At 39.2% G+C, this 72,089-nt stretch overlaps 1 pseudogene; it reads right to left on the bottom strand.

The window, feature by feature from the left end:
- Window positions 1-40,889: 40,889 nt before the first annotated feature.
- Window positions 40,890-58,273, bottom strand: LOC114391615 (annotated as a pseudogene).
- Between the last annotated feature and the right edge of the window lie 13,816 nt (window positions 58,274-72,089).

Raw genomic sequence — 72,089 nt, 5'->3', positions numbered from 1 at the left:
AACTTTTCAAATTAGTTTCATGTTTTAAGAAAACTATTTGAAATTTAGAAAAGGAAATTTTGAAATTGAAATTTGAAATTGAAAATTGAAATTTGAAATTGAAAATTGAAATTTGAAAAGTTAAATTTGAAAATTGAAAATTAAAATTTGAAATTTGAAATTAAAATTTGGAAGTTGGAAGTTGGAAGTAGTTATTGGAAGTTGAAAGTTAAAAATGGAAGTTGGAAGTTGGAAGTGGAAGTTACTGGAAGTTGGAAGTTGGAAATGAAAGTTATTGGAAGTTGAAAGTTGAAAATGAAGGTTGGAAGTTGGAAGGGGATGTTACTAAAAGTTGAAATTGGAAGTTGGAATTTAAAATTTAAAATTTAAATTTTAAAAAAAAATTTGAAATTTGAAATTTGAATTTTGAATTTTGATTTTTTTTAATAATAGAAATTATTGTGTATAGTTAGTTGATTGTTAATTTAATTAATTTGATTTGAAATATTTGATGATTGATTGTGTTTGATTGATGTGTTATTGTACTTGTTTTTGCTTGATTAATATTGAATGATTGTTTTAATGCCTTTTGGTATCACTTGATTCTCATACATTGCAACAAGTGGTAACATCTTTCTCCTTTCTATTCATGATTTGTTTTTGATGTTGACAAAGGGGGAGAGAAAGATAAAAGATAAAATAGTAAGAAAAATTATCTATTGTTTTATGAGACAACTTTTTATATATGAAAAATATGAAATCTTCAATTGTCTCATATAAGCAATCATTGTAAAACCAAGGGGGAGTAAACTATATGCAAATAGATATTTTCTTTGTTGTTGCTCCTAACCTACAGGTGGTTGTCATCATCAAAAAGGGGGAGAATGTAAATCATGAAGATTTTGATGATATCAAGAAGAATTTGCTTGAGAAAGAGGGAGATGTAAATCATGCAATCTTTGATGGTGTCGAGAAGAAATCATATGTTTGTCATCATCAAAAAGGGGGAGAATGTGAATGTATGTATACATGATTTTGATGATGTCAAAGAAGAATCAAACAAGGCTGCTTCAAATGATAAAGCATTTGCTTCAAGAATAATTCAAGAGTGCTTCAACAAGCAAAGCCATGTTTCAAGATTCATTAAAGACCAAGCCTTGCCTTAAAACAAAGTGTTTTCAAGACATTCAAGGCTCTAGTAATCGATTACCAGGAAGTGTAATCGATTACCAGAAGACAGGGTTGAGAAATAGCTGTTGAAAAATGTTTTGAATTTGAATTTTCAACATGTAATCGATTACCATATGTCTGTAATCGATTACCAGCAACGAAACTTTGGAAATTCAAATTCAAAAGTCATAACCCTTCAAATTATAACTGTGTAATCGATTACACAAACATTGTAATCGATTACCAGTGGAAAGTTTTCAGAAAATCTGCCAACAGTCACATCTTTTCATTAGATTTGTGAATGGCCATCAAAGGCCTATAAATAGGTGACTTGGGCACGAATTTTATGAGAGAGTTTTGCTGGTCCAAAATGTCTTATCCTCTCAAAAGAAAATAAGAGAGATTCCAAGAGAACTTCATTGTCAAATGCTCTCTCAAAGAACTCTTGGGCAAACACTTGCACATCCATTAAGAGTTCATCCATGGATCTTCATTGTAATATTATTCTCTTGAAGAGAGAATTCTTCTTCTATTCTTCTTATTCAATGAGATTGGTTAAGAGACTGTGAGTCTCTTGTTGTAAAGCATCTGAACACAAGGGATGGGTTGTCCCTGTGTGGTTCAGACTTTGTAAAGGATTTTACAAAGATAGTGGAAATCTCAAGTGGGTTGCTTGAGTACTGGACGTAGGCACGGGTTGTGGCCGAACCAGTATAAAACTGTGTTTGCATTCTCTCTTCCCTTATCTTATTTATTTTGTTGCAATCAATTGTGTCTTGCATGTTTAAAGAACATTGTTAAATTGATTGTTGTTGCTTCTTCTGTATTCTAAGCCTATCCCTCTTAAGATTATTGAGGCCACAAGGTCCAACACTAATCTGCCCCTAGGTTCGTTTGAGGTTTATGCATGGGGCCTTTCATTGCCCCAGTGTAGGGCTTAGAGGTACCAATTGTTGTCTTGTTTTCATAACCTCGTAGTGAGGAAGAATGAAAGACGCAATTGATTCTTGCAAAAAGAATTTTCCAAGGACGAGAAATAGTTGAAGGATTTTTCAGCTGATGGATTAAGTCAAATGACTCCTATGTAGAAGCAAGATGTTTTGATGTCTTGATGATGCTAAAGGATCAAGTGCTTCTAAGTTTTATTCAAGACAAGAATCCAAGAAAGTCAAGATATATGATCAAGTTGATTTCTAGAATCTTTTGGAAGAAGTTTCCAAATTGAAAAAACAAAAGGTTTGACCAAAGAATTCTATCATTTCAAATTGAGATTTGCTCTCTGGTAATCGATTACCAGCAGCTGAAAATGTTTATAACAGTCACTAGAAATTTGAACTCAAAATTTATAATGTGTAATCGATTACACATGGATGGTAATTGATTACCAACAGTTTTTTTTTTTGAAAATTTTAAAATTTGTAATCGTTTGCACAAGTCTTGTAATCGATTACCAGAGGGGATTTTCAGAAAATAATTTCCAAGGGTCACATCTATTCAAATTTTTTATGAATGGCCATTAAAAAGAGTTTTCATTGCCCAAAAGTTTTATCCTCTCAAAAGATTAAAAGAGTTTTTCTGAACTGAAATGTCTTATCCTCTCAAAAAGATTCTTTGGTCAACCACTTGCATATTCAATAAGGAATTTTGATTGATCTTCATTGTACAATCTATCTCTTTTAAGAGAGATTTCTTCTTCTTATTTCTGAAAAGGGATTAAGAGACTGAGAGTCTCTTGTTGTAGAGGATTCTTGAACACAAGGGAAGGGTTGTCCCTGTGTGGTTCAGACTTTGTAAAAGGAGTTTTACAAAGAGAGTGGAAAATCTCAAGTGGGTTGCTTGAGGACTGGACGTAGGCGCGGGAAGTGGCCGAACCAGTATAAATCAAGTTTGCATTCCTCTCTTCCTTTAAACTTCTTTTATTGCTATTTATCTTTTGCTTTAAAGAAGTTTATTTTGAATTGTCTTTTGAGTAATTCATGTTAAGGGTGCATTGTTAATCCAAAAAGAAAGAGTGATAGTTCAATTGGGGGAATAGTCTTTGCATCTTAATTCAACCCCCCTTTTTCTTAAGGTAACTGAGGCCATTTGTCCAACATCCTATTCTTGATAACTCACTTCTCTCTAAAAAGACAAAATGAGGTCACATGAACGTCTATATTTTTACTTGAAAACACAGTCAATCAAATGCCTTTTTATTTTTTATTTTGAAACTTATTTGTTTTGAACTTTGTCGTTGTTTTACGGCACCCCCACCAACGTGCAAGATGAGTAATCTCTGATTGAACGGTCTTGGAAGCCAACACTCAGGATCGCAGGTTGCTTGAGCAAACAGACCAATGGCTTACACTCACATTCCGGTGGAAGTTGAATAAGCAAAGATGTGTTCGTGAGAGGATGTCCATTTTATCCATATCATTTAACATTGTAACTGTGGTTTATGGCATAAACTTGAAAATCCTGATGAGTCATAACAACAGCTTCCAGAATTGCCCCATGTATGGTGTTGCTTGTCAATGTTAGGATTCAACAAGCGATTCTCCTCAAATTTCAGCCAGCCCGTATCAATTAGACCTTGCACCTTACGCTTCAGAGCCCTACAATGCTCAATGGAACGCCCCGGGGCTTCTCCGTGACAAGCACACGTTGCGTTCGAGTCGTATTCTCGGAGAAATGGAGGTTGATGAACCTTGGCTAGGGTTATGGCTACCATTTGAATTATCAAGTAGATATGGGATCAAGTTTAGCATATGACAACGGAATTTGGGGTGAACCCTACAGGCTTTTTGCTGCAAAATTCCTTTTTGTTGGTGTTTTTTTTTTGGTTTGTGCTAAAGGTGGTCTTCGTCATTGGAAGTGCGGTAGACAGACTTTGTGGTTGATTTAGGGATGGCCTTTGTGGATAACTGGGTGGTGGGTAAGGAGGAGGTTTGTTATTGGCTGAGTAATGACATTGTTGGGTTGGTGGGAAACTTGGCCGTATAGGAATGGCAGTCACAGCATGGGTTTCTCCCTCTTTCTCACCCTCTTCATTTGCCCCAGTTTTCTCAGTCGTCCTAGTAGGATGATCAAATTTGCCTCTTTTCGGATCCACTTCGATCTTTTTGCTAGTGAAGACCAAATCTGTAAAACTTGAAGGTGTGTAACCCACCATTTTTTTCATAGTAGAACACCGGTCACGTGTCTACTATCATTGTGATAATCTCTTTCTCTGTTTTTGGGGGTGCTACTTGAGTTGCCAAGTCTCTCCATCTTTGGGCGTATTCTTTGAAAGATTCGTGCCCCCTTTTTGCACACTTTTTGTAGTTGCATCCTATCCGGAGCCATATCAGAATTGTACTGACACTGCTTAATGAAGGCAACCATTAGGTCCTTCCAAGAATGGACTCAAGAAGGTTCCTAAGTTAGTATACCAGGCGACAGTTGTCCTAGTAAGACTTTCTCAGGAAAAATGTATCAGCAGTTTCTCATCTTTTGCGTATGCCCCCATCTTCCGACAGTACATCTTTAGATGGTTCTTGGAGCGAGTAGTCCCCTTGTACTTGCCAAAGTCCGGCACCTTGAACTTGGGAATGACCATGTTTGGGTATTAGGAACAACTCTTCTAGGTTAGCAAAGGCATAATCTTCACCTCCTTCAATGGCCCTGAGCCTTTCCTCTAGATGATCCAACTTTCCCATTCCTGCCATAGTCATGAGGGTTTTTAACCGCTGTGGAATGCAAGAGGTGCAGTTGTGGGTGATACTGAGGGCCCTCCAAAGGGTTTTGTAGGGGTATACCACCAACTGCTAGATTGTGATGGGGAATTTCATGGGTCTCTTCCACGGTTTAAGAGACATGTGCATGATCAGTTTGGGGTTGCTGGCTTTCAATGGGTATAGGAGTGGAGTTATTGACATTCTTATTGGGAGTGTACGCCACATTGGGTGGCGTATAGTTGAGAGGCAAGCCATATGACGGGAAGGCGTGCTCATTTTGAATTTGCACATCATGGGGGCCGCCCATACTTCCTAAATCTTTGCCTACCATATTTGAGGTTGGATGATTCATTTGCTTGAGGCCGGATGGGGACGTCGGGTTCACCTTAGCAACAACGCTGGTAGCGGCAATTGCAACCGCATTGGCTTCCATTATCTTCTTCACGCTCATCATGGCCTCCATCATTGTGGCCATTTTCTCTTTAATGGCCTCCATGTCGGCCTTCATCTTCTCTTGTATCTCCTCTACTTCACCCATTACTCTAGTCTCTAGCACGAGTTCGGTAAGGGCGTCGCAAAGCGTGTCCCTTTCTTTTTTATAACAATGATTAAGTTCATTTTATTTTATTTTTCAAGGAAAGAATGCAACGAGCAATGCAACCAATGAAAAGCATGGATGCATGCGAATGATGTACAGTTGAAGTATTGCGAATTTTTACGCAAGATATGGGGTTGAATCAATTTAGATTTTCAACATGGTCCATGACATCTTTGTCAAGGTGAAACTGGAAGTAACAAGGACATCAATAATCCTAAATATGTTTGGCAGTAGACGAAGCAGTGATGTGACTCGATTCATCTTTTGCCCCAATTTTGCAAGACGGTTACTTCCATATTTCAACTTGACTTGATGAACCTTTTTGTAAAAGCGTGAGCTTGGTTCAACCCTATAATCCAAGGAATGGCAATTCTGATCGCCAATACTTCAACAACATCTCATAGGGATGAATGACTCGGGCATACTTTAAGCTTATGCACGGAAAATGTAATTATGAAATTGAGATGCCCGAAGAAACACCATTTCCTAGTTAACCATGCATTAGGTACCATGTTCAATTATTTTGTTTTTTAAGTGAAACGGGTTTATGATCCCAACATGGTTGGCTCGTGGTGCCTAACACATGAAACTAAGAATGTAGTGTGAAGTTTCACGCTTCCCCCTTTTTTGTTTTTGTTTTGTAGAGGAAAACGCAAGGATGAGCAAACATGAAAACAAATGGTATGCAATTTTGCAGATCAAAAAGTTTGTTGAACGCATATGCATGATGATGCCATGACTCATGCAAAATGTGAGGCTGGAATATGATAACGGACAAATGCAGGATATGTCCATTATGATGTTATGAAGAGATGCTTATGCGATGCATGATATGAATGCATTTTACGGACACGAGAGCCCGGAAAATTATCTCTTCTTACTTGTGCATTTGGGGGCGCAGTGCCCCATGTGTACAATTAAGAAGGTGATATGGACCTTCCGGCTTCCCGTGACAAAGGACGAGACCAACATACGATGCATGCTAGAGATAAAATGCGGGAGTGACTTGATTCGCACTGATTTTTGGAGTAAAAACGTGGGATAAACTCATTTTATTCAAAAAGTTATAGCTAGTCAAGATCTGAGCGACAATACAAACTTCCTAGCGGTTTCTAATCATATGGTCCATTAAGTCTATCATATGTTGACAATAGCTGAGAAGTCCGTGGATCTTCTTGGGGGCGAAGTAGGTGTCCGCCATTGCTTTGGCCTTGGCTAGCAATCGGGGAAGTTCTTGACTCCTGTTCAAAGTAAGAGCAAATCGGTCCGTCCACATTGTTGCCTCTTGGTGCCATGAATCAATTACCCTCTCCCTTGCTTCGCTTTCTGCTGATATCTTGGCGTACTCATCCTCTAGCCTTTGCTCGTGAGTCGCCGCTAGATTTAGCTTCTCTTTGCACTCATCGATGACGGCCCACATATTCCCTTCAGTCTCGCTTAACTGTTGGGACAAATTTCTTTTCGACCTAAGGTAAGCCTTTAGCTCGTCCTTCAAGATCATGCCTTTGACCCTTGATGATTCCTTTCACCTCTTCGGAGCTTGAGCTTACTATTGCTGCCCTATAAAGCCCCTCAAAACTTTGCTGGCACGTGTTCTTCCTTTCGGGCCTTCTTGGTTTCTCGTTCCAAGGCTTCAGCGGTGGCCATATTGACGTCCCTTAGTTCATCATACTCTTTTCAGACTTTGATGGCTATGGACTTGAACTTCTCTTCGACTACTCGGGCTCTTTCAAGCTCTGCCTTTAGGGCTTGTACCTCATCACTTTCTTCCGAAGCTTTAACCTCATCGTCCCTCACAGTCTTTAGATTTGGGAGCCAATCCAATCCTTGTGTTCGGACTCTCAGCCACTTATGATAGCCGCCGATGATCCCATTACTGCTTCCCCTAAGCTCTCTGTCCTTTCTTCACGCCGCATCCCATGCCTTGCGAACTCCTTGGAGTACCCTCGCGTTGTGGTCACTAAAACCCCGTGCAATGAAAGGCGTGATGCTTTCGTCTAATGGCGCTCCTCTCATGGGGTAGCCAAGCTGTCTTATGGCGAGAACGGGATTATAATTAATACAACCCCTTGTTCCCCTCAAGGGAACATTTGGACATCCTTCGCATGAAGATAGAATCCTGATTCTTCCTTCCTTCTAGCGAGGGAACAAATTAACAGACGCCCCTCCATGCTAGCCAAGAGTTGGTCCCAATTCGCCTTTCCTTTTTCGATGCACGAGCGGTGACCTTGTAGCGGATAGACGGGCCTACCTTCTTGGAGAAAAAGGTGTGAAACTAACCACACATAGAGAGCCAGTGCACAACAAACAATTCTTGCGCTGCTCTTTTCACATCCCCGGTCGAACGTGTCATATAGGTCGGCTAGCATAGCGACAACCGGGCTTTCCTTGTGGTTATGATAGGCGAGAAAAGCGTCGATCGCTGCCAGGTCCACCAACCCATCCACATTCGAAAAGAGGACTCCCTTGAAAATCAACAGTGTGAGAATATCTATGAATGGGGTCCACTCGCCTTTATCTGCCAAGATTCTTGCTTTTACCTCCAAATATTTTCTCGGTATTCCGACCACCCCATTTTCGACTTGCCTTTGGCGGTCTAATTCCTGCGCCGAGATTTGGACTTTTTTAGAAATTCTGGCTAATGAGGGGTAGAACCCTGAGAAGAGGTATGGTTTCCTTCCCCCTAGAGGACATCCTAGGATCTCTTCAAATTCTTCCACCATTGGTGATAGCTGGAAGTCCCCAAAGATGAAGCACCTCAACGGCTGATCATAATACTGGGCGAGGGAGGCAATTGGTTCCATGGAGACTTCTACCCTAGCTAGGTCCCAAATGCTTACCATAGGCTTTGCGGAAGGCTTGCCGTTGAAGTTAACCCATTAATTGCCCCAACTTTCGTAAACTGGTGACCTCTAAGCTCTTGATTTTGACTTGATAGAACCTCTTTTTAAGCGAAGGCTTTTGACTTGATCCCATGTTTTACTAAAGTGAAATAAAATCTAGTGCGAAACAAAACTCCTACATCTATCATGGGTGGAATGGATGAATGCATGAAGGAATGCACATGACACGGATGCAATTTATGAATACGGGAGCTCGGGAAATTGTCTCCTTCTTAGATACAACGTCTTGGGGTAGCAAAGTGCCCAACATATGTATTTAAGAAGGTGACACGGACCCTCCGTTGGTTTGCCCAAGAGAGGGGATTAAGACGGAACCCACACATGATGCACATGCGAAAGGTACAATACGGGGATGTACATAGTATGATAATATTCACTGAACATAAGCAAACGGGTATATGATACTTATGCATGGCAGTGTGAAAAATGGCACGCAGCGTGTTTGCTCCGTGCCCCCTATTTAAGGGACCTATAAGGGAGAGAACTAACTAGGCTTTTAGCAATAATCCCCAAGGTAGTCATATCTCTCTTGATGGTTTCTAGAGGTATCATCCCCTTCGAAGAACATATTGCAGCAGTAGGGACTACTAGCAACAATAAGTTTTCAAAGAGAAAAGCTCTAGATGAGGGTTCACTGTAATCAAGCAAGTCGGAGACCTAGCATGATCACAGATTCACCTCCACTCCTTATGTTCCCACGAACCCGGGTATAGGGCCCTTTTTCACTCAGAGTGTGTGCAAATAGTGTTAGTGTTTGTGTGCATCAAATGAATAAATATTTTACCTCATGCATACATTCTAAAACACACTAAAAGCAACAAATAGTTTATATACACAAGAACATAAGACAAATAAAGGGAAACCAACAAAGGAGAAAGTCATGATAAAACATTGCACAAGATTAAATGGCCTAACTCTCTAAAAATAGTCCCCAGTGGAGTCGCCAACTGTCGCAACCTACCCTTCGGCGGGAGGGCGACGCGAGACTCGCGGGAAGCGTGTTCCACGAAAGGAATACGCGCGGAGTCGCCACCAACGTTTATTTGAGGAAAACGTCAGAAAAACCGGAAAAGACGCGATCTACGAACTTTTAAGTGAAAGGTTCGGGAGTTGTATTTACGCACGGGGAAGGTATTAGCACCCCACACGTCCGCCCCAAGGGACGGCAGCCTTTAATCGAATGTGCAAACATGACTTTGATTTTTATGTTCCCTTTTATGTTCTTATATCCTTTATACCCTTTATATTTTCTCTTTTTTGTGGTCGACAAGGGTGCTTCCCTTTGCTCCTACGTATTCCTCAATTTGTGATGAGGAAATCAGACCTACGTAGTTCTTTCGGAACAAAGTGTTTGGTTAAGTTGTTTTTGTCTTTTTTGTAAAATATGTTTTTATTGAACAAAAGGTCATTTAAGGTGTTGGACCATTAAACGGTCTTTTGATTTTGAAAGGAGAGAAACGTTAAGGCGTTGGACCATTAACGACCTCTTGTTTTTGAAAGGAGAGAAACGTTAAGGCATTGGACCATTAACGATCTCTTGGGGTGGTCGACAAAAGCGGGGCTTTTGCTCCTACGTATCCTCAATTGCGATGAGGAAATCAGACCTACGTAGTTCTTGCAAAAGCGGTAAAGTCACATGTTGATTTTATGCTTTTGAACGGTCCATGTTAACCGATAAAAGCAAAGAGGACCGTTTAAGGCGTTGGGCCTTAAAACGGTTTTTAGTGATTTTTCGGACAAAACTTGATTTGTGAGTTGATTTTAGTCTTAGTTTCACTTTGATTATTAATCAATTCATTCAAGGAAACTTCCAAAGAAAAACGTCCGATTGATTTTTTTTATTATCTTATTCAAAGATATTTTGATTATTTTATTATTATTTTTCAAGATATTTTGATTATTTTATTATTATTTTACTTTTTTTGGTTTAACCGAGGTTATAGCGTGAACGATCGGTTAGATTTCATTTTAAAAGTGATTAAATGAGATTACAACACAAATGATCGGTTGAAATTCATTTTATCATTATTTAGATGAGAAAACGGCTTAAATAAACGGTAAAAGCGCGTTAAAGACGGAAGAAAAGAAATCGAAAATAAAGATGAAAGCTTAAAATAAACAAGAAATGAATTGAAAGTCTCGGATTCGAAAACTTACCCGTTGAAGAACGAAGAACGGATGAAGAACGATGAAGAACGGACGAAAACCTTCACGGATTTGCTTACGGAAACATCTCGGAAGCGTTACGGAAGCACCTCGGCTTGGATTTTCTTCACGGAAACAATTTTTTTCACCCAAAACAGCTGAAATACATAGCCAGGGGGCTGAGGGATCCTTAGAACAACCTCCTTCAGCCTTTTTATAGGAAAAGGGGGATGAGGTTGCCGCCCAGCTCGCCCAGGGAAGCAACCCAGCTTCAAAAAACGTTCTGGAAGGCCCAATTCAAAATTTCGAAATTGCTATTTGCACCCCCCCCCCAATTTTGATAAGTTCACCCCCCTCTTTCGTAATTTACGGAAAAGTTACGGAAGCCTTACGGAAGCATATAGGACTTGATTTTCTTCTTTTTTTCTCTTCCGTCTCACCCGTATTAAGTTAATTATGCTTATTTAGAGTTATGGGAATTTTACGGAAGCATTACGGGTGTCCCGGAAGCCCCGGAATCCCATTTTTCAACAAAACGGGGGGTGTGGTGGCCATCTAGCTCGCCCAGGCGAGCTCAGCTCGCCCAGGCGAGCTAGGTTACTTCAATCTTAAGCAAGAAATTGCCCAGAAACCTCTAGAAGGGCCCAGATTCGAAAATTACTGTTTGCACCCCCCATTTTACTAAATACACCCCCCTTTGGCTTTTTTTGGTGATTCTTTTTTCGTAAAGTTACGGAAACTTACGAATTTCGTAACGATACTTGTTTTCTTTCCGTAATGTTACGGAACCTTGCGGATTACATAATCATCCCCTTTTTTACTTACGGAATGTTACGGAACCTCACTTAATTATGCAACGATGCTTCCATTTGATTTCCGGTGTGTCACGGAAACTTACGGATTGTGCATCAATATTTTTTTGGTTTTTCGGCATGTCCTGGAATTTCACAAATTGCCTAATGATGGATGCCAAGCACCTCACAAGGACCAAAGAAAGGTCGCATGTCATCAAGCAAAGGTCCCCGGACGAAATTAGGGTATGACACACGTCAAGCAAACAAAGGGAGAAAGTCCATGGTATTTGAACCCGAAGATTGGGTTTGGCTACATCTAAGGAAGGATAGGTTTCCTTCACAAAGGAAATCTAAACTCCAACCTAGGGGTGATGGACCTTTCAAGGTCCTTGAGAGGATTAATGACAATGCTTACAAGATTGACTTGCCAAGTGAGATGGGGTGAGTTCTACTTTCAATGTCATTGATTTTTCTTCTTATGATGTAGGTGTTTTGGATGCACATCCGAGGAAAAATTCTTTTCAAGAAGGAGGGGATGATAGAGGGTATCTAAAGAGCTTAAGGACCTGGAAACACTTCATGAGTTGAAGGGGCCAATGACAAGGTCTAAAGCCAAGATTCTATAAGAAGAGATGGCCAAGAGGATCAAGGATGGACTACTCATCAAAGGCAAGGAAGGAGAAAATCACAAGAAGCTGAATTGGAGCACGTTGGAGATTGCTGAACAACACGCTTGGGCTTAGCGCGAGCTGTCTGGCTTAGACCAATTCCAACCCGAGGAGAAATTGGGCTTAGCGTGAGTTGTGTGGCTTAACGCATACCTTAGCGTGAATTTATGAAAATTCCTTATTTTTATTTATTTGTGTAATGGGCTTGAGCTTGATGTGAATAAGCCTTATTAAAGGCTTAGTTATCTTCTTAAGCCTAGTTCAATAAATACTCAGAAACTCTTAATTGTAAAGACTTTTGACATAATTTAAATTATGCTTGTGCTTAGAGAGAGCTTAGCCTCTTCTTTGGTTTTTGACTGAAAACCAAATTTATTCTTATCAAGGAAGCTATTCCTTTGTGGAAAATCTTTCTTTGGCTTATCGATTCTCTATGGATCGTGGCATCATTTTGTTCATCTTCGTCATCTTATCCATATTTTATATTTTTCTGTTCTCGAGTTCTTGAAAGCTCATCAATGGTGATTCTTGAATTTGCATCTGGAATGATCCGAACTAAGCATCCAAGGCTTGGATTGCATCAGAAGATCAACAAAATATGGACTTTTAGTTGAAGCTTCAAAGATATAAAACAAATTAGTTGTAAATGAGTTTACAAGAAAAGGATTGGAGTAGATGGGAAGGTTGAGACCCACTAAGCTTTCCTTGTTGCCAAGGGATATCGTCAAAAGGAAGGTATAGATTATGACAAAACTTTTCTCCTGTGGCAATACTCAAATCAATTCAGATTCTTCTTACTATAGTAGCATACTAGGATCATGAAATATGGAAAATGGACATGAAAATGACTTTCCTTAATGGTGAGCTAAAATAGGATGTGTATATGACACAACTCGAGTAATTCACATCCTTGTCTGATCATAATAAAGTTTGCAAGTTGCAATGATTCATTTATGGATTGGAACAAGATTCCAGAAGTTGGAACATTCACTTTAACAAAACAATTGAAATTTTTTATTTTGTTAGATGTGAGGAAGAACCTTGTGTGTACAAAAAGTTTAGTGGGAGTGTAATCATTTTCTTAGTGTTATATGTGGATGACATATTACTCATTAGAAATGATATACCAACATTGCAAAGTAAAAAAAATTGGCTATCAAAATAGTTCTCCATGAAAGATTTAGGAGAGGCAACCTATATTCTAGGAATAAAGATCTATAGATAGACCTAAAAGGTTGCTTGGACTCTCCCAATCTAGGTACATTCATACCAGCCTAAAGAGGTATAACATGAAAACTCCAAAAGTGACTATTTGCCAATAGGAATTGAAGTTACTCTTAATAGGGAGGATTATCCTAAAATTCACGAAGAGAATACATAATTATAGCACCATATGCTAGAATAGTGAGAGCTATTGTATATGACATGATTTTTGCATGTTCTAATATCATTTATGCACTAGGTGTAACAAGTTGATATCAAGAAGGTCTTGGTGGGGAGCATTGAAAGTAGGTAAGACAATTCTTAAGTACTTAAGAACTAAAGATTGCGCCTCATTTATGGAGACTCAAAATTAAACACTAAAGTAGTTTGATGGGCATAAGTTGGAATTAGTAATGAAATACATGAGTGTCTGGCTCTAGAGCAAGTGGGAGATTGATGGGGATAAATGTGTACACCCAAGATCCCATCCATCAATTTATCAATTATAGTAAAGAATTGTTCTTTATTTTGTTATCATATTTATTATTTTATTAAATTGTTGATTTGAAAAGTCCTTGATTAAAATTAGAGACTTGTTATTATGATAAAGATCACGATAATGAGAAACAAGTTCTTTTTAATTTTAATCTAAATTGTTCTTGATCATAGGATTATTGTGAATATGATATCGATAATCTAGATAAATCAATAAATGTAATTGTCTTTATTGGATAAAGATTGTCAGACCCTAATTTTTGTTAGTCGGTGAAAATGACTAACTTTTGTGTATAAAACTTGTATAAATTGTATCAAACTCTCCCAATTTATGGTTATTTTGTAATGTTATAAGTATTTTCTATTAAGTATAGGTAATAAATACTTAGTATTTTCATTTTGTGTGTTTAATAATCATTTTCTCTCAATTTCAGGTTAATTAGGCAAGCTTTGGAAAGTGTTATTTTCACCTTCTCGCTAAGCCAATAGATTGGCTTACCGAGCGTCTACTAAGCGCAACACTCAAGGGCTAAGTGCGAGGAAGAATCCAGAAGAAGATGAGCTTTATAGGTTCACTAAGCGCACCACTTCATCTCACTAAGCGCACCGCTTCAGTTCATCCGCTAAGCGAGAAAGGCGTGCTAAGCCAAAAATCACTAACGTGCGCTAAGCGGTCCATAAGTGCGCTAAGCACACGAGCATGAACAAGGTCACCTATTTAAGCCTAAAATCAGATTTTGTGAAGGGAGTTTGGACTGGGATTCAGAGCTTTCCATGTCTAGGGTTTCTAGAGAGAGAAAGATCCAAGTTCTAGAGAGTTATGAGAGATTTTGCTGTGTGAAGATCTGCAGAGACCAGAGCTTGAAATAGGAGCTGGTTTGAGAGCTTGAGATGAGTTTGTGAGTGATTGTGAGATCCTAGAGGTGAAGGAGACATCCTCACCACTTGTATTTTTGCAATCTTTCATCTTGTTATTCTCTTTATTGTTAAGAAGGCTTCCTGGTATGGAAAGCTAAATCCTTTGTTGGATCTTCCCTGTAGGTACCTGATGTAAATATATTTCTATCTATTTAATGATGTTTTGTGTGTTCTCTGTGCTATCTGCTTGTCATTCCAGTATGACTTTACCTTGATCACGTAGATGCATGCTTTGTTAGGGTCATTCAACAGTGGAAACTGATCTAACTCTAAAGTCCTTGATAGTGCAGGGCTGAGTTGTTGTGCTTTCACGAGGAATCGGGGTGCGATAATTTAGTTGAGTATGTGTGTCTTAATGCGGTCCTGATTGAGTTTAGTCTTACAAGAGGAATCTATGGACGATGCTTGATCAGGATTAGACTAAACTATCATGAGGAATCGGGGTTTAGTATTTTAGGGGACACCATAAGAACACATGAGCATTGTTAGATAGAGAATATCTTTTTAGCATTAGGCACCTATTAGGAAGACCAACGTGTTCTCTACTTGTTTTTACACATCATTTCTCTCGCGCAATTTTCTTTCTTTTTGCACAAATAGTTTATACACCTGTTCATATTCACACTTACCTTTACAAACCAGACACCTATTTTCTAAAATAGTTTACCAAATAACACAAGTTTCACGAGTGTTCGATACTCGGTTCTTACCATTTTATACTACTTGTGCGATCCGGTGCACTTGCCGGAAGCCGAACAATTTCCTCCGGGTATGATGTTTTATCATTCACCTGTGATGTTTTGATCATTACTAGTCAAATTACGGTATTTGGCACTGGTTACAGCATGAGGCCAGAGATTGCTCAGGGTTTCGATCAAGAAAAAAAAAGCTACAAGACAAAGGGGGCAAAATGTTCATTTTATGGAATTTTCTAGACCTAAGCTTGCACAGGCTAGCATCTGGCTCGCTTAGGCGAGCTGTTACCTTGAAGGCTAAGCAACTGGCTCACTTGGGTGAGCTCTAGCTCGCTTGGGCGAGCTCTAGCTCGCTTGGGTGAGCTTCCCCTGCACCAAATGGCTTTTTCTATAAATAGCCATGCAAGGGGAAGGGTTTAAGGGCTGGAAATTGAAGGAACAGAAGGAAAAACACAGAAAAGAAGAAAAAAAGCAAAGTCGAGGTGCCACCGAATTAAACCGTGGATCATTCCCTACATTGTTTCTCTTGCTAGCCTTATACCCTGTGCAACAATCGGTTAGTTTTTCTTAAGATTTTGATGTAATCTATGTATGCTTATGGGTACTCTGTGATATTATGTGTGCATTTATCTTCTTCGCTTATCATTGGTAATTTCATTTTATTCATAAGGCTTAATTCTAGTTGATCACTAATGTCATGAAAATTGGTGTTTTAGAGAGACTGGAAGGTAACAAACACAACAAAAATGAAAAAATTTATTGACAACCCAACTTTTTTTCATCAAATATCACTTGAGATCGTTTCAAGGTCTAACGCCTTGATGACTCTTTGTTTGTGAATTAAAATAAATTTTTCAAAAATATAAAATCAACTCAGCATACAAACATGCAAACTTAAAGAACTACGTAGGTTTGATTTCCTCATTGCACCTGGGGATAATGATGTAAGCTCCATTGGAGCTTGTAGGCCTAGGATCTTCTTCATCAATGGATTCCTTTGCTTCTTGGAAGATGAATGGCAACGGAGTGGAGAAGGAAGAGAGAGAGGAGACGCCACTTCAAGGAGATGAGTCTAGAAGAAGCTCACCACCATAGGAGGCCATGGATAAGAGCTTGGAGGAAGAAGGAGATGAATGAAGGGAGAGGAAGAGAAGAGCATGAAACTTTGTGCTCTAAAAGAGCTCTGAAATCTGAAGTTTAATATTCAAATGATCAAATTTGAAAAAAATGCACACACATGACCTCTATTTATAGCCTAAGTGTCACACAAAATTGGAGGGAAATTTGAATTTCAATTCAAATTTAACTTGAATTTGAAATTGAATTTGTGGAGCCAAAATTTCACTAATTATGATTAGTGAATTTTAGTTATGGTTCAGCCCACTAACCCAAGATCAATTCCAAGATTCTTCACTAAGTGAGCTTAGGTGTCATAAGGCATGTAAAGCGTGAAGGACATGCACAAAGTGTGACTATATGATGTGACAATGGGGTGTAGTAAGCAAATGCTCACCTCCCCCTCTAAAATTTAATTGGATTGGGCTTCTGCCAATTCAATTAAATTTTATTTCCCAACACACACATCAAATATTCACTTAGTGCATGTAAAATTACAAAACTACCCCTAACACAAAAACTAGTCTAGGTGCCCTAAAATACAAGGGCTAAAGAATCCTATATTTCTAGGGTACCCTACCTACATTATGGAGCCCTAAATACAAGGATCAAATATTATGACATCCTAGTCTAATATGTACAAAGATAATTGGACCCAACTTTGGCCCATGGGCTCAGAAATCTACCCTGAGGCTCATGAGAACCCTAGGGCCTTCTTCAACAACTCTAGCCCAATCCTCTTGGAACCTCTTGCTCATGGCTCTAGTGACTAGTCCCTTCCTAGGGAGGATTGCATCAGATACGTAGGAGCAAGGGCAACACCCTTGTCGACTCAAAAAAATAATAATAATAAAAAAAGGGAAAATACATAATTTTCAAGTCACATTTTGCACTCTCAATTAAAGGCTACCGTCCCTTATGATAAGTGTGTGGGGTGCTAATACCTTCCCTATGCGTAAACAACTCCCAAACCCTTCTTTTCAAAATTGGCAGGTCTCTTTTTGGTTTTTCTAACGTTTTCCTTAAATAAACGTTGGTGGCGACTCCACTCGTTTTTTCCTAAGGAGACGAACGTGAGTTTATTTTTTTTTTCATTGCCCCGTCGTGATGTAGGTTGCAAAAAAGATTAATAAATATTATTTATTAAATTGCATATATAGATTATATACATGTGGATGTCATCATTGAATTGAATTAAATGAGAATTCGTAATAGCTAATATTACCGTGATATGTCAATAGGAAGTTCTTAAGAAGAAATATAATAGTTTTCTTTGACTTGAGATTATCATAGTAATTAACACGTTATTTATTATGTTTTAATTTCGGGCACCTAATGCCTTAGGGAACTAGTTAAATGAACATTGGATATGATTAAATACTTGTAAAATTAATGATTAATCAATAATGAATCCATCAACTCTAGGTAATGAGTTTGAACTCTATGATAGAATTAAGACCTTGGCTAGGGCAATTGAATGAAAGAAGAAAAAAGTTTCTTAAGTTATTCATTGATTAAATGTGTTAGCTTATTAGAGTTTGACAATAACACTATACTCTAGAGTTAACCTTGAGCTGTAAATGATGGAAGAAAATATTACATTATTCTTCTATTGGTTCTTCAAGCTAAAAGATGTTACTTCAAGATATCCGAACATTAAGGAGTATTTCTAGATGCCTACTTTGATTAGTAAATTAATTATGATTAATTTAATACCGATTTAGTATTGAACCTATAAGGTCACACACAAACAATGTAGAAGCAAGGCTTCAAGAAGTTTTTGATGATGCCAGCAATCAAGCATATCCAAGACAACTCAAGAAGATTTTGATTTCAAGAATGTCTTCATGGATAATTAAAGAAAACATCAAGCAATCTAAGAAGTTAGAATTATAATTTAAAATTGAAAGCACAAAAATTTGGCCAAGCTATTTTCCTTTCCTAAATCGAATTTTGAAAACATGTAATCGATTACTCATCCTTGAAAACGTTTAAAAATGATTTTCAAAGTGTGTAATCGATTACACATCATATGTAATCGATTACCAGAGATTCTGATTGTTGGATTTAAAGTTTGAATAAAAATAACAGTGTAATCGATTACACCAATTTTGTAATCGATTACCAGTGAGGGTTTTTGAAAAATATTCCCAACAACCTCAACTTTTCATTTGAATTTTGAAAAGCTATCAAAAGCCTCTAAATTAGTGACTTGGGAACAAAAATTGATTTAGAGTTTTGCTTGTCCTAAATGTCTTATCTTCTCAAAAGATTATGAGAGTTTTTCATTTCCCAAAATGTCTTATCCTCTCATAAGATTAAGAGAGTTTTTGATTGCCCAAAAAGTCTTATCCTCTCAAATGATTAAGAGAGTTTTTCCTGTTCACAAAGGAATAATGCTCTCAAATACAAATCATCTTATCATCCAACATTCCTTGGCCAAACACTTGTGAGATTCAATAAGGAATTGAGTGCTTCATTGTAAACATCTATCTCTTTCAAGAAAGATCATCTTATTCTTCCTTTCTTTCTAATCAAAGGGAAAAGAGACTGAGCGTCTCTTGTTGTAAAGCATCTGAACACAAAGGAAGGGCTATTCTTGTGTGTTTCAGAAATTGTAATGGATTTGCGAGATAGTGGAACTCTCAAGAGGGTTTCTTGGGGACTGGACGTAGGCAACGGTCTTTGCCGAACCAGTATAAAATTTTGTTTGCATTCTCTCTTCCCTCAAACTCTTTTATTTATTGTTGCTTATTATTTCTATTCAGTAAGTTTAATTTGAATTATTATGTAGAAATTCATTTTAAAAGGAATCTTGGGGCCTGAGTCGAAATCTATATAGAAATTTTAATTGGGGAATAGTTTGTAAAATCTTAATTCAACCTCCCCTTCTTAAGATTTCTGAGGCCAATTGTCCAACAAATGAGTGTTCCAATCTTTGCAAAAGAAAAATAATTTATTTGATAATTAAATCAGAAAATTTAATTTAGTCAAACAAATATTTTATTGGAATATTATTATATTCTTTCCTAGCACCAAGAATGTGTAATTCATATAAAAAAAAAAGAATTATTTTATAGATATGAAAGTTTTCCATAAAATATGAATAATATTCTATTGTTACATATGTTGGATTTCCCCTGCGGTTACTTTTTGTTCCACTTTATCTTCGTACAAATATATTCAAGGGAAACCTGGTTTACTGGAAAGCGCACCAGATCGTTAAGTATTTAAAAATTAAAACGGATGAATCCGATTATCGAACTCAGGGAAACTAGTCTAAGACCGGGTTAAATTCAGAAATAAGGCATTATTTAAAGAAACATTGATAATTGATGGTTTAAAACAGAATTAAACTAGGTGTAGGATAAAAACAGTAAAATTGCAAGTAAGTAAAATTAACAGCCGTAGGTAGAAGTGTTGGGTCTTTCTAATAGACCAGCTGATGCATATAAGGATGTTTCTCTAATCAATTATGCTTTTGTGTTCTATGTTGTAGCCTAAATTACTAAACCTCGATCCCTAGTTGGATTGAATCAATCCATGCTTCGTCCTCAGATCCCTCTTGTTGGACTGGGCTTAATTTAGACAACCCTTCTAGGTTTAGACTAACTTAAACTAAGCTTCATCCTCAGATCCCTCTTGTTGGACTAGACTTGGCTTAAATAGCTTACAAAAGTTTAGCCTAATTTAGCCTAAGCTTTGTCATCAGATCCCTCTTGTTGGACTAGACTTAGACCAAACAACATTATTGTAACAACATACTTAAAACCAAAACTTAATTCACAGATCCCTCTTGTAGGACTAAGTTTCAATTTTGCTTCATTCAAGTTCTAAGGCAACAATACATTTCCCAATGTTAAAATCACCTAACTAGGCACACAAATGGTTGATCACACTAAGAGCATACAAAAGTTAAGCACTGAAAAAGCATTGAACACAAGAAACAAAATCAATTAGATATGAAAATAATGACATCAGTTGTTCATTAGAAATCCCCAACAAGGGTGTTTAGCCAGTCATTACAGACGAAACCCTAACAATAATAAGCTTACAAAACCTAGGTATCTTTGCAAAAGTTGCTCCTCTTGCTGCCTCGAGAGCTCTTTTCCTGAAATAGGCACTGCGGTGTGCTGTGGAATTCTATGCCCTGGACCCTTGTTAAAGTTGTTCCTGCTGTTCTTATTGTTGTTATTGTTGTACCCTAATTCTGCACAAGACAAGCTTTAAATAGGCTCTAAATTCACAACGTTGCACTTAGCGCCACCCTCGCGCTTAGCGCGAGTAAGTGGATTTGAGCTTAGCGCCAGTCGTGCACTGAGCCTGGCTAAAGACAAGCGCATTGATCTCGCACTTAGCGTGTGGCCTTGATATTGATGCACTGCCAGATTCTTCTACCGCGCTAAGCGAGTTGAAGCTGTGCTTAGCGGTGGATGCGCATTTAGCCCACTGATGAGCTAAGCTCAACTGTCACTTTTAGCACTTCATGACTTAGCCTCATTTTCACCTGAAATTGCACATATTTCATCATTAAATCCAATGGACATATTCTAGAGACAACTTAAACCATAAAACAAGATGTATTTACAAAAATCACTACAAAATAACCATAAATTGGGCAACTATACAAGTTTTGGAAAATGTTTTCTATACAAAAGTTAGTCGTATAAGACGACTAACAAACTCCCCTAAATTTACAGTTTTGCTTGTCCTCAAGCAAAGAAAGAACAGTTCACTTGTCCTTAAGTGGCAAGCTACAGTGATCACTCAAAATGGTGTTTGCTTCACAGAAAATTTCAACCATATGAACTGAATATCATGGACTCCTTCAATCAATTAATTTTCACACACATGCAACTTTTCAAAGATAGAATCATGCACATTAAAGTCACAACTGAAATAAGCTAGTAAGGATGGCAGAAAACAAGGAAGGATCATCAACCAAACCTCACAGTCATTGTTTCACTCAAGCTCAAGTGTTTAGGCTCATTCCATCTAAACAACTAATACAAGTCCCAACCTTTGCATTTTATCTCATGTCATATAGCAATGAACACACAAAATTGAATCCGAAGGACTTTCTAGACTTGTAATGGGGTTAGGCTTCCAACAAATCATGGTTTTTCTAGGATTCAAAAGCTTAGGTTCTAGGAGAGCATTCATCCATAGATAAACCTTCACTTTTTCATTCATTCACATCCCATACTTGCCTTTTAGTTAGACACTCAGCTTAATTTCATTATTTTGCTGCATACACACTTATTATTTTCATTTGTATATATATAGAGATATTATGTGTATGTACAGAAATAGTGTGTATATGCTGTTTACTTTGACCATTTCCATTCTTACCTAGTGCCTCCCCCAAATTTGGAACAAATTTACCTTGATAATTACTCCCCCAAATTTAGGACAAATTTGCTTTGAACCGCGCTTCCTGTGGATGATGCTCTCCTACAACCTAAGTCAAGGTAGTAGGAGATAACACTGTATAGGCTCAGGGTTCAATCAATCAATAATTCATTCAGCTCAAACTAGGTACAAGGGATAATTCATTCAAGCACATGGTCAGGTTTTTGGCTAAGTGGCTATCACAATCAAACATGGCCTTCATCATCCTCAATTTCGTGCATTCAGTCCATACTTCAAAGATTCACGCAAAAATCAGTACTAAATGATAGTCGTTTCTCTCAAAATTTAAGGATCACACTCTCACCGGGATATGGTTAATGCATTTGTTCACAATCAATCTGACAAATTGACTAACATTTCCAGTCATAATTTCAATCACATGCTCATTCTCTTTTAATGGCTACAAGCTTGATCAAAACAGTTCTCTAACCATCCCAATCCATTCAAATCATACAATTGCTCCTTCAAATCATTCTCAAACACTCATTTCATACAAAGCAATACACTGCATATCATTTTCAATCAATTCACTATTCAAACACGCCTTTTGTAACACCCTGATATATATAACTATATATTAATAATTATGTTTGATGTTTGATTGTATTTGTTGTGTTATTTTATCCGTAATTATTTTCAAGGAGATTAATTTAGTTAATAGAAAGGTGTGGGTAGATAAAGTTCTATCTTCTCAAAGAAGCCTCTTGAGAAAGCTTCTGAAAGATGCCACGGGGAAACTTCTTGAGGAAGCCTCTTAATGAAGCTTCTTGAGGAAGCTACATGAAGCTGCCTCGGTAACAATGATACCCAGCCTTCGTTAACCGTTGGATCTTCTCGAAATGCGGTCTTCATCTTCACAAGACATTTGTCCACAATCTGACCGTTGGGATCTTTGAGAAGATGTCTGGAGTGTGCTCGAAGCTTCCGTTCCCGAGAGCATTTCAGCCTTTGCTTTCGTGTAGCTTAGGAAAAACGCCATTTCTTCTCCTTTCTTTCTTCCAAAGCCATTTCTAATGTCCCAAGCACTTTCTCCATCATCCACAGCCACCATTAGCCACCACAAACCATCGTTGTTCTCCATTGAAACCCCACATCGAGAGGAACCCTTCAACCGAAGCAAAATCTTCCAACTTGGCTTGCAATTTCGGTAGAGAACGAAACCCTAATCTGACCTTTCGTTTTCTTTCGAGGTAACCATGGTTCTATGCTTGTTTCTTGTTAGTTTCATATTGTCTTTGCATCTTTTCCGACTTTGGAACCGCCATTGCATGTCTTATGCTTCCTTTGAAAAACCTTAGAGAAAGAGACTTTGTAAACGTTATCCTTTCATGAAATGCATGTTATTTTCGTAACCTACACTGAACCCCAGTCACATTGGCGTGGTCAGAATTTCCAAATGATGTTCCTTTGTAAAACCCAAAATGCTCTCAGCTCTTTCATGTTGTGATGTGGGTGTTTGACCTAGAACACTATTACTAGCTTTGTTTTCTGAAATCCATACTAAGTCTCCTTCGTTTTGGCATGGTAGAGGCTTGCGTGGAATCGACGAGCAAGGACGAAAAGGAATCATCAAGTGACACGATGAGGAATCCGCGGGGTAGCTCATGATAGGTGAGGGGAGTTTATTATAAAATTTACCGTTTTAACACCATAGCTAGGGTCAGGGAACCTAGTTGTGAGGATATATGCCTATCCCTGTTGCATGCTGATTTTTCTTCAAAGAAAATTACATTTTAACTAATGGGATGCAATATATATATGTGCAAAATGCGATTTGTTGTTGATGTCGCTATTAAGGATTTTAATTCATATGTGATGATAATGATAATTATGATGATATTGATTTGAGATGACGTTAATAAAGACCATGTCAACATTATTTGTTATTATTGATGAATATGTGAATATGAAATGAGGTTGTTGTTGTTGTTGTTGATAACGTCATTGAGATGAGATGATATTTATGTTGTGAATGACATGGAAATGGAATGTTGATTGATGTTGGAAATGCATTGGCATGTGCATGTTGTGTATGTTCGTGGGGGGCACTGTGCACTGACCATCCAGGGTCTTTGGCACTAGCTTTTGGCCACGTTCATATGTTGGATGTTGTGTATGATCGTGGGGGGCACTGTGCACTGACCTTCCAGGGTCTTTGGCACTAGCTTTTGGCCACGATCATACGTCGTATGGAGTGTATGTCATGGGGGGTAGAGTGCACTGACCTTGTCGGATGGCCCAGACGTGGGTAACTAGCGTGGTTAGAGAATCTAAGCATTTCTGAGGGGATGCTTAGGCATTTTAATTGGTCCATGGTCTTTGGCACTTACTTTTGGCCGTGATCATAGCTCATACGACATAGGAAATAGAGTAACTGTGGCCAAGTGTACGCTGTACTAGGGGGCTTGTCACCTGGTAGGGAACACCTTTTGGCTCCCAGGCTGATGACCTATGGGAGGGGGGTTGTTACGTGCACAACCGGGTGGTCTCGACAAACTCAGCACAGTTCCCTAAGTGAGAGTGTCGTGTGGACACGCTTAGGCTATTTCCTGAGGTTTGGTTGTTGTTGGTATGTACCACATTGCATCTGAGTGTTGAGTCAGGTGCATGCATCATCCTGTGCAATCTTGATTGGGTCCATGGATGGATGATGAGTAATTGTTGGATGTGGATGACGAATATTTGTTGGATATGAGTGTTGAATAATGATTGTTGTGTATGCTCATTATGTTTGCCTATGTTCCTTGGTAATTGTGGTTATTTGCAATTGGTATTGGTTCTTTTAATAATGAACTCACCCTTGTAATTTTGTATCGTGTGGTTGATAACTGTGAAGATCACGAACCTTGTTCGTGGGAGCAGAATGACAGTGGCAGGGTGCAGGTAGTAAGATTCTGGTGAGGAGTCGCCGAGCCGACGTGATGACGTTGGCGTTATTTTGGGAGAGAGTTGTGTTTTGTAATCAACTCCTCCGTAGTTGGTTTTTAAGTTTTAGATGTAAAACTGGGATTTTAGTTATATCTATGAACAAATTTAATTTTTGTTATGTGTATGACATGTACTGAATTATTGTTTCTATGTAATTATGCATATTCACTTAAGTAATGGCGTGTTGTTAGATGAATTTATGTTGTGACAAAATTACTTTTATTTTGATAATAAAAAATTAAGGGAGTTCTTTTTAAAAAATTAAACCTTTCATTACATTTAGTGGTATTAGAGCAAGTCAAACCTTTCGGCCAGTGAGTTGTGAGTCAGCTATGTTATTCTGTGCATTCTCTGGTTGTTTTGTTGAATGCTTGGTGTTGGTTGTTTGCTGATGTTTGATGTTCGTTGTTTGCTGATGTTTGATGTTCGTTGTTTGCTATTAGCACTTACTCACTAGTGGTGTTTTAATGAGCTATAGAGATTGGATTGTTTTAGTCATATTGAATTTGTTTTTCTGATGTCTGCTATACCATGAATTTCAATGCCGGGTCACGAATTATCAGACTGGCCACCTATATAATTTGTGAAGGGCAATGGAATGATATGGCAAGCGATCAGAAAATGCAAATGATGGAAAGTGGGTGTTAATGTCTTGAGTCATCAACTCTCAAGAGTAACTGAGTAGGAATTTGTGATGGTTGTGATTGTTGTGTGGTTCTTTATTTGTGTGTATTCCTTCCATGCCTGACTCCTTGGTGTGTATAGGGAGTGATGGCTGGACGGAATGATCGTGCGATAGCGGATGCGCTTCAAGCCTTAGCTCAGGCTATAGGGAATCCGAATAGAGGAGATTTCTTGTAGGACATTCTTGATTGATTTGATTTGTTTGCCTTTGAGCCAGATTGATGTTATTCTTGGTATGGACTGGTTATCTTCCAACCATGTCTTGTTGAACTGTTTTAATAAAAGTGTGGTGTTTGATGATTCTGGAGTGAGTAAGGATATGATGTTTATCTCTGCCAACCAAGTTGTGACATCTTTAAAGGGAGATGCTCAAGTGTACATGATCTTGTCTAGCCTGGAAGTAGAGACAAAGATTTCTATGTGTGATCTCCCTGTTGTTAGAGAGTTTCCTGAAGTGTTTTCCTGAGGATATATCCGGTTTGCCACCTGAGAGAGAGATAGATTTTTCCATAGACTTAGTATCTGGTACTGGACTCATATCCATAGCTCCTTATAGGATGTCTCCTATAGAGTTAGCTGAGCTTAAGAAACAGTTAGAGGAGTTGTTGGATAAACAGTTTGTTAGGCCTAGTGTGTCTTCGTGGGTAGCCCCAATGTTGCTAGTGAAGAAGAAAGATGGAACCATGAGGTTGTGTGTGGATTACTGCCAGTTGAATAAGGTAACGATTAAGAATAAGTACCCTTTGCCTAGAATAGATGACCTTATTGACCAGCTGGTAGGAGCTTGTGTGTTTAGTAAGATAGATCTTAGGTCAAGTTACCATCAGATTAGGGTGAAGTCTGAGGACATACCAAAGACTGCTTTTAGGACCCGTTACGGTCACTATGAGAATCTAGTCATGCCCTTTGGTGTGACTAATGCTCCAGGAGTGTTTATGGACTACATGAATAGAGTTTTTCATCCTTACCTTGATAGTTTTGTGGTAGTATTCATAAATGATATTTTGGTATACTCCAAGACTAGAGAGGAACATGAAGAACATTTGAGGATTGTGTTGTATAGCCTTAAGGACCGACAACTCTATGCTAAGTTGTCCAAGTGTGAGTTTTGGTTAGAGAAAGTTAGTTTCCTAGGGCATGTGATATCTCAAGGGGGTATAGCTGTAGATCCATCTAAGATAAAAGTTTTTCTTAAGTGGGAGAGTCCTAAGTCTGTTTTTGAGATTAAGAGTTTTCTAGGTTTAGTAGAATATTACCGGAGATTCATAGAAGGTTTCTCCAAGTTGGCTCTACCTTTAACTAAATTGACTCGTAAGGGTCAAGCTTTTGTGTGGGATACCCAATGTGAGCACAGTTTCTAGACCCTTAAGGAAAGATTCATGACCGCTCCAGTGCTAGTTTTGCCTAACCCGAGAGAACCATTTGAGGTGTATTGTGATGCATCAAAGATGGGTTTAGGCGGAGTGTTGATGCAGAATGGCCAAGTGGTGGCCTATGCTTCTAGACAGCTTAAGACTCATGAGAGGAATTATCCTACCCATGATCTAGAGTTGGCTACTGTAGTTTTTTCCCTTAAGATGTGGAGGCATTATCTTTTTGGCTCTAAGTTCGAGGTGTTTAGTGATCATAAGAGCCTTAAGTTATTGTTTAGTCAGAAGGAGCTGAACATGAGACAAAGGAGATGGTTATTGTTTCTTAAGGATTATGATTTTGAGCTTAGTTACCATCCTGGTAAAGCCAATGTAGTGGCTGATGCTTTGAGTAGGAAATCTCTGCATATGTCTGCTTTGATCGTTAGGGAGATGGATCTCCTGGAACAGTTTAGAAACCTTAGTCTTGTATGTGAGGTTACTCCTAATAGTGTAAGATTAGGAACTTTGAGGGTCACTAGTGAGTTACTAGGTGATATCAAGAAAGGTCAGAAGATTGATCATTTTCTAAGGACTCGGTTAGAGGCTATAGAGTCAGGAAGGGACAGTAGTTTCAAGGTTGGATCAGATGGAGTTTTGAGACTTCAAGATAGGATTTGTGTTCCCAATGTGCCTGAACTTAGGAAGATGATCTTAGAGGAAGGACATAGGAGTAATTTGAGCATCCATCCTGGTGCTACCAAGATGTATCAAGATTTAAAGATGATGTTTTGGTGGCCCAACATGAAGAGAGAGGTTAGTGAGTTTGTGTATTCTTGCCTAGTCTGTCAGAAGGCTAAGATAGAACATCAAAGACCTTCAGGGAAGTTACAACCCTTAGAGATACCCCAGTGGAAGTGGGACAGTATTTCCATGGCTTTTGTGGTAGGACTACCTAGAACCCCTAGAGGTTTAGATTCTATCTGGGTTATTGTAGACAGATTGACTAAGTCTGCTCACTTCATTCCCATTAATATCAGAATTTCCTTGGAGAAGTTGACCACCTTGTATATAAGTGAGGTTGTCAGGTTACATGGTGTGCCATCTAGCATAGTATCTGATAGAGATCCTAGATTTACCTCTAGATTTTGGGAGAGCTTGAACATAGCGTTGGGAACCAAGCTTAGACTGAGTTCAACCTACCATCCTCAGACTGATGGCCAAACTGAATGGACCATTCAGTCATTCGAGGACCTTTTAAGAGCGTGTGTCTTAGAGTAGAAGGGAAGCTGGGAGAGTTTTCTTCCATTGATAGAGTTCACTTATAATAACAGTTTTCACTCTACCATTGGCATGGCTCCCTATGAAGCTTTGTATGGTAGAAGGTGTAGGACACCCCTATGTTGATTAGAGCCCGGAGAAGGCCTCACCTTAGGACCAGAAGTGGTACAACAAACCACAGAGAAGGTCATGTCAATCCAGGAAAGGATGAGGACTACTCAGAGTAGGCAGAAAAGTTATCATGATAAGAGGAGGAAAGATTTGGAATTCGAGGTTGGTGATCATGTATTCTTGAGAGTCACTCCGTGGATTAGGGTTGGTCAAGCATTGAAATCCCGAAAACTCACACCTCGCTTTATTTGTCCTTTCCAAATTCTTAAGAAAGTTGGCCCTGTGGCATACCAAATTGCACTACCCCCGTCTCTTTCTAATCTTCACAATGTCTTTCATGTGTCTCAAGTCTGTAAGTATATCCGTGATCCATCCCATGTGATTGAATTGGATGATGTACAAGTGAAGGAGAATTTGACATATGAAACATTGCCTTTGAGGATCGAGGATAGGCGAACAAAACACCTGAGAGGGAAAGAGATTCTGTTGGTCAAGGTGATCTGGGGAGGTGCATCAGGAGAAGATGCCACGTGGGAATTAGAAAGTCAGATGCGAGAAGCTCACCCATTCTTATTTGAGTAAGGTAAATTTCGAGGACGAAATCTAAAAGGGTGGGAAAGTTGTAACACCCTAATATATATATCTATATATTAATAATTATGTTTGATGTTTGATTGTATTTGTTGTGTTATTTTATCCGTAATTATTTTCAAGGAGGTTAATTTAGTTAATAGAAAGGTGTGGGTAGATAAAGAGCTAGCTTCTCAAAGAAGCCACGGGGAAACTTCTTGAGGAAGCCTCTTAATGAAGCTTCTTGAGGAAGCTACATGAAGCTGCCTCGGTAAAAATGATGCCTAACCTTCGTTAACCGTTGGATCTTCTCGAAATTAGGTCTGTAGCTTCACAAGACACTTGTCCACGATCTGACTGTTGGGATCTTTGAGAAGATGTCTGGAGTGTGCTCGAAGCTTCCGCTCCCGAGAGCATTTCTTATTTAAGCATTTCAGCCTTTGCTTTCGTGTAGCTTAGGAAAAATGTCATTTCTTCTCCTTTCTTTCTTCCAAAGCCATTTCTAACGTCCCAAGCACTTTCTCCATCACCCAAATCCACCATTAGCCTCCACAAACCATCGTTGTTCTCCATTGAAACCCCACACTGAGAGGAACCCTTCAACCGAAGCAGAATATTCCAACTTGGCTTGCGGTTTTGGTAGAGAACGAAACCCTAATCTGACCTTTCATTTTCTTTCGAGGTAACCATGGTTCTATGCTTGTTTCTTGTTAGTTTCATCTTGTCTTTGCATCTTTTCCGACTTTAGAACCGCCATTGCATGTCTTATGCTTCCTTTGAAAAACCTTAGAGAAAGAGACTTTGTAAACGTTATCCTTTCATGAAATGCATGTTATTTTCGTAACCTACACTGAACCCTGGTCACATTGGCATGGTTGGAATTTCCAAATGATGTTCCTTTGTAAACCCCGAAATGCTCTCAGCTCTTTCATGTAGTGATGTGGGTGTTTGACCCAGAGCACTGTTATTAGCTTTGTTTTCTGAAATCCATACTAAGTCTCCTTTGTTTTGGCATGATAGAGGCTTGCGTGGAATCAGCGAGCAAGGACGAAAAGGTATCTTCATGTGACACGATGAGGAATCCACGGGGTAGCTCACGATAGGTGAGGCGAGTTTATTATAAAATTTACCGTTTTAACACCATAGCTAGGATCAGGGAACCTAGTTATGAGGATATCTGGCTGTCCCTGTTGTATGTTGATTTTCTTCAAAGAAAATTATGTTTTAACTAATGGGATGCGATATATATATATGTGTGTGTGTGTGTGTGTGTGTGTGTGTGTGTGTGTGTGTGTGTGTGTGTGTGTGTGGTGTGTGTGTGTGTGTGCACGCGCGAAATGCGATTTTATGTTGATGTCACTATCAAGGATTTTAATTGATATGTGATGATAATGATAATTATGATGATATTGATTTGAGATGACATTGTTAATAAAGACCATGTCAACATGAATTGTTATTATTGATGAATATGTGAATATGAAATGAGGTTGTTGTTGTTGTTGTTGATAACGTCATTGAGATGAGATGATATTTATGTTGTGAATGGCATGGAAATGGAATGTCGATTGATGTTGGAAATGTATTGGCATGTGCATGTTGTGTATGTTTGTGGGGGGCACTGTGCACTGACCATCCAGGGTCTTTGGCACTAGCTTTTGGCCACGTTCATATGTTGGATGTTGTGTATGATCGTGGGGGGCACTGTGCACTGACCTTCCAGGGTCTTTGGCACTAGCTTTTGGCCACGATCATACGTCGTATAGAGTGTATTTCATGGGGGGTAGAGTGCACTGACCTTGTCGGATGGCCCAGACGTGCGTAACTAGTGTGGTTAGAGAATCTAAGCATTTCTGAGGGGATGCTTAGGCGTTTTAATTGGTCCATGGTCTTTGGCACTTACTTTTAGCCGTGATCATAGCTCATACGACATAGGAAATAGAGTAACTGTGGCCAAGTGTACTTTGTACTAGGGGGCTTGTCACCTGGTAAGGAACACCTTTGGGCTCCCAGGCTGATCACCTATGGGAGGGGGGTTGTTACGTGCACAACTGGGTGGTCTCGACAAACTCAGCACAGTTCCCTAAGTGAGAGTGTCGTGTGGACATGCTTAGGCTATTTCCTGAGGTTTGGTTGTTGTTGGTACATACCACATTACATCAGAGTGTTGAGTTAGGTGCATGCATCATTCTGCGCAGTCTTGATTGGGTCCATGGATGGATGATGAGTAATTGTTGGATGTGGATGATGAATATTTGTTGGATATGAGTGTTGAATAATGATTGTTGTGTATGCTCATCATGTTTGCCTATGTTCCTTGCTAATTGTGGTTATTTGGAATTGGTATTGGTTCTTTTTATAATGAACTCACCCTTGCAATTTTGTATCATGTGGTTGATACCTGTGAAGATCACGAACCTTGTTCGTGGGAGTAGAATGACAATGGCAGGGTGCAGGGAGTAAGATTCTGGTGAGGAGCCACCGAGCCGACGTGATGACGTTGGCGTTATTTTGGGAGAGAGTTGTGTTTTGTAATCAACTCCTCCGTAGTTGGTTTTTAATTTTTAGATGTAAAACTGGGATTTTAGTTATATCTATGAACAAATTTAATTTTCGTTATGTGTATGACATGTACCGAATTATTGTTTCTATGTAATTATGCATATTCACTTAAGTAATGGCGTGTTGTTGGATGAATTTATGTTGTGACAAAATCACTTTTATTTTCATAAAAAAATTAAGGGAGTTCTTTTTATAAAATTTAAAATTATCGAATATTAGAGTGTGGATACCGTAGCGATGAGGCGGCTCGTTACATTTAGTGGTATCAGAGAAGGTCAAACCTTTCGGCCAGTGAGTTATGAGTCTGCTATGTTTTTCTGTGCATTCTTTGATTGTTTTGTTGAATGCTTGGTGTTGGTTGTTTGTTGATGTTTGATGTTCGTTGTTTGCTAATGTTTGATGTTCGTTGTTTGCTATTAGCACTTACTCACTAGTTGTGTTTTAATGAGCTATAGAGATTGGATTGTTGTAGTCATATTGAATTTGTTTTTCTGATGTCTGCTATACCATGAATTTCAATGTCGGGTCACGAATTATTAGACTGGCCACCTGTATAATTTGTGAAGGGCAATGGAATGATATGGCAAGCGATCAGAAAATGCAAATGATGGAAAATGGTCGTTAATGTCTTGAGTCATCAACTCTCAAGAGTAATTGAGTAGGAATTTGTGATGGTTATGATTGTTGTGTGGTTCTTTGTTTGTGTGTATTCCTTCCATGTCTGACTCCCTGGTGTGTATAGGGAGTGATGGCTTGACGGAATGATCGTGCGATAACAGATGCCCTTCAAGCCTTAGCTCAGGCTATAGGGAATCCGAATAGAGGAGATTTCTGGTAGGACATTCTTGATTGATTTGATTTGTTTGCCTTTGAGCCAGATTGATGTTATTCTTAGTATGGACTGATTATCTTCCAACCATGTCTTGTTGAACTGTTTTGATAAAAGTGTGGTATTTGATGATTCTGGAGTGAGTAAGGATATGATGTTTATCTCTGCCAACCAAGTTGTGACATCTTTAAAGGGAGATGCTCAAGTGTACATGATCTTGTCTAGCCTGGAAGTAGAGACAAAGGTTTCTATGTGTGATCTCCCTATTGTGAGAGAGTTTCTTGAAGTGTTTCCTAAGGATATATCCGGTCTGCCACCTGAGAGAGAGATAGAGTTTTCTATAGACTTAGTATCTGGTGCTGGACCCATATCCATAGCTCCTTATAGGATGTCTCCTATAGAGTTAGCCGAGCTTAAGAAAACTCCGCTAAGCCTATTCTGCAGAAAAAATGTTTTCTATGTCTTTGAGCTAAGCGCCAGCTTGCTGCACTTGACGCTTGAGTAAAATTTCATAAGGCGCGCTAAGCTCAACATGCTGCGCTAAGCGCCCAGTCAAAATTTTAGTTTATTTTTTCTGTTTGTGTGAAAATAACCTGTACTAATCTCTTGTGTTTGTTTTATATTTTGCAGATGGCATCTAAGAAGAGAAAAGCACCCTCTACACCTACCCAAGCCAGATTTGATAGATGCAGATTCACATCCCAAGAGGCTTGGGAGAGATACACTGACATTGTGGTACCTAGAAAGCTTTTACCATAAAGGAATGTGGTAGTCTATTATAAAGAGTTTGATGAGTTCAAGGAGGATTTTGAGAGACACCATTGGGATGAGAAGCTGACTGATTTTTCTGACAGTAGTATTGACATCGTCATTGTGAAGGAGTTTTATGCCAACCTCTATGACCCCGATAATAAATAACCTAAGCAGGTGAGGGTGAGAGGTCATTTAGTGAAGTTTGATGAGGATACTCTTAACACATTCTTGAAGACCCCTGTAGTGTTGGAAGAGGGGGAGAACTTGTGCACTTATTCCAAGTTTGCACTCCTGAGGCCTGATCCTCAAGAGTTGGCTGCTAAGCTTTGTATCCCAGGGAGGGGATTCGAGCTTAATGCTGATGGGCTAGCTTTGAAGATTCTAAGGAAGAACATGACTACTCTAGCTTAGACATGGAGCGTTCTTTCCTTTTCTAACCTCATTCCCACCTCCCACACATCTTATGTGACCCTGGACAGAGCCAAATTGATTTATGGGATTATTATGAAGATGGACATGAACCCAGGGTACCTAATCTCCCACCAAATCTCCTCTTCACTAATTACTCTGAATTTGTTGCTATTAATTCATGCATGCTTAGTGATTGATTAATTGTCTCTGCGCTTAATTACGTTCATGCTTAATGATCATTAATGATTAATTGGCGTATGTGTTGCTTAATCACACAATGACTGCCTTATGTTAAATTTCGCTTAGTAATTTAATTTAGGGTTGGATTAAGTGGTTGAACTGATAAAGGATAAATTCTCATAACCTAGGATAAGAGACTTGCTTGTGAATCAAAGGGAAACAACGTGTTTTAATTCTGATATTTTCTAATTAAAATTTAATCGCTGTTTAATTTACAAAAACAAACAACCCCCCCAATTCATTACTATTTTATTACTATCTGTTATGAACATTTGGTTTACCATTGCTCGTTGGGAGATGACCTAGGATCACTTCCTAGATACTACATTTTTAATGTTTATTTGATTCTGGTACAACCTCGATCAAAGGGTGCAGAGGTTTGGGTGCAAAGGTAGCAACCCAAGTGCCTCTGCCTTTGATTTTTAAAAACTAAAATTTGTATGGTGCGCTTAGCGCGCAGCCCGCTTAGCATGCCAACGTGACGTTTGAGATTAAAACACTAGCGATTAGCCTAGCCTCACGCTAAGCCCAACTTGAAGTTGTCAGGTCCAGTGAGCATCTGGGGCTTAGCGCAGCAGGCTGTGCTTAGCGCTTTCTGCAAAACAAAATTTTCTGCAACATGCACTTAGCCTGAGATGTAAGGCTTAGCATACCATCAAGTTTCATCTTACAGAGAGTAGTTTAGGCTTAGCGCAACAGGCGCACTTAGCGCATTTCCAAGAGTTCAAAAACCATAAGGGATTGGCGCTTAGCGCCTCCTGGCCAGCTAAGCCCAACTTAAAAGCTCAAGTTACAGAATGGATCTGGGACATAGCCCAGGATAGCATGCTTAGCACTGCTACAATGAAATGTTTACAGAGAAGAAGTGGCGTTTAGCGCATCATCCATGCTAAGCCCATAGGTTAAAGTTCAATTACCACAAAGATGTGGGGCTTAGCACAGTGATGTGCACTTAGTTGAACTATTTAGCCAACCAATCAGGGGTCTGTGCACTTAGCGTGAGCAAGCTCAGCTTAGCGCGTGAAGACTAAACGCTTAGCGCAAGGTCTGTGCTTAGCGGATAGACAATTGCAAAAAAACAAAAATTTCTGAGTCTTTTTTTGTCTATCTCTTCACACAAGCTCACAACCCCTTGTTCATTACTAAACAAGCTGAAATTAATTACAATCACAAGCAAGATATCCTAATTACATGCAAGAGGTAAAAATGAAAATAGAAAAGGCAAAGGGAAAGAAAAGCTGGGTTGCCTCCCAGTAAGCGCTCTTTTCACGTCATTAGCTTGACGCATCATCCTGTTATCCAGGATCCAAGAGAGTTCCTACTTCAAGGACCTTCTTCTCAGGTGTCTTTTCCTCCATCACATGCACTTTCAGATAGACATTTTGGCAAGGTGGATCTTTGTCCTCATGGAACAAATCAAAGCTGATATTCTAATCTTCTATGCCCATCTGTAGTATCTTCTTTCCCATGTCCACCATGCAGCTTGCAGTAGACATGAATGGGCGGCCAAGAATGAGAGGAATGTCATCATCCTCTTCTATATCTATGACAACAAAATCAACTAGGAATATCAGGTGTTTAACCTTCACCAAAACATCTTCAATGACTCCATATGGCTTTGTAATGGAGCGGTCAGCTAACTGGAAGATCATGTGTGTAGGCATTATCTCTATCTCTCCAAGTCTCTGGCACATGGAAAGAGGCATTAAATTGATACTAGCTCCCAAGTCTATGAGAGCTTTGCCTACAACAACCTCACCAATAGAACACGATATCGTGACAACTCCAGGGTCTTTGTGCTTGGGCGAAAGAATGTGTTGAATCATAGCACTACAGTTACCTTCCACAACAATTCTATCACTATGGATGTACCGGTTCTTCTTCGTTAGCATATCCTTCAAAAATTTGGCATAGAGGGGCATTTGCTGAAGTGTTTCTCCAAATGGCAGAGTAATTTCCAGTTTCTTGAAGATATCAAGAAATCTGGTCAAATGTTGCTCTTTATCTTTCCTGGAGGGTACCAATGGATAAGGTACCTCCTTGCATTCAATAGGAGTAGCCTCTTTCTTCTTTTCTGAGTTAGCCTCACTCTTGCCCTTCTTCTTTTCAATCTCAACAACTTTCTCTTTTTGTTTTTCATTTTTCAATTTTTTTTACTTTTTCTTCCTTTTCTTTTGTTTCTTTTTCTTTTTCTTCCTTCTTTATTCTCTCCTGACAATCTTTTATTGGTATCTCTCCTTCTTCATCACCTTCTACTTCCTCAACAATTTCTTCAAGTTAAACTAAATCATCAACCGGTTCCAGTGCTAGTTCATCAACTAGCTGTTGTTTATGTTCCTCCATCTTCTTCTCAGCTTTTCTTTCGTCCACATGGGTTGCCATTCTACTCCTTGTGATGATAGCTTTACATTCTTCATTTGGATTTTTCTTAGTGTTAGCACTAAAGCTGCTTGACGGCCTATCCACCAACTGTTTTGCGAGCTATCCCACTTGGACCTCCAGATTCTTTATGGCAGACTCTGTGCTCTTCTGGTTAGACATTGAAACCTGCATAAATTGAGCTAGAGTCTCTTCCTGCTTTGTGGTGCGATCATAGAGACAAGGCCCTTCTAGTTGCAGCCTTATGGATGATCCCCCCTAGTCTCTATTGAATTGATTCCCAGGATGGTTCCTCCATTGTCCCTGTTGTTGGTTGTATTGTTGTCCATGCTAGAATCCAGAAAATCCACCTGCATTAAAATTGTTTTTGGACTGGTTCCCCATATAATTGACTTCATGTGTGACTTGTTCTTCATTAGGGATACAACATCCAGATTCATGAGCTCCACCACAAATTGTACGTCCTGCAATCTGCAAAACAGAAGAATGGGAAATTTGCACAAAATGAATTTGAGTTGGCAACTTACTTAGTGTTTCAGTCAATGCCTCCAGTTGCTTAGATAGCAACTTGTTCTGTGCCAACAATGCATATTGTGAGGTTATCTCCAATAAGCTCTTTTTAGTAGGAATGTGGGCAATATCTCTCAGAATAGCAATGTCACTTGCAGCCATATTTTCAATGAGATCCATGGCTTCTTCAGGGGTCTTCAACTTGATTTTTCCCCCTGCAGAGGCATCCAACAGCTGCTTGGATTGCAATCTTAACCCATCTTTAAAAATGTTGAGCTGTATCAGTTCGGAGAATCTATGAGTGAGGGTCTTTCTCAATAAACCACAGAATCTTTCTAAGGCTCCAGTCAGAGATTCATCTGGAAATTGGTGAAAAGAAGAGATGGCAGCTTTGCCTTCCGCAGTCTTAGACTCAGGAAAGTATTTCTTTAGAAAATTCTCCACAACTTAAAATTGTTGCCTTTGAATGAATGAATCCACCTCTTAGCTTCTCCAGATAGTGAGAATGAAAACAAGCTCAATCGAATTGCATCTTCATGCACACCAGCTAGTCTAATAGTATTGCATATTTCAATGTAAGTGGCTAGGTGTGCATATGGATCTTCATTTGGTAAACCATGAAATAGATTATTCTGAATTAGCTGAATCAATAATGGTGGATGTGGAATGGTTTGTGCTTGAGCTTCTGGTTAAGCAATGCTGGTGAAAATTTGTGGCACATTAGAACTTGAATAATCCTCCAGGGTTACTCTTCTTGGCTCTTCAGCCATGATGGTATCTTCAACAGGTTCTATAAGAGAATGCCCTACAATGGGAAAACTAGAAGATGCCTCGGAAGATCGAGGTTCTTCTTCTAGAGTTGCCGCTGCTTCTAAATCCTGCAAAACATTTATGATTCTCTCTGAATTACACTTTCTACAGGTAGCATTAATCTCCAAATCAATGGGAATCAAATCACCTGTAGTCCATAAATATAAAGAACAATGCCGTAAAACTGAACTAAACTATAAAGAATCAATGAATTAAAGAGAAAAATATAAAGCAACGCCGTAAAACTGAACTAAACTCTTCTTAAATCTAGTTTCCCTGACAACGGCGCCATAAATACTTTGTTGGATTTCCCCCGCATTACTTTTTGTTCCACTTTTTCTTCGTACAAATATATTCAAGGGAAACCCGGTTTGTCGGAAAGCGCACTGGATCGTCAAGTATTTAAAAATTAAAACGGATGAATCCGAGTATCAAACTCAGGGAAACTAGTCTAAGACCGGGTTACATTTAGAAATAAGGCATTGTTGAAAGAAACATTGATAATTGATGGTTTAAAATAGAATTAAACTAGGTCTAGGATAAAAATAGTAAAAATGCAAGTAAGTAAAATTGACAACAGTACGTAGAAGTGTTGGGTCTTTCTAACAGACCAGCTGATGCATATAAGGATGTTTCTCTAATTAATTATGTTTTTGTGTTCTACGTTGTAGCCTAAAATTACTAAACCTCGATGCCTAGTTGGACTGAATCAATCGAAGCTTTGTCCTCAAATCCCTCTTGTTAGAATGGGCTCAATTTAGATAGCCCTCCTAGGTTTAGACTAACTACAACTAAGCTTCATCCTCAGATCCCTCTTGTTGGACTAGACTTAGCTTAAATAGCTTACAAAAGTTTAGCCTAATTTAGCCTAAGCTTTGTCCTTAGATCCCTCTTGTTGAACTAGACTTAGACCAAACAACATTATTGTAACAGCATACTTAAAACCATAACTTAATTCGTAGATCCCTCTTGTAGGACTAAGTTTCAATTCTGCTTCATTCAAGTTCTAAGGCAACAATACATTTCCCAATGTTAAAATCACCTAACTAGGCACACAAATGGTTGACCAGACCAAGAGCAAACACAAGTTAAGCATTGAAAAAGCATTGAACACAACAAACAAAATCAATTAGATATGAAAATAATGACAATAGTTTTTCATTAGAAATCCCCAACAAGGGTGTTTAGCCAACCATTACAGATGAAACCCTAACAATAATAAGCTTACAAAACATAGGTATCTCTGCAAAAGTTGCTCCTCTTGCTGCCTCGAGAGCTCTTTCCCTGGACCCTTGTTAAAGTTGTTCCTGCTGTTCTTATTGTTGTTATTGTTGTACCCTAATTCTACACAAGATAGGCTTTAAATAGGCTCTGAATTCACGACATTGCGCTTAGTGCCACCCTCGCGCTTAGCGCGAGTAAGTGGATTTGAGCTTAGCGCCAGTCGTGCGCTGAGCCTAGCTAAAGACAACTGTTGCGCTTAGCGCATTGGTCTCGCACTTAGCCTGTGGCCTTGATATTGACGCCCTACCAGATTCTTCTGCCGCACTAAGCGAGTTGAAGTTGTGCTTAGCGGTGGATGCGCAGTTAGCCCACTAATGAGCTAAGCTCAACTTTCACTTTTAGCACTTCATGACTTAGCCTCATTTTCACCTGAAATTGCACATATTTCATCATTAAATCCAATGGACATATTCTAGAGATAGCTTAAACCATAAAACAAGATTTATTTACAAAAATACTACAAAATAACCATAAATTTGGGAACTATACAAGTTTTGGAAAATATTTTCTATACAAAAGTTAGTCGTATAAGACGACTAACAACATATGAAGATCAATTCACGTGATTAGTTATCGTAGTTAGTCATGTGATTAATTATATATAATATTTGTCTTATATAAGGAAGCTTCTTAAAATAAAAGATATGAGACAGTTTTTATTTTTATAAAGATGAAGAGATATGAAATTATTTTAAATAAAATATTTCCTTTTTTCTCTTTGAAAAAAAGGTCGAAATCCATATATCTTTAACATTATAAATAGAAGCATCCACCTGAGGCAAAATGTACCAGACAAAACCTAGAAAAGTTCAAGTCTAGATTTAGTCCTAAAAAGTAGCAAGAAGATTTACTCTTTAGAGTTCCACTCATAGAAGAGTTGATAACAAAGATGGATCTTGGTGTGGATACATGTAGAGTTTTCGCACTATTGAAGAAATTGTTTTGTTGCTTCAAGAACGCACATACGAGTACACAAACCTATTTTTCTCTATTTATTGTTGTTGTATATTTTTGAATGCAAAATAGATCATAATTTTCCACTGCAAGTGTTGGGAACACTTATATGTAGCTACCAGTATTTGCAATGAAGTATAGCTAGATAACTTTGTTGTGCAAATGATTGACTCTATCAACACAATGTTTTTCTCTTCTTTTATTCCTCTTGAACTTTAGTATGGTACTTTTTTTATCAATGGTTTGTCATTTTTTAGCGAAGCCTTGATGCACTCTTTATACATGAAAAATGAGCATATCAGTGTAGGATATTGAGCATTCAAAATTTGACCGTTGACAATCTTTGATCCTTTAATTCCAGCTGGTGACAAATAATCACTACTAAAATAATATTGTTTTATGACGGTTAAGGAGTGCATTTGATGATTTTTTTTATTGTCATTCTATCCAACGTCATGGAATGTCACTTGATTTACGATGACAGTTCAAAATTGTCTTAAAATGTGACAAACTGAAAGACGGTTGTGAGGCCGAAACTGTCTTTGAATGTGCCACATTCAAAGACAGTTATAATCTCGTAATCGTCTTTGAATATGGCATATTCTAAGACAGTTATAACTTCAAAACTGTCTTCGAATGTGCCCCTTCTTACATTGGTTTTAAGCAATAATTGTCTTAGAAGAGTCCCCCTACTAAGACAGACTTTATGGAATATGCATTTTTTATTGCACCCAAATATATAAAATCTTAAAATTGCTTTTTAAGTGAAACAGAACAAATTGTATGTTGTACTACAATTGCAAATTAATCCAAAAGAATAATAGAGTATAGTTGCACTCTCTTTAAATTAAAATACAATCTTTTAATCAAATGCGCAAAATAAAACCCATCCTACTTTAAACTTATCATCCTTGTTTATAACAACAAATGACAACGAGAGGTACAACAACAACATAATGACAAACTGACAAAATGAATAATGGGGAGGTAGATTTAGTTATATGACTTCAATTTACATTTAACTTGTTTTATTTTGCAACATCCTAACATACCTACTATGCAAAATCTATTTTTACCTATGATGTACTTATTGAATGAATAATAGGGAGATATCGGACGATGTTGTTGGTTGGAGCTGCACTTGAGTTCAGCAAAATCGAAGAGGTTCCACTTATGCAAAGATTAGATAAAAACTGATTAGAAACAAATGAAATTTTGTAAAAAAGGAAAGAGAGTGTTAGGCCAATAAAAAAGTACCAGCTTTGTTCAATAAGAATTGCACAATCTACTAGCTTTCTTCTCATGCGAAAGCTCTCATATACTTTCTGCAATTTAAGTGCAGCAATGTGTTTGGGGCTGTTTGGATTTAGAAGTGCTAGCCTATACAACTCTATCTTCTTCCCTGATTTAGGCAGTTTTATTTGTTTCTAGTTTCAAACATGATTAAGCCAGAATATCACATCTCCATAACTTCTCCACTAGCAACTCCATTATGTTGCTGCCAATTGAATTGCAGTTTTGAAGATTCAATCCCAGCAAGGTCTGGCCCAATTTCATCAGGAAAGGAGCACTCTTGTTTGATATATCAAAACAACCAGACAAGGAAAGTACTTGCAAGCTAGGTAGACTGGCCCTTGAGAGGAGGGCGATACTGGCATTGGTGATTGCTCAGTTTGACACATCTAGATCATTAAGCACTACGAAGTTGTTTGCAATTACGACCAAGCTTGCATTGGTAATTTTACCGCATCCATCAAGATTTAGTACTTCGAGTTTTCCACCATATAGCCAAGCCAAGGTTGAGACTATGTTATTTGTCAAGTTCCAGAAACCAGCGAGGTTTACATTGACAAGTCCAGCCTCACAATTCTCCAAAAGGGGGAGAAGACCAACATCAGTTATGCATAGAGTCCAATCAGATTAATATGCTGAAGTTGGAGACACAATTTGAACAATCATGGCTAGGCTAGCACTACCAAAACCAGGGCACTTTTGAATGACTAAAGATTGAAAAGACTCGCAAGGAGAAAGTATAGACACTTCCTGTCGCAACCTACCCTTCGGCGGGAGGGCGACGCGAGACTCGCGGGATGCGTGTTCCACGAAAGGAATACGCGCGGAGTCGCCACCAACGTTTATTTGAGGAAAACGTCGGAAAAACCGGAAAAGACGCGATCTACGAACTTTTTAGTGAAAGGTTCGGGAGTTGTATTTACGCACGGGGAAGGTATTAGCACCCCACACGTCCGTCCCAAGGGACGGCAGCCTTTAATCGAATGTGCAAACATGACTTTGATTTTTATGTTCCCTTTTATGTTCTTATATCCTTTATACCCTTTTTATATTTTTCTTTTTTGTGGTCGACAAGGGTGTTTCCCTTTGCTCCTACGTATTCCTCAATTGGGATGAGAAAATCAGACCTACGTAGTTCTTTCTTATCAAGTGATTCTTTTTTACTTAAGTGGTGATCATTTTAAGGCGTTGGACCTTAAAATGATCCATTTTACTTAGTGAGAAATGAAATGACGAACTTCAAAAGCCTATTTTTGTGGACGAGCTTGACTAGGCGAGTTGATTTTAGCCTTAATTTCACTTTAGTTATTAATCAATTCGATTAAGAATGAGAATTCCCAAAGAGAAAATGTCCGATTGATGTTCCGCTTTATTTTACTAAAAGATGTCTTTTTGATTATTATATTATTTTTTACCTCTTTTTGATTTCCAACGTGGTTATGGCACGACCGAACGGTCGGAATTGATTTTAACCAAAATTAACGGATAATGCAATTCAAATGTTCGGTGGAAATTTATTTTATTTTTAAGTTAAGCGAGAAATGACTTAAGTAAAATGGCTTAAGCACGTCAACAGGGGGTATAAAAAGTAAACAAAACGAGAATCAAAATGCACGAAACACAATGTGGACCACTACGGGTACATAGAATGAATCGAAAAGCTTGGTTCGAGGTACTTACCCGTTGAAGATCGAAGAACGATGAAGAACGAATGAAGAACGTCGAAGAACGGTTCAAACCTTTGCGAGATTCCTCACGGAAAACGTTACGGAAACGTTTCGGAAGCGCCTCGGCTTAGACTTTCTTCACGGAAACAATTTTTCCAAGCAAATTCCAAAGAGAGAGAAGTGCCTAAAGGGCTGGGATGCTTTTCTTCTTCATTTTCTCCCCTATTTATAGCAAAATAGGGGAGATGCTTGCCGCCCAGCTCGCCCAGGCGAGCTTAGCTCGCCCAGGCGAGCAGGGTTGCTTCCTCCAGAAGCAACCGCCCTCTGGAGGAATCTTCTGGAGGGCCCAAATGGGCCTGGGTGCTATTTGCACCCCCATTTTTACTAAGTTCACCCCCTCTGCTGTTTTTTTGGTGATTCTTTTTTCGTAAAGTTACGGAAACTTACGAATTCCGTAACGATACTTGTTTTCTTTCCGTAATTGTTACGGAAACTTGCGGATTACATAATCATCCCCTTTTTAACTTACGGAATGTTACGGAACCTCACTTAATTATGCAACGACGCTTCCTTTTGATTTCCGGTGTGTCACGGAAACTTACGGATTGTGCATCAATATTTTTTTTGGTTTTTTTGGGCATGTCCTGGAATTTCACAAATTGCCTAATGATGGGTGCCAAGCACCTCACGAGGACCAAAGAATGGTCGCACGTTATCAAGCAAAGGTCCCCGGACGAAATTAGGGTATGACAGTTGCCCCTCTTTACTTCTCTTTTATTGGAGATAAAAGAAAAGTAAAGATAAGACACTAATTTCGTCCCTCTCGATTTGACGGGAGTCGCGGGTGACCATAAAATCTCCACATGCAAATGACTTGTTGTTCCCAAAATTTCACAAATTGCCTAATGATGGGCGCTAAGCACCTCACAAGGACCAAAGAATGGTCACATGTCATCAAGCAAAGGTACCCGAAAATCAGTGTATGACACTAATTTCGCTCCTCTCGGTTGACGAGAGTCGCGGGTGACCGTGACTTGTCGTTCCTAGGATTTCACAAATTGCCTAATGATGGGTGCCAAGCACCTCACAAGGACCAAAGAATGGTCGCATGTCATCAAGCAAAGGTCCCCAAAAATCAGTGTATGACACTAATTTCGCTCCTCTCGGCTGACGAGAGTCGCGAGTGACCATGAAATTTCCACATGTAAATGACTTTGTTGTCCCCGGAGGAACAAAAGGTGCAGAAGACTGTGTCAGCCTCTGCATGCTATCAAGCGTTCTGTCTTACAGATAGCAAAAGAATGGGTGCGAATAACCATAAGGTATCTCCGCGTATCTTGGGTGCAGAATGACCAAACTTGGTCTCTGCTTGTCATCGGGCCCGCCGCCTCTGGATGACAAAAGGGTGCGGATAACCGTAAGGTATCTCCGCGTATCTTGGGTGCAGAATGACCAAACTTGGTCTCTGCTTGCCATCGGACACAACTGTGTCTGCCTAGCAAAGGGGTGCAGATAACCGTAAGGTATCTCCGCGTATCTTGGGTGCAGAATGACCAAACTTGGTCTCTGCTTGCCATCGGACACAACTGTGTCTGCCTAGCAAAGGGGTGCAGATAACCGTAAGGTGTCTCCGCGTATCTTGGGTGCAGAATGACCAAACTTGGTCTCTGCTTGCCATCGGACACAACTGTGTCTGCCTAGCAAAGGGGTGCAGATAACCGTAAGGTATCTCCGCGTATCTTGGGTGCAGAATGACCAAACTTGGTCTCTGCTTGCCATCGGACACAACTGTGTCTGCCTAGCAAAGGGGTGCAGATAACCGTAAGGTATCTCCGCGTATCTTGGGTGCAGAATGACCAAACTTGGTCTCTGCTTGCCATCGGACACAACTGTGTCTGCCTAGCAAAGGGGTGCAGATAACCGTAAGGTGTCTCCGCGTATCTTGGGTGCAGAATGACCAAACTTGGTCTCTGCTTGCCATCGGACACAACTGTGTCTGCCTAGCAAAGGGGTGCAGATAACCGTAAGGTATCTCCGCGTATCTTGGGTGCAGAATGACCAAACTTGGTCTCTGCTTGCCATCGGACACAACTGTGTCTGCCTAGCAAAGGGGTGCAGATAACCGTAAGGTATCTCCGCGTATCTTGGGTGCAGAATGACCAAACTTGGTCTCTGCTTGCCATCGGACACAACTGTGTCTGCCTAGCAAAGGGGTGCAGATAACCGTAAGGTGTCTCCGCGTATCTTGGGTGCAGAATGACCAAACTTGGTCTCTGCTTGCCATCGGACACAACTGTGTCTGCCTAGCAAAGGGGTGCAGATAACCGTAAGGTATCTCCGCGTATCTTGGGTGCAGAATGACCAAACTTGGTCTCTGCTTGCCATCGGACACAACTGTGTCTGCCTAGCAAAGGGGTGCAGATAACCGTAAGGTATCTCCGCGGGCTACCAGCTCTTGAGTCATGGCAACAAAAGGCGGTATGGTCGACAAAAGCGAGGCTCTTGCTCCTACGTATCCTCCAATGAGGAATTCAGACCTACGTAGTTCTGGATAACTTGTGAGACTTGAAAAAGTCTCGGTGTTTTCTCCACTAAAATGCAAACATGCTTTAGCAAAGAGACAAATATTCCACCTGATTTAGAACAGCATATGATTTTTTGAGTGAAAAACAATGCGTCTACCAGGGAAGGAGAGTCTGCTGATGAAATCTCCCATAACCATAAATGAGATTTTGGATGTTAGCATTTTGTTTCTAAATGACCATTTAGAGGAAACACTGGGTTCGACAAAAATAGAAGAAATCCACTCAAAGTGTATCAATCTTGCACAGGTAAGTGTTTCATCCTAATTCCGAACCATAGATATGTCATGACTTGACTTTGCAAATTATTTCCTATCAAATCAAAAATTACATGTGTGATCATGGATCAAATAGGACTTCCCTTGGGAATGGGTTCTTTTGGGGAGTTTTTCGGTTTTTATGTGTTTTTGGCTTTTGATTTTTCTGGCCTTTTCCTTTTCTGTTTTTGTTTAGTGCGGGGCGAGAAAAAAAGGGTCGCTAGCGCACGGGATTTTGGTTGGTAATTTAAAAGGAGAAGACCATTTTAGGTCGTGGTTTCCTTTCCTTCCTTTTTGTTCATTTGGTGACAATTCTGTAGTGTTCAGATATTGTCCGGTCCAAAGACCTCTCTGCACATTTCTTCTGTTTTCTTTCGATCCTTGATCAAGAGCTTTCTTTCCTTCTTTTCTTTTCCTTTTTCTTTCTTTTTCTATTCTTTGATTGGGAATTCTCTTTCTCTTCTTTTTGCTTTCTCCCACTCTTTGATTAGGAATTTCCTTTCTTTTCTTTTTTTGTTTTCTCTTTGATTGGAAATTTTCCTTCTCTTCCTTTTAGCTTTCTCTTTGATTGGAAATTTTCCTTCTTTTCCTTTTTGCTTCCGAGGGTAAGGATTACGGTGAGTCAGGATTTTGGCTCAAGGTTTGTAGAATGGCCAGACATGATACATGTCAGGGTTTGGTTTGGTTCAAGGATAAAAGGGATGCCCCACATTATTTCCATGACACAAATGCAAAAATGATGATTTGGAAACTTTATGCAAAACTGGTCATGCATGCACCTATGCGGACACTCAAGTGTCAAATTTTTATGGTCATGTGATGCTAGGGCTCAGGATTCATTTCCTCTATTTTTAATCAACCCAATGTTTCCAAAATATGTTCTTTTATCAATTTGTGCATTCATCCGAGTCCATTTCGGGCGTCCGGGAAATTTCACAGCATTCACCCTTCAGGTGTAGACACATTTTCCAAAAATTGGTTATGATCAATGAATTTTTTTCAAAGAAAAGTTGGAAGTCATCTCTTTTCAAAAGCATGTTGGTTTTTTAGCTAGACAACTTATTTTCTTTTTTTCCTTCTTGTTTTTTTTTTTTTTTTTTTTTTTTTTTACCATTATCATTTGTTTATTTCTTTTTCTTGTTTGTTTTCTTTTTTTCCCCTTTTTTTTTCATGAGGTATTTTGCTACCTAAACATGTGTATATTTTTGCGAGGTATTTTTGCTATATACATGCATATCCAAGGTATCTTGCTACCTAAACATACATATATATGTTTTGTAAGGTATTTTTGCTGTATACATGCATATCCAAGGTATCTTGCTACCTAAACATACATATATATATTTTGTGAGGTATCTTTTTGCTACATACATGCATATCTAAGGTATCTTGCTACCTAAACATACATATATATATTTTGTGAGGTATCTTTTTGCTACATACATGCATATCTAAGGTATCTTGCTACCTAAACATACATATATATATTTTGTGAAGTGTGTTTTTGTTTACATACATGCATATCTAAGGTATCTTTCTACCTAAACATACATATATATATTTTGTGAGGTATGACTACCTTCCGAGCTTGTGCTCGTTTTATTTAAATTCCTAGGATCATGAGCAACTAGGTGTGTCTTACTATGAAAAGTGATCAAATAACAAGCACAGATTCAAAAGGTACTAGGTTGCCTCCTAGTAGCGCTTCTTTAACGTCTTTAGCTGGACGCCTTATGACTTGTCGGTCACTGACCTAGTACTTTGCTTACCTTTGGCTTTGGACTTGGTCGCCTATTGGTCGGCCATGTGGTGTAGGCAATACTCAAACCTTTTTGTGGATGAGCAGAGGTGAACTCTAGAGGTGATGGCGGTGCGTCTGTTGCCCGCTGTCGGCCATCCCAATGCTGCTGTGGTGTTTCGCCCTGCGCCTGCCTGGGGACGCAGTACTTCTTGATGAAAGCTCGATCAGTAGGGGGCCTGATCCCTTGCTGGAGGTTACAGGTACTCTGTAGAGATGACAGAGACCCGTAATTAAAGCTTGACAACTCCAAGACCCTGTTGGACTTCTTCGGGTCCACTGGGTGTCTTGCAAGCGCGATCCCTGCAAACAATAGATGAAATCAGAAATCAGTTGGGGGATGTGCATACTTACCTATGATGGCGTGACCTTGCCGGGGGGGTACGGGCACCCTGTAGGACTGATAGAGGCCCGTAACCAGAGCTGAAAACCCCAGGGCCCTGTTTGACTTTTTCGGGTCCACCGGGTGTCTTTGTGGGTGCGATCCCTGCAAACAATAGATGGTATCAGAAATCAGTTGAACCATATGCATACTTACCCACGTCGGGACGACACAGACCAACTGATACTTTTGCAGGGGGAGATTGGCATTGCGGTCGCTGGGCAGAATGTTGCTAAGTAGCAATGTCATATATATCTGTGTAAGAGTGGCCATGTTGGTGCGCATGATCCGCACTCGTCTCTTTGCAGCGGCACGGGTGAAATCTTGCCCCGGTATGCATAGTAGCTGTGTGATAGCCTCCCTCTCTGGTTGTGCTTGCACAGTTGGCCCTCCTCCAACATCCGGGGGTGGCCCAGGAACCGTTTAAAAGGAAACTACTGGTCCCTTAACCGGAAGTGCAAGTCTCGTTTAAGCATTTAAGGGCAGAGGACCTTAAATTCTTTTAAGGTGTGGATGTCGAGCACACTGAAAATGAGGACACGTAGCCCTCTAAAGGTGAGGGCATGCAGCCCTCTCAAGGCGAGGAGGTGTAGTCCTCTGGAGGTGAGGGCGTGCAGCCCTCTGCTGGTGAGGACGTGTAGTCCTCTCAAGGCGAGGACGTGTAGTCCTCTCAACGGTGAGGGTAACTAGTACCCAAGGTGAGGGCGTGTAGCCCTCTCAAGGCGAGGACATGTAGTCCTCTAGAGGTGAGGGCGTGCAGCCCTCTGATGGTGAGGACGTGTAGTCCTCTCAAGGCGAGGACGTGTAGTCCTCTCAACGGTGAGGGTAACTAGTACCCAAGGTGAGGGCGTGTAGCCCTCTCAAGGCGAGGACATGTAGTCCTCTGGAGGTGAGGGCGTGTAGCCTTCTCAAGGCGAGGACATGTAGTCCTCTGGAGGTGAGGGCGTGCAGCCCTCTCAAGGCGAGGACATGAGGTCCTCTGATGGCGAGGACATGTAGTCCTCTCAAGTTGAGGACATGCAGTCCTCTGATGGCGAGGACATGTAGTCCTCTCAAGGTGATAGGTACAAGTATCCAAGGGTCCACCCTTATGAGAAAGCAAGAGATTGACTCATCGAGAGGGCCGGTCATCCCAAATCCACAAGATTTGGGCATTAGATGTAGGAAATCTATGCAGTTAACATGATTTTTAGGGATGCAGATGCATGCAACCTTTGTCGTGAAATTTGGTAAATGCGGACTCTATATGAAACAATGCAATGTAATGGAAAGTTGTACAATGTTCATGACATTCTTTCCCTATTTTGTGATTTTGATTTTGATTTAATTTTTTTTTGGAAAACACAGATTGACTGTCCTTTTGAAAGAGGTGATAATTCATGCAACCTCATCCTATCTTTTTGCAAATCTCTCCGGGAACTCCCTCAGAGTGTATGTTCTTTTTGATTTAGTCACTTGACCGTTTTGGAGTGACGGGAATGGAGTCGTTTGATGTTTGATCAATCCATTGAAAACCTAGGGTTTGTCCCCCCTTTTCTTTTTCTTGTTTAAAAACATCGACAGGTGAGAACTTTTGATCTGCCCCTATGTTCACTTGAGGCTCATGCACGGTGCCCCTCATTGCCCCAGTGTAAGGCTTTGAGGTACCAATCGTTGTCTTTCGTCATGACCTTGTAGGAGGGAACCTATTGGGTGAGAACTTCTAATCTGCCCCTAGGTTCACTTGAGGCTCATGCACGATGCCCCTCATTGCCCCAGTGTAAGGCTTTGAGGTACCAATCGTTGTTTTGTTTTCATAGCCTCGTAGTGAGGAAGAATGAAAGAAGCAGTTGATTCTTGCAAAAAGAATTTTCCAAGGACGAGAAATAGTTGAAGGATTTTTTGATGGATTAAGTCAAATGACTCCTATGTAGAAGCAAGATGTTTTGATGTTTTGATGATGCCAAAGGATCAAGTGCTTCCAAGTTTTATTCAAGACAAGAATCCAAGAAAATCAAGATATATGATCAAGTTGATCTCTAGAATCTTAGGAAGAAGTTTCCAAATTGAAGAAGCAAAAGGTTTGACCAAGGAATTCTATCCTTTCAAATTGAGATTTGCTCTCTGGTAATCGATTACCAGCAGTTTCAAAATGTTTTAATTCAAATTTTTAAAACCTATAATCGATTACATAAGTCTTGTAATTGATTACCAGAGGGGATTTTCAGAAAATAATTTCCAAGAGACATATCTATTCAAATGTTTTATGGATGGCCATTCAAATGTTTTAAAGAGAGTTTTCATTGCCCAAACAGTTTTATCCTCTCGAAAGATCAAGAGTTTTTCTGAACTGAAATGTCTTATCCTCTCAAAAAGATTCCTTGGTCAACCACTTGCTTATTCAATAAGGAATTTTTTGATTGGTCTTCATTGTACAATCTACCCCTTTTAAGAGAGAATTCTTCTTCTCTTCTTCTTACTTCTGAAAAGGGATTAAGAGACTGAGAGTCTCTTATTGTAGAGGATTCTTGAACACAAGGGAAGGGTTGTCCCTATGTGCATTGTTAATCCGAAAAGAGAGAGTGAAAGTTTAATTGGGGAATAATATTCGTATCTTAATTCAATCCCCTCTTCTTCTCAAGGTAACTGAGGCCATTTGCCCAACATCCTATTCTTGATAACTCACTTCTCTCTAAAAAGACAAACTTTCTAGGATGATAAAATGAGGTCACATGAACGTCTTGAAAGCACAGTCAATCAAATGTTTTTTTTTTTTTTTTTTTTTTTTTGAACACTTTTATTTTATTTTATTTTGAAACTTGTTTGTTTTGAACTTTACTCGTTTTTTTACGGCACCCCCACCAACGTGCAAGATGAGTAATCTCTGATTGAACGGTCTTGGAAGTCAACACTCAGGATCGCAGGTTGCTTGAGCAAACAGACCAATGGCTTACACCCACATTCCGGTGAAAGTTGAATAAGCAAACATGCGTTTGTGAGAGGATGAGGGACAAAGATATCAACTTTACCCATTTCATTTAACATTGCAGCTGTGATTTACAATAACGGCATAAACTTGGAAACCCTGATGAGTCATTAGGGACACCTAACAACAGCTTTCAAAATTGCCCCATGTGTGGCATCTCTTGTCAATGTCAGGATTTGCACGCAATTCTCCTCAAATTTCAGCCAGCCCGTATCAATTAGACTTCACACTTTATGCTTCGGGGTCATACAATGCTCAATGGAATGCCCCAGGGCTCCTCCACGATAAGCACACGTCGCGTTCGAGTCGTATCCTCAGAAAAGTGGAGGTTGATGAACCTTGGCTAGGGTTATGGCTACCATTGAATTATCAAGTAGATATGGGAGCAAGTCAGTATAGGACACCGGAATTGGGGTGAACCCTACAGGCTTTTTGCTGCAGAATTCCTTCTTGGTTGGTGTTTTTGGTTTGTGCTAAAGGTGGTGTTTGTCATTGGAAGTGCGGTAGACAGACTTTGTGGTAGTTTTAGGGATGGCCTTTGTGGATAACTGGGTGGTGGGTAAGGAGAAAGTTTGTTATTGACTGAGTAATGACATTGTTGGGTTTGGTGGGAAACTTGGCCGTATAGGAATGGCAGTCACAGCATGGGTTTCTCCCTCTTTCTCACCCTCTTCATTTGCCCCAGTTTTCTCATTCGTCTAAGCAGGATGATTAGATTTGCCTCTTTTCAGATCCACTTCGATCCTTTCACTGGCGAAGACCAAATCCGCAAAGCTTTGAGGGTGCGTAGCCCACCATCTTTTCATAGTAGAGTATCGATAATGTGTCTACCATCATGATTATCGTCTCCCTCCATCATTGGGGGTACCACTTGGGCCGCCAGATCCCTCCACCTTTTGGGCGTGTTCTTTGAAAGATCCGTCCCCCTTTTTGCACATGTTCTGTAGTTGCATCCTATTCAGAATCATATCAAAATTGTACTGATACTGCCTAACACAGGCAACCATTAGGTCCTTCCAAGAATGGACTCAAGAAGGTTCCTAAGTTAGTATACCAGGCGGCAGTTGTCCTAGTAAGACTTTCTCAGGAAAAATGTATCAGCAGTTTTCTCATCTTTTGCGTATGCCCCCATCTTCCGACAGTACATCTTTAGATGGTCCTTGGAGCGAGTAGTCCCCTTGTACTTGCCAAAGTCCGGCACCTTGAACTTGGGAATGACCATGTTTGGGTATTAGGAACAACTCTTCTAAGTTAGCAAAGGCATAATCTTCACCTCCTTCAATGGCCCTGAGCCTTTCCTCTAGATGATCCAACTTTCCCATTTCTGCCATAGTCATGAGGGTTTTTAACCACTGTGGAACGTGAGGGTTGTGGTTGTGGGCGAAACTGAGGGCCCTCCAAAGTGTTTTGCAGGGGTATACCACCAACTGCTTGCCCTTCAGTGGCATATCCGAGCCAAGGCTCGAAGTCAGCTAGATTGTGGTGGGGAATTTCATGTGTCTCCTCCATGAGAGACATGTGCATGATCAGATTGAGGTTGTTGACTCTTAATGAGTATGGGAGTGGAGTTGTTGAGATTTCATTGGGAGTGTACGCCACATTGGGTGGCGTATAGTTGAGAGGCGAGCCATATGACGGGAAGGCGTGCTCATTTTAAATTTGCACATCATGGGGTCATCCGCACTTCCCAAATCTTTGCCTACCATATTTGAGGTTGGATGATTCATTTGCTTGAGGCCGGATGGGGACATCGGGTTCACCTTAGCGACAGCGCTAATAGCGGCGATTATAACCGCATTGGCTTCCATTATCTTCTTCATGCTCATCATGGCCTTTATCATTGTGGCCATTTGCTCTTTTATGGCCTCCATTTTTGGCCTTCATCTTCTCTTGCACCTTCTCTGCTTCACCCATTACTCTAGCTCTAGCACAAGTTTAGTAAGGGCGCCGTAAAGCGTTTCCTTTTCTTTTTGATAAGTTCATTTTATTTTATTTTATTTTTTTCAAGGAAAGAATGCAATGAGCAATGCAACCAATGAAAAGCATGGATGCATGCGAATGATGTACAGTCGAAGTATTGCGAATTTTTACGCAGGATATGGGGTTGAATCAATTTTAGATTTTCAACATGGTCCATGACATCTTTGTCAAGGTGAAACTGGAAGTAACAAGGACATCAATAATCCTAAATATGTTTGGCAGTAGACGAAGCAGTGATGTGGCTCGATTCATCTTTTGCCCCAATTTTGCAAGACGGTTACTTCCATATTTCAACTTGACTTGATGAACCTTTTTATAAAAGCATGAGCTTGGTTCAACCCTATAATCCAAGGAATAGCAATTCTGATCGCCAATACTTCAACAACATCTCATAGGGATGAATGACTCGGGCGTACTTTAAGCTTATGCATGGAAAATGTAATTATAAAATTGAGATGCCCGAAGAAACACCATTTCTTAGTTAACCATGCATTAGGTACCATGTTCAATTATTTTGTTTTTAAGTGAAACGGGTTTATGAACCCAACATGGTTGGCTCCTAACACATGAAACTAAGAATGTAGTGTGAAGTTTCACGCTTCCCCCTTCTTTGTTTTTGTTTTGTAGAGGAAAACGCAAGGATGAGCAAACATGAAAACAAATGGTATGCAATTTTGCAGATCAAAAAGTTTGTTGAACGCATATGCATGATGATGTGAGGCTGGAATATGATAACGGACAAATGCAGGATATGTCCATTATGATGTTATGAAGAGATGCTTATGCGATGCATGATATGAATGCATTTTACGGACACGAGAGCCCGGAAAATTATCTCTTCTTACTTGCGCATTTGGGGGCGCAGTGCCCCATGTGTACAATTAAGAAGGTGATATGGACCTTCCAGCTTCCCGTGACAAAGGACGAGACCCACATACAATGCATGCTAGAGATAAAATGCGGGAGTGATTTGATTTGCACAAGCTTTTTGGAGTAGAAACATGGGACCAACTCATTTTATTTCAAAAAGGAAGTCGTATCTAGTCAAGTTCTTAGAGACCATACAAGTTTCCTAACGATTTCTAATTATGTGGGCCATTAAGTCTATCATATGCTGACAATAGCCGAGAAGCCCGTGAATCTCTTCGGGGGCGGAGTAGGTGTCTGCCATCGCCTTGGCCTTGGCTAATAATCGGGGAAGTTCTTGACTCCCGTTCAAGGTAAGAGCAAACCGATCCATCCGCATGGTTGCCTCTTGGTGTAAAGAGTCGATCACCCTTCCTCTAGCCTCTTTTTCCGCATATACTTGGGCATACTCATCCGCGATTCTATGCTCGTGGGCCGTGGCTAGACCTAACTCTTCTTGGTACTTGGCGATGATAGCTAGCATATTGGTCTCCGTCTCGCATAAACGCTGAGACAAGCTTCCTTTGGACCTTGAACAGGCAACTAACTCCTCTTTCAAAACCATGCTATGTGCTCGCGACTGGTCCCTTTCTTCCCTTCGCAACTTGAGTTCACTATTGCTACCCCATAGAGCTCCGCGAAATTTGTTCCGGCCATACTCTTCCTTGCGAGCCCTCTTGGTCTCTTGTTCAAGGGCTCTTGCGGTAATTGTATTCTCTTCCCGTAACCCGGCACACTCCTTCCGAACGTGTGTAGCAGCCAACTTGAACTTCTCCTTGGCAAGTTTTGCCTTTCCTAACTCGCTTTTGAGAGCTTGGACTTCTTCGTCCTCTTCCGGTGCTCCAAAATTCTTTTCGCTGACGACTTTTAACTTGGCGAGCCAATCTAAACCTCGTATATGAACTTTCAGCCCTTCGTGGTACCCACCAATGATGCCATTACGAATGCCTCTAAGCTCTTGATCTTTCTTTAACGGGGTTTCCCACGCCTTATGGATTCTTTGTATAGTTTTGGAATTTTGTGCGCCGAGATCCCTCACAAGGAAAGGAGACATGCTTCCTTCCGTCGGTGCTCCCCTCATGGGGTACCCTAGTTGTCTTATAGCGAGCGTGGGATTGTAATTAATACAACCCCTCGTTCCTACCAGCGGAATGTTTGGGTATCTTCCACATGAGAAAAGGACCCCTTCTTTTTCTTCCTTCCATCGGGGGAACCAACTGATTGTTCTACCTCCTATCCCGGCCAAGAGCTGGTCCCAATCTATTCTCCTCTTTTCAGTACATGAGCGATGGCTCAAGAGCGGACATGGATGTCTTGTGTCTTGTTGGAACAAGTGTGAAACCAACCAAACACAGAGGGCGGGTAAGCAACAGATGATCCGTGCGCTACTCTTTTCGCACCTTCGGTCAAATGTGTCAAATAGATCTGCCAAGACAGCTACCACCGGACTTTCCTTGCTATGGTGGTAGGCAAGGAAAGCGTCGATTGCTGCTAGGTCTATCAAACCATCCACGTTTGGAAAGATGACGACCCCAAAAATTAGCAAAGCTAACACATCCATAAACGGGACCCAGTCTCCTTGATTGGCCATACCCCTCGCCTTGTCTTCTAGGTACTTCTGTGGCAGGCCCGCTATACCGTTCCGAGTCTGTTTTATGCGGTCCAACCCTCTGGCTGAATCCTTGACCACAGTTGCAATTCTGCTCAAAGAGGGGAGACACCCGGAGGAAAGATATGGTTTCCTTCCCCCGAGAGGACATCCCAGAATTTCCTCAAATTCTTCAATGGTTGGTACTAATTGGAAGTCCCCGAATGTGAAGCATCTCAAGGGCTGGTCGTAGTATTGGGTAAGTGATGCAATGGCTTCTATGGACACCTCTGCTATGGTCAACTCTAAGATCTTTCCGTAAGTCTTGCGGAAGGCTTGCATTTGGAGGGGTTCCATCAACCGCCCCAATTCCTTGATGCTGGTGGTATCTAGGCTTTTGACCTTGACTTGGTAGAACCTCTTGCCGGTTTGATTTGTTCCCATGCTTACTAAAGTGAGACAAAAGCTGGTGCAAATCAAAACTCCGATATCTCATGGGTGGAATGGATGAATGCATGATGGAATGCATATGACACAGATGCAATCTAGGAATGCGGGGGTCCAGGGAATTTGTCCCCTTCTTAGATACGACGTCTAGGGGTAGCAAAAATGCCCCAACGCACGTTTTTAAGAAGGCGACACGGACCCTCCGTTGGTTTGTTTACAGTAGGGATCAAGACAGAACCCATATGCAATGCCTATGCAAAAGACACAATGCGGGAATGTACACAGTATGACAATATTTACTGAACATAAGCAAAAGGGTATATGATACTCATGCATGGCAGTATGAAAAATGGCACGCAGCGTGTTTGCTTCGTGCCCCTATTTAAGGGACCTATAAGGGAGAGAACTAACTAGGCTTTTAGCAATAATCCCCAAGGTAGTTATATCTCTCTTGATGGTTTCTAGAGGTATCATCCCCTTTGAAGAACATATTGTAGCAGTAGGGACTACTAGCAACAATAGGTTTTCAAAGAGAAAAGCTCTAGATGAGGGTTCACTGTAATCAAGCAAGTCGGAGACCTAGCATGATCACAAATTCACCTCCACTCCTTATGTTCCCATGAACCCGGGTATAGGGCCCTTTTTTACTCACAGTGTGTGCAAATAGCGTTGGTGTTTGTGTGCATCAAATGAATAAATATTTACCTCATGCATACATTCTAAAACACACTAAAAGCAACAAAATAGTTTATATACATAAGAACATAAGACAAATAAAGGGAAACCAACAAAGGAGAAAGTCATGATAAAACATTGCACAAGATTAAATGGCCTAACTCTCTAAAAAAGGTCCCCAGTGGAGTCGCCAACTGTCGCAACCTACCCTTCGGCGGGAGGGCGACGCGAGACTCGCGGGATGCGTGTTCCACGAAAGGAATACGCGCGGAGTCGCCACCAACGTTTATTTGAGGAAAACGTCGGAAAAACCGGAAAAGACGCGATCTACGAACTTTTTAGTGAAAGGTTCGGGAGTTGTATTTACGCACGGGGAAGGTATTAGCACCCCACACGTCCGTCCCAAGGGACGGCAGCCTTTAATCGAATGTGCAAACATGACTTTGATTTTTATGTTCCCTTTTATGTTCTTATATCCTTTATACCCTTTTTATATTTTTCTTTTTTGTGGTCGACAAGGGTGTTTCCCTTTGCTCCTACGTATTCCTCAATTGGGATGAGAAAATCAGACCTACGTAGTTCTTTCTTATCAAGTGATTCTTTTTTACTTAAGTGGTGATCATTTTAAGGCGTTGGACCTTAAAATGATCCATTTTACTTAGTGAGAAATGAAATGACGAACTTCAAAAGCCTATTTTTGTGGACGAGCTTGACTAGGCGAGTTGATTTTAGCCTTAATTTCACTTTAGTTATTAATCAATTCGATTAAGAATGAGAATTCCCAAAGAGAAAATGTCCGATTGATGTTCCGCTTTATTTTACTAAAAGATGTCTTTTTGATTATTATATTATTTTTTACCTCTTTTTGATTTCCAACGTGGTTATGGCACGACCGAACGGTCGGAATTGATTTTAACCAAAATTAACGGATAATGCAATTCAAATGTTCGGTGGAAATTTATTTTATTTTTAAGTTAAGCGAGAAATGACTTAAGTAAAATGGCTTAAGCACGTCAACAGGGGGTATAAAAAGTAAACAAAACGAGAATCAAAATGCACGAAACACAATGTGGACCACTACGGGTACATAGAATGAATCGAAAAGCTTGGTTCGAGGTACTTACCCGTTGAAGATCGAAGAACGATGAAGAACGAATGAAGAACGTCGAAGAACGGTTCAAACCTTTGCGAGATTCCTCACGGAAAACGTTACGGAAACGTTTCGGAAGCGCCTCGGCTTAGACTTTCTTCACGGAAACAATTTTTCCAAGCAAATTCCAAAGAGAGAGAAGTGCCTAAAGGGCTGGGATGCTTTTCTTCTTCATTTTCTCCCCTATTTATAGCAAAATAGGGGAGATGCTTGCCGCCCAGCTCGCCCAGGCGAGCTTAGCTCGCCCAGGCGAGCAGGGTTGCTTCCTCCAGAAGCAACCGCCCTCTGGAGGAATCTTCTGGAGGGCCCAAATGGGCCTGGGTGCTATTTGCACCCCCATTTTTACTAAGTTCACCCCCTCTGCTGTTTTTTTGGTGATTCTTTTTTCGTAAAGTTACGGAAACTTACGAATTCCGTAACGATACTTGTTTTCTTTCCGTAATTGTTACGGAACCTTGCGGATTACATAATCATCCCCTTTTTAACTTACGGAATGTTACGGAACCTCACTTAATTATGCAACGACGCTTCCTTTTGATTTCCGGTGTGTCACGGAAACTTACGGATTGTGCATCAATATTTTTTTTGGTTTTTTTGGGCATGTCCTGGAATTTCACAAATTGCCTAATGATGGGTGCCAAGCACCTCACGAGGACCAAAGAATGGTCGCACGTTATCAAGCAAAGGTCCCCGGACGAAATTAGGGTATGACACTTCCATATCGATATCTTTGACTCCCATGTACTTCACAAGGGAAAGAGATTTCAACTTCATTTTGATGTTTACAAGGGCAACAATAATCCTAGTCAGAGTGAACCTGTTGCACTCCTCCAACAGCAAGTTCTCAAGAGATACTGAAGCTTTGGCAAATGCTACCGATCCACTATCAGAAACAAAGAAACATTGGCAAAGGCACAACTACTTCAGGTTGATGCAACCTTTACCAATAGCTTCTATGCATGTATTAGTTAATCCCTTGCAGGAAGTAACAGTAAGTGGCACTAGTTTCTACAGACCTTGAGCAGCTCCCATGACCCCTCTTCCAGTGACATCTTTTAGACCAGAGAGGACTAGATTTGTTATTGCCTTTCCATAATGGCCAATGTTGTAAAAGGGTGGAAGGAGGACAAAATACATGATTTCTCCACTGCCTAAAGTTGTAGCCACTTCACAATTTTTCATAAAATACCACCATCTAGATTGCAATCATTGCAAAGCAAAAACACAATGCAACCACAAATTAAAGCTACCAAAGGAAAATCTTCCCCACATCATCACTATATTATTGTTGCACAATTTGACATTATTCACTATTAACTCATGCTTCATAGCCATACAATCTAAATGTCACCAAATGAATTTTGTTTGGTAGCTCAGTTCCATTTCACAGAAATATCGAAGTTATATGTGCAGTGCATACCTAAAAATATAAAAATGTACAAAATCAAGAACACAAGAATCTCTTCTAAAGGTTAGCTCATGCAACCTTAAATGCAGACAAGTATTACTCACTTTAATCTTTCGATCTTCAGACTCAAATGCAAGCATTTCTGAATCTCTGCTAAAGTATACACAAAGCACAACATCATCATGCATCATGACCACTTCTTGCAAGTTCATAGAATCAGAAAATGTCTAAGGCAAAGATTTATGGTAAACTATAAGAAGTTTCCTTTAAATCGATAGTATTAAAATTCTTAGACAACATAAATCAAGCAGATATGTTCATAACTTCATACACTTACTGAACACAAAGTGAGGAAGAGACATATTATCAAAACAAGACATCATATCATGAAAGAAAATACAATGACATGAGTAAAAGGTGTAATCTGCACACACACACACACACAGATATATATATATATATATATATATATATATATATATATATATTACAGGACTACTAATCTGTACGAAATGTTACAATCAAAGTTGACATAGTTCCCAAAATGACAACAAAGATATGAGTGAAATATCTTTTCTTCAACTTTGAATGCAGTTATAAATGTAAAGGTACCAGAGTAACAAAAGTGTTTGGTAACCTTGGGGCTAACTAAATCTTACCAAGGAAATATATCAGCCAAATATCTATTTCCAAATTTACCATCAACTATCACATACAAGACATATATTTATTCTTGGCAGGTAAAGCCATTCAAATAAAAACTCACTCACATCAGCCTGGTACTGTAGATCTTTCTTCAGTTTTCCACTTATGTAATCCCATCAACTGAGCATGATACAAGTAATTGCCCATCTGGTGAAAAGCAAGCACATTCTGCATGACTTTTTGTCCCAAACTAAGCAAACACAAAACATAAGGGTCAAATTATGCAAGCCTTCAAAAATAATAAGATAGGGAAAATAATGATGACTAAAAAATTTCATATGAAAGAAAAATAGAGAAATGGTCAAATTATGCAACTTTCAAAATGATTTGGCAAAATAAAACTAATCAAACTGCGAAACAATGCCGTAATGAATATAGAAAACATACCTTTATTGTGTGAGAAAGAGTTGTTGGATACATGTCATCCACATCTTGTTTCACAGCAGCTGTTCCATGAAAGTAATTTAATGTGGCATCAACATGTTACTAGGCAATTACCTTGATGTTGTTGCCACTTCAAAGCCTCACCAATTAAAGCCATCGATCAGGATGGTGGCACTATAGTAACTTCTGCTGCAAGAGCTGAAAATGCAATGAAAGATAAGTTCTTAAAGTAAAAATCCAAAATAAAAGATCAATAACAAACTGCTTGTATGTATCCCTAGCAATGGAAGAATAAAAATTTTATTTCCAATCAAGAAATAGTTGTTCATTAAAATAAAAAAGTAAAAAAAAAACATAGTACCACAACTAGATACTAACTACTACAAAAGTAAAAGACAAAAACATTAGGCTATTTGTGCACATTGCTTCTCTTTTGTTGAGTCTTGATAAGCTATCACATAGGACATAAATCATAAACCCTTGTGCAAAGAAACAAAATGGCGTCCAATAAATATCAATCCTGAGGACAAGGCTAGAAATAAAACTTCATAAGTCATAATTCATTCTATAATACTCATTATTCCAAGAACATATAATAATAAGTGTTAATGATTTTTTTAATCCTTGAAAATTTCCATAAGAGTTAAAGCTCAATGATGATACAATTGTAGTAAAGTGCATAAATAAAATAGAAAAAAGGGAAAAAAAACCAACAAGTTGCTTAATTTAGACAACAATCACAACATGAAATAAAAAGAATTACAAAATGTATTTCTAACCTCATTTGGATCAAAATAAGTTCTAACTAGGAGATGTTCAAGACGCAAATATCTTTTAGGCTATTCTAGTTTCATTACACCCAACACCTGTGTTTGCCTTAAAATAACATGTGCAATATCCAATTCTTGAAGTTCAATAATTTCTAAGAAATCTTTAATCATGTTAAAATAAAAATATATTTGAAACATCACTAACTTGACTAAAACAAACAACATTATTAGAGTGTTACATAGGACAAGACAAGAGTTTATGACTAGCAAACAGTCAAACATTGCTAAACAACAATTCCTGAATATCACTTTATTTGTATTCGCTCAGGTCAATACTCTTTTAGCCAGGTTTGTTAGCATCATTTTCATAGTGAAGGGGGGAAAATTGATTCCTAGTAGCCTACCTCATTTGGCAACTATCAAGCATTCTCAAAGACAAATGAATTTTTTTAGCTTACTCCATTCACAATAATTGAATCTAGATGTGGGGCACAAATAATTATTTATATTTATAGTTAAAAAATTATTATAATTTTCCATCTAACTCTATCACCTGAATTGTGTTCTTGTGAATAAGGTTGTGTACAAGGCTACAAAAATTCTTAGGTTGGCAACAAGCTACTAAACGGCTAGTCTGGAAGCACTAAAAACACTTATCCTATACACCCAACTACACATTGAAAATAGAAAGCATTGTGCAATGGCTTGGGTGCAAACAAAATGTAATAAACAAATATATATTACTGCTTAAATAATTGTCATTTAATTAACAAAGATGTTTATAATGTTAACAATAAACATGTTAGGTTGCAAAAAATTTCGTTTGATATCATCTAAAGCTTTCTAAATGGCATGTTTTTAACTAGTAAAAATAATGTTGTCCATTTCTGGTGAATTTTAGTTATGGCTTCGATGTCTAACGATGTTCCATCACCAAACCACTACAAAATGAAAAATATACAAATTAATTATATACATGTTAAATGATTAAAAACTGATATCAGTTGGTAACAATTGAATTGTATTAAAGTATATATACCTTGGTCCATTCATTTTTCAAACCGCCACTGACTATGTTCCACATCCAATGCATGACATAATAGCCACACTTATAGCCTCCGGTTTGAACATGACTCCAAATTGAATATGAAATATATTTAACAATAGACATTTACAGAGTTACAAAATGTCAGAAGTCCGAAAGTAGCATTGTTTAAATGACTAACCTTTACTTCAATCTAGTGAGGTGTAGGTTGTTCAGATTTACCGACATAAGTAGTTTTTAATGTCTTAATTGCACTGGTTAGGAAAAAACATCAACGTAAATATGATCATCAATTTATGTATGTTTGAAAATTCAAAATAGACTAAATGGTGTATAATTTAATACTTAACTTGTTAATTGAAGCTTTGATGTGAATATCAGGCTTCTTATGAAACGAATGAAACCAGACAACAATTTTGTCCCTAGGACACACAACAACAAGCTGCCAATATGACCTGAATCAAAAAATAATTAGTTACATATAGTTCAATCATTCTTTTAAAGCCTTTGATACATTTTACTTGCTAATTCAGTAAGCTCCTAGGTAGAACTATCATTGTGATTCCTTGATCCATGTTTCAATGCAATGTTCACATTGGTTGCATCTATCCTTTGCACTGTGTATGGATTGAGGCTCAAGGAATCCATACACCGAACCATGACCCAACCTTGTACTCCAGTTATCCATAAACCTATTTTGAACAGTTTAAATGTAAATCATTAATCAAATAAATCATAACAAATATTATTTATTACGTAATGAAAGGAGACTATGAAATTAAAATTACTTACATCATCCATAATTGAAGTATAGAGATGTTCAAACATTTGTCACCTGATGTTATTTCATTCACATAAGAATATGTTATGAAGAAGGATGCTTGTACATCCAGAAGCCCAAATTAAGTTGCATCCCACGATAACTCAACAGACTTCTGGTAAACATCATACAAGTTCTTAAACAATTCGCCCAAAGGATCAACTCCAACAATGGTATTGAACCTCTCACCAGGTTCAACCGGTTTTTGTGGATTTTTCTATGAATCCTATATTGTTAATGAAAATAATAATTAACCTAATGTTTGAGTTAGAGTTTTTAACACAAGAACATTGTCTTAATAATTTTTAAGATAAATAAATACCTCATGGGATACAAGTTTCACAAGATGTGTCGACCATGCAATGAATGTGTCAAGGGCCTGCCTGACATATTGAATCTCTGACGTTGGAAAAGGGACTTGAGCATCATCGTCGTAAACTTTTGCAACATTGACCTTCACCACATCATCACCCTAAGGCATGTTGTGTATGGTGGACGCCTCATCATATACTTTTCCCAATGCAACTAGGTGTGTACATTGATCGCCATCAACGTACAACCCCATAATAGGTAGCATAACACCACTAGCCTCTTCCCCTAATGGATTGGCAATAGCTTTAGCACAACTCCCTTTGGTGCTTACACGTGCAACCTAATACTTGTATATCCGACGCCTCAACCGAGGGTGAGTGCTATGATGCCATTTGGGATAACTCCATTTTGATGGCCTCCTTCAACTCTTGTTTCATTTTCTCGAGATTGTGTTTGCTTTCCTCTTCTACTTCTCTCTACCACGCTTCCTTCAGTTTTTTTCCTCTTCTACTTCTCTCCTCCACTCTTCCTTTAGGTTTCTGATTATGTCAACCAATTGTTGTGGGCTAATTGATGCAGAGAAAATGTTTGAGCCATGTGACACTTGTCTAAAGTACTGGTTAATTGTGACACCAGTGCCCACTGCATGAACATGACCAAGGTTCTCAGGTCGCCCAATAGCAGTATTCAGTATGTCATCATGACCATGGGAAACAAAGCTGCCCTACATCATTTGTTCTTCTAAATAGTCTTGTGACAAGTACACAACAAGCATTTACATTTGTTATACCACAATCACATAGGAATATTCTCCCATAAACCTTCATCATGATCATTACAATTTGCATGTACATCCTCCTCCTTGTGTTCTGCATTGATGTAAGGCATTTGTTGGGAGAAAGAATGCGTCTCAATAATATCAAGTGCTGAAGCATCATTTTGGTGACTAATACCAGTTGGTCTTCCTTGTAGAACAATTGACCCATCTTGAGTCACACAAATCTTGGACGTAAAACACTTGTCTCGCTTGTTCTGCCATGATGAAAGGCTTGTCCTTATAAGTCACCTTTTAAAGGTCTACTAAAGTAAATCCCATTTCGTGTTGACGTGCCCTGGTATTTCCATTTACCCATTGACACTTGAAGACAGGCACTCTAAAATCACTATAATCAACCTCTCAGATTTCTTGAATGACTCCAAAGTAAGGCATGAACGTGCGAATCGGGTTGTTATCCGATGCACTACAAAATTGATTTGAATCAGCATCAACACTCACCCTACTATTCTCCCACTATTCTGGACACTACTTTTATCATCCTATGACTTAGTGTAGAAGGAATAATTGTTGATATCATATACCTTCTAAGTGGGGACATTGAGATTTTGACCAACAACTAACAATCTTAATATTTTGGAAGCATTGTCATCAACCAAGGTTGTTTCTCTATACCAGTTGATGAAAGTTCTATTGTGCTCTTGCAACACCTTCATTATGTTCATTTTTGGGTGAGTAACTATGAGATTTTGTTTGTGAGTATCTATGTACGAAATTACCTCTGTTGTGTTGTTTAATATATATAGATGCGCTTGAGAGAGTTGTTGGTGATTCATTGTTACAACATTGAATCCTTGTGTACCCCCACCTCCCCTTGTGCAGTCATGATGACTTTTAGGAAGCCCCACAGGTGTAGCTGTTTGTATGTACTCTAAACAAAACTCAATAGCTTCTTTAGTGACGTACCTTTCAACAATGCTTGCTTCTAGTCGGTATTGATTATTCGTATAACCCTTCAATACCTTCATGTACCACTCAATCGGATACATCCATCATAAAAAAAGGGCCCACACAACCAAATCTCTCTCACAAGATGAATCATTATGTCAAAAAATGAAGGCAGAAAATGCATCTCCAATTGACAAAGAATAATGGTAGCCTCATTTTCTAGATCATCCAACTGCTGAGGGTCAATGGCTTTGCTACAAATAACATTAAAGAAAAAGCACCAATGTGTAATGGCAACCCTGACTTTGTCAGGCAAGATTCCATGAATAGCTACAGGAAATAGTTGTTGCATTAACACGTTACAATCATGAGAATTCAGGCCAACCAAGGCTCTTGATATTTGAAGAGCATCCTTGTGGGACATTCAGACTCTGTAGACAATGACAAAAACTTTTTTTCTCTTTTGTTGACATTGTGTGACATGCTGGGGGCAAATAGGTATGCTGACCTTGTGCTATCGGATCCAACTATTCTCGTATACCCATGTCAACCAAATCCTAACGACATTTCAAACCATCCTTTGTCTTGTTGATCGAGGCCGTACCCGAATCAAATAAACATTTAAAATGCAGTAACTAGGAAGTGATCCTAGGTCCTTTGCCAACGAGCAATGATAAACCAAATGTTCATAACAGATAGTAGGAAAATAGTAACGAATTGGGGGGGGGGGGGGGGTTGTTTGTTTTTGTAAATTAAACAGCGAATAAATGTGAATTATAAAATATCAGAATTAAAACACGTTGCTTCCCCTTGATTCACAAGCAAGTCTCTTATCCTAGGTTACGAGAGTTTATTCTTTATTAGTTCAACCACTTAATCCAACCCTAAATTAAATTACTAAGCGAAATTTAACATAAGGCATTCATTATGTGATTAAGCAACACATACACCAATTAATCATAAACGATCATTAAGCATCAATGTAATTAAGCGCAGTGACAATTAATCAAGCACTAAGCATGCATGAATTAATAGAAACAAATTCAGAGTAATTAGTGAAGAGGAAAAACTGAACAGAATTTAACAGTAATAATAGAACCTCAAAAAGACTGTGCTTGATCCTCAAGAGAAAGCAACGCTGGAGACTTAGCCTTCCATTAATCAATAAAGAACAAAAATATAGATTGAAGAACGAAATTTTATTGCTAAAATGAAAAGTCAAAACTGGAATTGCAAAACGAAAAAAGTGTCTAAGAAAAGCCTAAAACTAAAAACGAAAACAGGAGAGAGAGAAGAGAGAGCGGAGAGAGAGAGGCTAGAGAGAGCGCCTAAACTAAAACCTTGGTGTTGTCATATAGTTTTCAAGCCCCAAAGCTTACAAATCCGTTTTAAATCCAAGCCCATAAATAAAATAAAATCAAATCTAGATAAGATAAGATAAGATAAGATAAGATCTAGATGAAATAATATCTAGATGAGATCAAATCTAAATAATATCTAGATAAGATAAGATAAGATCTAATTTTGTAGAATAAAATAGTCTGCCCTCTTCAAGTCCAAGCTCAATTCTAGATTCAAGCCCAATGCTTCATTAATTCCTGAAATTTGATTTAAAACATCAAATTAGCTGAATGGGTCCAAATAATAAATTTGCCTAATTAATTTGACAATTAAGACTAATCAGTACTTAAAATGGTGCAATAAGGGTTAAGAAATAGGAGGAAATAATGGCACATCAAAACCCCCCATATTTAGCCTTTTGCACCCCTGGACAAAATGAAATAAAGAACAAAATCCAAGGATATCAAAGAGAGACAAACAAAAATATTTACATATTTCTCAATGAACATCAAGGAATGAAAGGAATGGGTAACATCTAACATGAAGAGATCCAAAGAGTCAAGACATTCATGAAAATCATCCAAGCAACCCAATCATGGCAAAATAGTTAATAAGCTCAATAATGAAAAGTGATAAACCCTCACAAGATATACACTCTATCTCTCAACTGTGTAGGCTACTGTTTACTCTCGAAGCACCCATGAAAACAAACACCACATAGACTTGGCAAAATTCTAAAATTGACAAACAACTTGAAAAACACATGCACATGAGGATCAAAAGGTCTTTAAAGGTTGTAATGGGGCCAAGGACAAGGTAGGGAAAAAATGGAATAAGTAGCTAAATCCCAAAGGAATAGAGGAGCAATGGGGAATAAGTGGAAATTAAGCACAAGTAGTAAACCCAAACCCTCTAATATCAACAAAATCAACCAAGGCTCCCAAATCAAGTCTTCATAACAAGACCTCATTTATTCAACTTCACTTCTTTTCTTCTTCTCTTTTCTTTTGAACAGTACGAATTTGCAGCAATTGAATTTTTTTTTCATTTTTTTTAAACAGTACGAATTTGAAGATTAAAGCAAGAACTAGGCAATATATATATATATATATATATACATCAAGCAAGGCCAAAATAAAACATTAAGCATGGCCAAAAATCATATCTTCCAATGAAACATACCCCCCCCCCCCCACACACACACACACACACTTATTCCCAAAACAATTCCAAGGCTCCAAAATTCCTTAAGGGTAAGGTGATATCATGGTTTTTCACTTAAGGCTTATAATGAGCTCAAAACAAAGAAAGGGGAACATAGGCTCAAAGGGGCTATCAAAGGAATTAATTCAGGGTAGGTCCATTTGGCTAGAGGCTTATAAGAACAAAATTGCCTAAATCATTTCCAAATATGCATGTGAATTAGGAAGCATCAACAAGAATCAAGCCAAGGCTATTGTGGAAGCAATCAATGGGGCAAAACACACCAAAAGATTATGATGATGGATGGCTCAAATTCTCACAAAGGTAAACTTATCACTTTCAAATTGAGCTTTCAAAACTATCATGACTTGTAGAGGAAAAACAAGGATTTCAAATCACAAAATGTCAAGAGACTTTTATTTTCAGAACAATTACCCATTACTTGAACATGTCCTATAATTCAAAGACAAACATGCAAATTTAACACAACAAAACTAGCAAAATTAAACTAGAACCCAACAAAACTAGAAAGAATTGACCTAAAATATTAAATTAGAAACCCAACAAAACTAACAAAATTAAACTAATTTAACACAACTAGCAAAACCATCAAATAACACACTTAACCCAAAGAACACACTGCCCCTTATACTTAAAAAACACATTGTCCTCAATGTAGCACAATTAAAAGATTAAAAGCAATTAAACCATCAAATAGAATCGGACAAATGTAATAAAAGTAAAGAAGGAGATAGAAAAGAAAAACTCCCTAAGTCATGGTGGAGGAAGAGTAGTGTGGAGTAAGGAAGTCTATTCCACCACTACGTCCACTAAAGGAGGGTTTGTGAGGAATGACTTAAGTCGGTGTCCATTGACCTTGAAGCTCTTGTTTGTGGAGTCGCTTTTGATCTCAACTGTACCATAAGGGAAAACATTAGTAACAATAAAAGGACCAATCCACTTAGACCTCAACTTACCACTCATGAGTCCGAGCTTTAGAATTATACAATAACACTTTTTGCCCAACCATGAAGTCCTTCTTAATTATCATGCTATCATGGGACTTCTTGGTCTTTTCTTTATAGAACTTGGCATTCTCATACGCTTCTAGGCAGATCTCATCTAACTCACTCAGTTGCAACTTTCTTTCCTCACTAGCTTGATCCATAAAGAAGTTGCAGGTCTTCACTGCTGAGTATGCTTTGTGCTCAATCTCCACTAGAAGATGACATGCCTTTCCAAAGACAACCCGATAAGGAGACATTTGTAGGGTGCTTTGTAGGCAGTCCTATGTGCCCAAAGAGCATCATCAAGCATGGTACTCCAATCTTTCCTGCTCGGCTGCACAATCTTCCCTAAAATTCTCTTGATCTCCCTGTTAGAAATTTTTGCCTGTCCATTGGTTTGGGGGTGGTATGGTGTGGATACCCTGTGTACAACCCCATACTTTTTAAGCAAGGCATGCATTGATTTGTTGCAAAAATGGGTTCCTTAATCACTAACGATTGTTTTAGGTACTCCAAACCTGGAAAATAGATTAGATCTGACAAAATCTACAACAACCTTAGCATCATTAGTTCTAGTGGGCTTGGCTTCCATCCATTTTGAAATGTAATCAACTACAAGGAGAATGTAAATAGAACCAAAAGATATAGGAAAAGGGCCCATGAAATATATACCCTAGACATCAAACACCTCACAGAATAGCATGGGTTGCTAAGGCATTTGTTGTCGCCATGTAAGTGCACTTCCTGCTCTCTGACACTGCTCACAAGTGCTACAAATCTTCCACGCATCTTTAAAGATGGTGGGCTAATAAAAGCCACAGTCAAGCCCTTTGCGAGCTATCCTTTGAACACCCAGATGACCTCCCGGTGCGGAAGAATGATAGAACTGCAGGACTGAGTCAGTCTCATGATCTGGAATGCATCGTCTAATGACCTGATCACTGCACAATTTCCACAAGTAGGTGTCATCCCAAATAAAATGCTTAGCATCACTTTTAATTTTATCTTTTTGAGCCTTAGATGCTAAGGGAGGAAAAACAGAAGCAACTAAATAATTGACAATGTTAGCAAACTAGGGAGTAGAAAGAGAATCAGAAATACTATACAATATATATAAATGATCATCCGGGAAATCATCCCGAATGGGTGAGTCCTCATCAGACACACGTTCGATCCGACTCAAATGATCAACAACTAAATTTTGTGCTCCGCTCCTATCACGGATCTCCAAGACAAACTCTTGGAGCCAGAGCATCCATCGGATCAACCTAGGCTTTGAATCAGCCTTCTGCAACAAGTACTTTAAAGTTGTATGGTCTGTATAAACAATAATGCGAGTACCAAGCAAATAAGAACAAAATTTTTCAAGAGCAAAAACTATGACTAGTAGCTCTTTCTCAGTAGTAGTATAATTCGCTTGGGCAACATCTGAAGTCCTTGAAGCATAATATATCACCCTGGGCAATTTATCAATTTTCTAAGCAAGGACAACACCCAATGCATAATTTGATGCTTCACACATAAGCTCAAAAGGGGCTGTCCAGTCGGGTGTCTGGATGATGGAGGTGGTAGTCAGTGCTCTTTTGAGGCAATCAAAAGCCTCTTTGCATTTATCATTAAAGTCAAACTCCACCTCCTTTTGCCACAAGTTGGATAGTGAAAGGGCTACTTTGCTAAAATCTCTTATAAAGCGCCTGTAGAATCCTGCATGACCAAGAAAAGATCGCACCTCTCGCACCCAAGAGGGGTAAGGCAATTGTGAAATAACAGAAATTTTTGCAGGATAATGTGGCCTATAACTATACCTTTCTCAACCATAAAATGACATTTTTCAAAATTTAGAACAATGTTAGTTTCAGTGCATCTGTTCAAAACCTTTTCTAGACTATCCAAACAAACATCAAAAGAGGATCCATATACAATGAAATCATCCATAAACACCTCTATGCAATTTTCTAAAAAATCACTAAAAATACTAATCATTCACCGCTGGAAGGTACCAGGGGCATTGCACAGGCCGAAAGGCATCCTCCTATAGGCAAAAGTGTTGAAGGGGCAGGTGAATGTGGTCTTTTCCTGATCCTCAGGAGCAATAGTGATTTGCATATAACCAAAAAAACCATCAAGGAAACAATAGTGAGATTTACCTGCCAGGCGCTCAAGCATCTGGTCAATGAATGGCAGTGGAAAATGGTCCTTTTTGGTAACCTGGTTCAGCCTCTTATAGTCGATGCATACTCTCAAACTGTTCTGCACCCGAGTAGGAATCAGCTCCTCCTTCTCATTTTTTATCACGGTGAGGCCGGTTTTCTTCAGAACTACCTAGACGGGACTCACCCATTGGCTGTCGAAGATAGGATAAATGATTCCAGCTTGCAAAAGCTTGGTTACCTCCTTCTTCACTACATCAAGAATTACCGGGTTGAGTCTTCTCTGTGGTTGTCTTACTGGTTTAGCTTCTTCTTCTAAATTTATTCGATGCATACATATGTATGGGCTAATACCAAGAATGTCCGCCAGGGTCCAGCCTATAGCCTTCTTATGCTTCTTGAGAACAGATAATAGCTTCTCGTCTTGCTCATCAGCAAGGGAGGCATATATAATTACTGGAAAACTTTTGCCATCATCCAAGTAAGCATATTTTAAATTTGATGGAAGAGGCTTCAATTCTGGTGTGGGCAGCTGGATAGTGGTAGAAAGAGATGGTTTCTCAGCCTGTACCTCATAAAGAAAGTCAGAGGTATGTGTACTTCCTGAAACATGGTTAGTTCTATTTGACTCTATAAAATCAATCTCAAGAGGTAAAACATCATCAGACATGTAATCAATATCAAATTCTGATTCACTATCAGCATCAAATTCAGACATATGATCAAGTGCAAATTCAGATTCAATGCATGAAGAGTGACAGGCATGCATATTAGAATGACGATCAGTCATGTATTCATCAACAATATGGTCAATTATTTCAACACGAAATACAAAAAGATCTTCAAATGGGTGCTTCATAGCATCGAGAATATTAAAATGAACAGTTATATCACCAAACTCCATAGATAGTGTGCCTGCATATACATCTATCTTAGTTATAGCAGTTTTCATAAAAGGTCTGCCTAAAATGATGGGAACTGATCCTTTAGAAAATCCCTCCTCCATATTTAAAATATAAAAATCAACAGGGAAAATCAGTTCACCAACTTTAACTAAGACATCCTCTATGAAACCAGCAGGATAGGCAACACTTCTATTAGCTAAATGAATTACCACATCAATTGACTGCAAAGGACCTAGAGAGAATTACCACATCAATTGACTGCAATGGACCTAGAGAGAGAGAATTAAAAATAGACAGAGGCATAACACTAACAGAAGCTCCTAAATCTAGCATGGCATTGTCAAACTTATTGTTCCCTATAATACAAGGTATGCTGAATGTACCTGGATCTTTACATTTTTCAGGGATTTGGGGAACAGATTTACCAATCAATGCGGAGACATTTATGCCCATCCTAATTCTTTCACTTCCTTTAAGCTTCTGCTTATTAGTGCACAACTCCTTCAAGAATTTAGCATATCTTGGAATTTGCTTGATTGCATCCAGCAGAGGTATGTTTACCTCTACTTTTCTAAATGCTTCCAAGATCTCCTTCTCTGCCTCTTCCATTTTTTTGTTAGAAATTGCTCTTGGAGGGAATGGAAGAGGGATATGCTGATTCTCTTTAGATTCACCTGCATAGAAAAAGTTAGGTAACTTACTCTTTAAATTGTTGTCATCATCTTTTTCTGGAGTAGAGTGAGGTTGGGCAGGTTCATTTGCGGATGAGGAAGATGCTACTGGTTGAGGTCCTTGATACTGCTTTCCTGACCTCAATGTAATGGCACTGACATTTTTGGGATTCTGGACAGATTGAGAAGGTAATCTATCATAATTCTGGGCCTGTTGTTGATTTAACTGTGTAGCCAACTGTCCCATCTGATTAGTTAAGCTCTGAATGGAGGCTCTGGTCTCTTGTTGAAACTGCATGTTTTGCATAGTCATTTGCCTCGCAAGTTCTTCAAGGGAAGGTTGCGGAGGAGCCTCAACTGTTTGCTATTTCTGGGGCTGTTGTTGTTGTTGTTGCTGGATTGGTGGAGGGACGTATGGTCTGCTTGGGCCAGCAGCATTTTGAAAATAAGACTGTTGTTGTTGCTACTGCTGTAGTGAAGGATTCGACCATCCAAGGTTGGGATGATTC

The sequence above is a fragment of the Glycine soja genome, chromosome 17, assembly GCF_004193775.1.
Source record: "Glycine soja cultivar W05 chromosome 17, ASM419377v2, whole genome shotgun sequence".
In the NCBI taxonomy this organism is placed as follows: Eukaryota; Viridiplantae; Streptophyta; class Magnoliopsida; order Fabales; family Fabaceae; genus Glycine; species Glycine soja.
This window is presented reverse-complemented; position numbering and strand designations above follow the sequence as displayed.